This window comes from Sceloporus occidentalis, unplaced genomic scaffold (genome assembly GCF_023333645.1).
Source record: "Sceloporus occidentalis isolate IW3139 unplaced genomic scaffold, rSceOcc1.0.p SCAF_210, whole genome shotgun sequence".
NCBI lineage: Eukaryota > Metazoa > Chordata > Lepidosauria > Squamata > Phrynosomatidae > Sceloporus > Sceloporus occidentalis.
This window is the reverse complement of record NW_028317190.1, coordinates 1,343,630-1,415,718: the sequence shown is the minus strand read 5'-3', so window position 1 is coordinate 1,415,718 and position 72,089 is coordinate 1,343,630. Positions and strand designations below refer to the sequence as shown.

At 38.8% G+C, this 72,089-nt stretch overlaps 1 protein-coding gene across 1 annotated transcript; it reads left to right on the top strand.

Moving 5' to 3' along the window:
* The first annotated feature begins 21,289 nt into the window (after window positions 1–21,289).
* On the top strand, window positions 21,290–54,662 carry LOC149277560 (protein O-mannosyl-transferase TMEM260-like). Its single transcript, XM_089502751.1, has 16 exons — window positions 21,290–21,455; window positions 24,358–24,389; window positions 25,223–25,374; window positions 45,096–45,273; window positions 45,759–45,872; window positions 46,935–47,114; window positions 48,099–48,139; window positions 48,460–48,546; window positions 50,209–50,320; window positions 50,949–51,121; window positions 51,236–51,407; window positions 52,866–53,014; window positions 53,432–53,608; window positions 53,844–53,897; window positions 54,142–54,232; window positions 54,390–54,662. The coding sequence occupies exons 1-16, from the start codon at window positions 21,290–21,292 to the stop codon at window positions 54,660–54,662; spliced, it is 2,151 nt and encodes a 716-aa protein (XP_089358877.1).
* The last annotated feature ends 17,427 nt before the right edge of the window (window positions 54,663–72,089 follow it).

Sequence of the window (72,089 nt, the reverse complement as noted above, 5' to 3'; positions counted from 1 at the left end):
AGTATTGCTAGGACAAGATTGTCTCTATCTGCATTACAAAAGAAATGTACCAATCAAGAATGAAATTTGTTACAGTGTGTTGAATGGTATAGAAATGTTGACTATCGGCATTCTGCAGTATAGGTAGCTTCCCATTTTGTTGCCGGATGGATTGAGGACTACCCAACATAAAAAAGTAACAATTCTCAGGATGAGACTATCTTAGACAACATTTTCTGTTGTCTTCCTTAGTGTAAAACATGGCAAGAGATGTACTTTCTTTATTCTTTCTTTATTAATAAAATAAAGGTTAATGGGTTAACCTCAAGCTACCTCAATTAAGGACTGTGTTGTGTGATGTTATGTTAGTACTTAAAAATGTCTACTGTTCCTGTACATCTTCAATCAAAGGTAGCCGGCACATAGAATAAAGCACCTTAGGTACAAAATAGTTGATAATGCTGGAGAAGGTGCTGGAGATGCCACCAAGTCCTCTTTTTTTAAGTCTCCAATGACCTAACACTGGTCCAATAGGTTTGTTGCTTTTGAAGTTGACATCAAAGTGTTGAGATCTACAAACATGTTGTCTTTTTATACCTTGGATAAGTTGTTGGATTTTATTGCTAACACTGAGCTGATACGCTTTGACAACCTTAATGTAGATATTGAAGCAAGTGGATAGTCTCTAGAGAAAAAGATCGCTTAGTGACTCATGTTATGGTGTCAATGTTTCCCACATCTGAGAACGTGATGTATACCGGCTGAGCGCTTGAGTTCACTTAGTGCAAGATGAGATGGCAGCTGGGTAAGCTTGATAAAAAATTGAAATAATAGGATTAATGCTGACTATGACTGTGTAACAAAAAGGTCATTTTGACAAATGCCATTCTTTGGGGAAAACAGGAAAATATAAGGTGCACCTCGGTTGATTTAAAATGGCTGTTTTCCATAATTATTTAACAACTTAGCTGATATAACAAAATGTTGCATTATGTAAAAATACATTGTCTAAAAGTTTAAGGTTTCGTTTGTTTTTAAACTTCCACCATGGGCAGTTAAATTACGACAAGGTGCTCAAGAACCAAAGATATTACCGTAACTTACATTTTTATAGCTTGTTAATAAAGAAATAAAGAAATTGCATATGAATAAAAAGTCACATTTCATAGGGAAATCAGCTGTTCTGTTTCTGACACCATCTGGCAACCTTTTAAGTAACCTTTTTGCGAATGCAATATAAAAATACAAATATTTATTTGGTTTTCCTCCTACCGTGTTTGAATCAAATCCAAAACCAGTCAGTAGGGGGTCACTCAGTCCTTTGCTAATTCTGGTGTGAAAATTAAAATGAATCCTGCCTAACCTAACTGTCCTCAAGCGGAATAAACAGAAGGTGTGTACCTGGCAAGGATCGAAGGAGAACACAAAATGTACAGACCGTGTTTATTTTCAAATTAAAATATGCATCACTTTGAAATTATTTTTCCCCTTGTTTGGATATTTTCCATCCTATTTGTTACATAAATTAAGCTTAAAAAATTCCCAAGAATAGAAGACAAACACATTGAATGATCTGGGTTTCATTAATCATGCTTGTTCCAAACTCACTTGCATCATACTAATTAACATGTTAATGAGGTTACAAAGACCCTTTTCTCTATGTAGGCATCCATCCAGAATATTTTCAGTCCCTAATTGTGTGACAATGTGACATATTTATTTTTAGACAATTTAAAATATGAGGTTATTTCAGTTTAAATAATTAGTAGTGTTTTAATAATTAAGAAAGAGTTGATATGCAGATATGTGCCCGGCTGTACACTGCATGAGCAAAAAAACCCCATAATGTGGGGCTGCTCATATCCAGCCGTCAACCGCACTTATGCTATTAGGTGGCTGCCGGGCCTTAAAATCCCAGAGCTGCCTCATCATCCTCGGTCTGGCTCTGCCCAAGGATGTTGTGGCATATGGTGGCAGAGTTAGCTAAGCCAACTTCATTTCCTATGTCATCTTCCTTCTCCACTCATCCAAAAACAGCGGAACAATTTAAAAAAAAATCAGCACCTTAATAGGATATCAGCATTTAGTATCTGTAAAATGTTTACCTTAATATTTAATCTGCTAAAAACAATGCATTTTGTTACTTAAACCACTAGTCCGATAAAGAGCTATATTAAGGTATGGCTGCCACCATTGAGCCCAGGGGTGATCTCAGCCAGGTAGCCCAGTAATAAAGCAGCCTAAAGCACATTTGGAAACAATGTTTACAGTGTATTCTATCCAGTCTCATCCATTATAAAGCAACAGCCCCAAATCATTAAATCAGAGCATCCCAGGGGGCAATCGCCATACACAAGAAATGTCTGAGTTTCACCTGAAGTATTTTGGTTATATGCTGTTTCCCAGGTCTCTGGGTCCCTCTCCTCTTTCTCCGGGGCAGGTGAGCACCCCCCACCCAATTGCCCTCCCACGCCCCCTACCTATATAATCCTCTCTGGGGCTAGCCCCTTCCTTGTAGCTTCTAGCTCCGCCCCTTGCAGGCTAACCACACCCCTCACAAAGACAAGGAAAGCTCCAAGTAGCCTACACTGGAAAGGTCCCTGGTATGGTGATTGCCCCCCCAACGCCCCCTCGCCAGACTGTATTTTTTGGATTAAGATAAAGTCCAGAAGGCCAAGAACAGAAGGTGAGTCAGAAGCAGGTGAGTGCTGCTCATGTTTTCATTACCCTTACTCAATGTCTATTTGAGGAACTGTCACTACAGCTTTACATAAATCCATTAATAGATGGAAAAATAAAAATTAATATAATTCAAATAATAAAATAAATTAAAATTGATGTACTTACCTTTCGGTGTACATGGCTCTAAGGTCTATGGTCTGGCATATATATATTCAAGATATCAGTGGAAAGGTTAAATGGGGTGGTGCAAAAGTCAACACCTTTGCACCAGATCTTCTGACATGGTGCCTCACTGGATTTAGCTCTGCTTTTTTTTTCTAGCAGGTGGAATCAACATTTTCTTGCAAAAGTCCAGAACTGGAATAAAAATACATCTTCGCTTGATGATATAAAGTACATTCTAGTGAACTAAAAAATTAGCTGAAATTTGAAGTATACATTAGGTTCGCTTCTAGCTCTAAAGGGCTGTAATTACACAGATGAAAGGTGCTGGAATGAAAACCTTCCCGAAATGAATATTTGCCCTTTTCTGCAATATTTCTGATCACATTTCATGGTATTGAGAATTCTATGTAATGTCCTTATCATATTGTTATGTGCATTTGGAAATGACTTACTGTGAGCTTTTCTGTTTTAATACCGCGCCTTGAGCGGTAGTAAGTTAATTATCTCTCCTTTTGGTGTTATAAATGGCTGTTCAATGACACTGTCAGTAAGTGGAATGATCCAAATTACTTTAATTACGGAGTAATTGCACAAAGTGATGATAATTAAATCTTGATCAGTTTAAGTAAGTGAGAGAATTAATTGCTCTAACTTGGAATGCATACCACACCAAGAGGAGTTGTTTTCTACTTTAATTAACACAACAGTTTAGTTCTTATCATAAGCATAATGCAGGCAGTTAATGAGTTTTCTGTTTTGCTGTCACCTAAGTGAAAGGTAGGACAGAGAGCATGCTGGGAGAAGATTCCTTTTATAACAAGATGACATAAGGCAAATCCCTTGCGAGCATTTTACAGGCTTAATAGTCTCAAACTTATCATAATTGTCTGTATGAATATGCAATTATAGTTAACTTGTGTTTTGCAGTACAAGACAAAATAATAGCATCGCTGTCACAACACCAAGAACAGTTTAACGAAATATAGGGAGAACTGCAAGGGCTCATTGCAGCACGGAATGTGAGATTTTTAATATCTTAACAAATTATGCCAAATTTTACACAACAATGTACACAAAAAAACCCAAACAAACCTCATTTAGACTTAATTCAATGTATTTAACTCAACAAGAATAAAACAATAGAAAGCATAGAATGTTACCTATATGATTTTCATAAATTTACTAACATAACACGAAAATGAAATACAGGCGAAAAGTAAGGGTATGTATCTATGTATGTATGTATGTGTGTGTATGTGTAAATGTATTGTATAAGAGTGAGTGTGTGTGCAAATGTCTGTTATTGTATAGTGTTAGAGAGCATATATGTATGTATAACTGTATAATAGAATGAATGGGATGTGTGAGCCAATATTGTTGGCATGTGTGTGCGTGTTATTGTATGATGTTAGCGTGAGTGCGTGTCAATATATGGTGTGTGGATGTTAATGTATGGTGGTAGCAGGAGTTTGTGTTAATATTTGAGATCAGCATGTGTGTGTGTTGGCATTAGTGTATAGCGTTACCAGGAGTGTGTGGTGTTAGAATGTCAAGGGTAAGTCTAGGGATAGTGATGTGTGGGAGAGGGGAAGAGAGGAGAGTGTGTATATGTGTTAGTGTATGGTGTTAGAGTGTGATTGTGCTGGCATATGGTGTTAGAATGAGTGGGTGTTAGATGGAACCAAACCATATGGTAGGGGAACTAAGGGCACCAATCTCTATGGGGAGCTATTTTACTGCCCCTCTTGCATCTGCACCTGACACTCCAGAGACAAGGATGCCTGGGTACTCATGGTACAAGTGGCACTGCTGCAATATGAGAATAAAGCCTGCTAATTATTTGTGTGTTTACATTAATAATTTATTTATATTTTCCTTACAAAATGTAGACATCCTTTCATGTTTGGCAGTACTCTCTCTACGTGGCATCTGGAGTATTTGTACCGATGGACGCCGATTTGAGTGTGCAGCTCGACAGCACAGTTTACATGCCACTTATGTCACTAGACATTTACCTGATTCACAGAACCAAGTCCCATTTGTAACGTTGTCCTTTGATAGACACTGCACCTAATGTAAGGTTCTATGATTAATTACAACATATATCTGGATTTTTTTTGTCTCTTCCCTGGCTTCTCTCTCTCTTACTCTTCAACCAAACAGTTATGCGTATCTCTGAATATATCATTTATCAGGCTTCAACCCTCTATAAATAAAATACAAAAAACAAACTAATTGTAGCCATGGGCGTAGGAAAAATCTGGGGGGACAGCATTTTCCCCCATCAGATCCCCACTTTCTCCCCATCTCTCACACTATCTACCCCCTCTCCCCCTTCTCACATTATCTTCCCCCCCTCACACTTTCTTACTATCTACCCCTCCCTACCCTCCCTTCTAACACTATCTACCCCCTCCCTTCTCACACTATCTACCCTCTCCCTACCCTCCCTTCTCACTAGCTACCCTCTCCCTACCGCCCCCTTCACACTAGCTACACTCTCCCTACCCCCCTTCTCACCAGCTACCCTCTCCCTACCTACCCTTCTCACCAGCTACCCTCTCCCTAACCCCCCTTCTCACTAGCTACCCTCTCCCTACCCTCCTTCTCACTAGCTACCCTCTCCCTACCCCCCCTTCTCATTGTCTACCCCAGGGGTGTCCAAGTTTTTTCTGCAGTGGGCCACTTCATCAGAATTGTATACGTGCGCGGGCCGCACTCATTTTTCACTGTGAGAAAATATGGTCTTTAATAAAATATGCAGATTAAAATAAAGTAAATGACACAAAACTTTTACTTTTCCTCTCACTGATTTTCTGGGCCTAGAAAGTTTTGTGACTGCAAATTCAAAAATTAATTATGAATTAAAAATGAAATAGTTCTATTTATTCTAGGGATGCACCAAAATGAAAATTCTGGACCAAAACATTCACGGTTCACTTAGCCAAAACCGAAAATGACCCCCCACCTTTAAAAATAATAATAAAAACTCACATTTTTAATAAAAGTAGGTAACACACCACAACTGGACAAAAAAAATAGCAATACGACTTGTCATGATAGGAGTGTGATTGCTAACAGCAATCACACTCCTATCATACCCAGGCAGCCAGTACATGCTGGTACAGGGTGGCTGTAAGTGATGTGCAGACCCCATATAGCTGGCAGCATCAATACACAAGGGGGGCAGCTAGCTAGGTTTCAGAATGTACTGGCTGACTTGGCATGATAGGAGTGTGATTGCCAACAGCAATCACAGTCCCATCATGCCTAGGTTCCAGCACTTACACATCCAACCAGTAAATGCTGGAACCTGTTAGCAATCACACTCCTATCATGCCAAGTCAGCCAGTACATGCTGGTACAGGGTGGCTGTAAGTGATGTGCAGACCCCATACTGCTGGCAGCATCAATACACAAGGGGGGCAGCTAGCTATGTTTCAGCATGTACTGGCTGACTTGGCATGATAGGAGTGTGATTGCTAACAGCAATCACAGTCCCATCATGCCTAGGTTCCAGCACTTACACATCCATGCTATCACACACACATTCATTAATATACTCATTCATTCACAGATTCATTCCCTCAATCACGCATACTGATTCAAACACCCTCCCCACCCCCTTACCTGCACTGCAGCTCCTCGATGCCGCTCACAGACTTCAGCAGAGGGCGCGGCCTCCCTCTGCGTTCTCTGGTACTGCACAGAGGAAGCAGGATGTGATGTCATGTGAACGCTGCTGGGTTCTGCTTCCTCTGTGCAGTACAGAAGACCCTCCCACAGGTAAGTAGCAGGGCTTGAGGTGCGGACCGCGTAAGATCGGTTGCCCTGGCTGCCGATCTTAAGCGGGCCGCACCTCAAGGTCTCGCGGGCCGCATTTGCGGCGTTTCTATTGGGGGTTCCTACGGCTCTGGGGGGGGGAATTCTTCATTATCGGTCCCCCCGCATGAGTTACTGGGGGGGATCTGTCCCCCCGGTTCCTACGCCCATGATTGTAGCACAGCAGCAACTTACTAATTTAAATTGCACTTACCTCCTCCCCTTGATCCTCGTACCTGTATGTCTGTCCACTCCTTACTACTACTTAGGTTGTAAATTATTGTGGCAAAGACTTCCTTTCCTAAAATACTCATACCTACTGCGATCTAATCAGTCAAAATATAGGTAGATATATATACATACAAATGACCAGACAAGTCTGACCGTTAGCTTGAATCTTGCTTGAGCTAGTGAAAAGCCAATTAAGTCATTTAGTTAAACACATGCTTTAAGTAATGAAAAATGACACAATGTTTAAAGAAATATTTACACTTTCTATGGCACATCAGCATTCCCTGAAAAAATATAAATAAGGCTAAGATAAAATAATTATTTCTGAAAAGGGTCTGGGTATTCAGAACTATGAGGAATGGTGATTCCAATGCAGCATTTAGTTGTAACTGTTCAGCAGAGTAGGTGGAACAGCACCTTTAAAGTATGAGTTTAATATTATTTTCAATCTTATATTTATCTTGTTCAACCTTTAGTAAATATGGGCCTTTATCTACGTATGCGGCAGACAGAAATGACCCACTTTTACTTTTAAACAGACTAAAAAGCCCACTTTAATTTGAATGCGTATAACAGTACATGTTATTTGTGTTTAATACCCATTTTTGCATGCATGGCTCATCTCTTAATTTTATTCACTTCCTGCTACTATAGCGTAATAAATATTAGTCCATTTTAAGAGATTAAAGTTTTGCTAAACTAAAACAGATTTAGCAGGTTCATGACCTCTATGGTTTTGCAAAAAAGGGCTCAGTTTAACCTGCAAATGTGTTAATACATAGCCAGAAGGTCTCAAATTTTCATTTGAATGCTAGGAGAAAAATCACGGAATGGATTACATTTTTAATAATCTGACATTAGTATTAAAAGTAGTATTTAATGCATTACTCTCCATTACCGGGACATTATGGTGGAGGGTTTTTCTTTTTTTAGTGATAAAACATATGTTAAGTTTTTTTTTTTATGTCACGCACAAATGTGAAATGGGCCACATATTTATATATATCTATGGGCATAGATGGGGTCCAGGGATTATTAAAGGCACTTTTGCAGCGAAATGCGATAGAAAGCTATTATGGACATTTACAAAAAGGATTAGACAGACAGGAGATTACCAAAGTGATCTGCAACAAGTGACATACATACTTTATGACACTATTTACTTTGATCTGATGTTCTACTGAAAGACATCTGTTGGAAAGGACAATTTACACTCTGTTACAAGAGCTATTTGCTTATTTTAATCCCTAGCCTCATCTTCCTCTCTGTCAAGTATATTTCCATGCTGTATATAAACCACCACTCAGTATATATTTTCATAGCATGTTTCATTATAAATATTAATAACAGGTTAATGTCATTATATTCTATCCATCCATCTAAATATATATTACCTATCTATTATCAGATATTTACAAATATCAATTTCAAACACACCTGGAAATCTCATTAGTTCATCATCATCAGTTGACCATTATTCTCTAGAAGTAGGGGCCGGTGGCATGGCACAAACCAAGTGTTGTGAATAGAAGCCTATGCTGAGCCCAACAGCTCTGAGATGTGGTTTCAAGATAGACCATGTTAGGTCTCTCTACTGCATGTTTAGTAAATATTTCCACACTGTATAGACTTGGTCCAATAGATGGATCACAGGTTTCTCCGATTAACTTTAAATGCTTACATTATTTTTTTAAATTTTTTTATTTAAAGCACCAAAATAAAATGCCACTGCTTAAAACACATCGAGAAAGATAACAAAACATCAAAGTGTCTTGGAGACTTTTCCAAGTGGACTGCTTTGACTGGAAAAAATAAATATAGTAGGTGATGCACAGTATAACAGAACCAAGAAAGTGTATAAAGTGCAGTAAGAACACTAAAGACAAACTCCATAATTGTCTCAAAATACTAAAAATATCCACTTATAGTAAGTGAAAAAAAATAAAATATTGTATGACCTCAAACAGGTACTCCAGTTGGTATTCAGATAACAAATCCAGGTATGTTTGTGTAAAAAGAAGATATAATAAAGCAATATAGTGTAGTATGTAGCACAGCTTTGTAGCAAAGGTTAAGTACCAAGAAGGCCCCTTATAATTGGCATATTGGTGCCCTTAGTATTGTAAGGGGCTTTCTTGGTATTCAACCTTTACTACAAAACTACCACCTCAGCAGAAGAGGTAAGGACAGCACAATGAAGGAATTTCAATATATACAATATGACCAAACGTACACTATATGGACTTTGAGGACATTGCATTCTAAATACATAGACATTAATATGTAGTTGGACCCCCTTTTCAGCTATAACAGCTTCCATTCCTCTAGGAGGACTTTCGATGGGGTTGAGGTCAGGGCTCTATGGGGGCCATCCAAGTTCTTAAGTTCCACCAACTCTTAACTCTTAAAACCAGAGGCCTATCCAGACTCTACAATCTTATTTTACTGCTTGGACCAGGCTGGTGAGGCAAACAACCCCCCAGAAGCACCAATTACTAACAAGATTACACTACCAACAATAAAACAAACACGAGTGGGGGGGGTCTTTCCTTTACTCTAAATAGCCACTGCACCTGTCATCAATCAAGCTTCTGGAACCGTAAAGGATTGACCTTTGAAAAGCCAAATTTATATGAATACAACGCGTGCACAATATGATACAAATATAAAATGTGTATGAATTCTACAATCACAGCCTGTTTTATTTTGGCTTTCTGGGCAAAATGAACCGTCCATATGTAACTCTCTATGTACTCTCCCTTACTGTGTTTGGCCAAATAAAGTTGCACATTTGTTTTGTCAGCAGTGAGAACGGACCAGCCTTTTGCTCATACTTTATATATGAGTGACTGCGCTATAGTAACAGTTATTAAATAATTTTATCATCCCCTTTTTTGCTTTGATACAAAAACGTGCCTTTGCCAATACATTGCTGCTGTTCTATATTGAAGAAGAAAAAAATACAAGGATTGCATTGCCTTTAGCATTTTAGTGAACCCTCCATTCCCTGTCCATGGTACTGATGGTAAATACCATGACTGAATGGAGTCATATTTAGGTGTAGCCGGTTCATTGACATGGCTGAACTTTAGGCACATCCACATTTCTGCTGGGAGCTCCCCCACATTAACTCCTACTAACGTCCCACCCTGCCTATGCTTCTCCCACACTGTCTATAACTGGAACTTTTCAAAGGGTGTGGAACTGTAGAGTTTGTCTTCAGGGCACATGAGATGCAGATCAATTCATCCTTTGCCAACAGTAAACATGCTGAGTAAAAACCCAAATCCAGGTTCCCCATGGAATTGTGTGAGACTTTCTTATACACAAGAACCGTGTAGGCTGTGATCGAAACCGTAAAGTTTCATTTGGATTTAGAGCTCTTTATAGCCTTTCCATCTTCCAAAACATGTTCACACACACAAAATAATACATTTCGCTTTTAAGTGATTTCTGTCCATCTGACTCTTTGTTTTCCCCAATGGCATGACTCTTATTTTTCTCTGCCTCGTTTAATATATTTTTTTAATTAGCAGAAATGATGGTGGGAATCACACATGTTTGTTACGTCACACACATGCCTAACATTGGAATGAGATATTATTGTAGTCATGGTACACAGATCAAGCCATAGAACATGGAACAATATCATCACAACTAAAGTTTTCATCACATACCTATGGTGCCATCATTAAAACTCCTAAATAGACCATTCAGCTTTTCTGATTCCCCTAACCCTGTGCACTTCCATTCATGCCTGCTTCTTGGAGTTACCTGTCACCTTTTGGCTTGATTATCTGTCTATGATTCTGTCTCTTCCATCGGTACCAAACATCTGGATCAGTCATTTTGTTCCCTGGCGCATGCATGGTTTCTGTCGCCCAGTACTTGAGTATAAGTGGATATCTGTATATACGTGTAGGCATCTCCGGCATCCACGTCTAGCCTGCCTGTAGACTCCTTTGTTTTATTATTACTTATTTGCTTTATAAAAAATTAATTTTGTACAAATACTAAGCATTAAGTTCCATTACTTGTACCACTTATGTAAAACTATGAATGGAAAGGAAGAAAAAACTCTTGTATTATCCTTATTGAGAACACAAAAATAAAAGTTTAACTAAAGCTTACAGCTAATTGAAGAATATTCTCTTAGTTAAAATTGGTTCTGGAACGCTGTTTTTATTTATTTACAATAAATGTGCTCATTCAGGTTTGTAATGACACTGCCACGGGTGAGCGGAATTTGCTTTAAACATTACTACTCAAATAATGTCTCATAGGAGTAAATATGTGGAAATAAATATTTAAAAAGCCCTTCACTAATGACTAGGGATTATCAAACATAGTTTCTTTATGTCATCTGCCACATTTTCATGAATTTATAAAAGTTGATTTTTTTAAATAAAATCGTTTATCTCGTAAGTGAAACAAATGTATTCAATGCACAGTGTTTCTCATTGTATAGACCATGGCTACAACAAATGCATGTTGCACAGATAAAGTTAATCCAGAAAAAACACTCAGTGGGGCTTATTTACTAAAGTGGGAGTATCTTTGCAGAAGAGTTTTGGTTTTAAGTCATAGATTTCAGTGGGCATTATGTAGGACCTACCCCACTGAGCTTCTTCTGCAAGACCTTAGTTGGCCCTGTGTAATGCATAGTTAAGTCAGTGAGAACCAGGTTTAGGCACCAACATTTCTCATGGTAGACTGGGTATGTGGTGGACAATTTAATGATATTCTATGGACCTTCATAAACCTTACCACAGACACTGGTGTCCTTGTACGGATACTTTCCCTGTCCCTGGTGACTGTTTGGACTATGCATTAAAAAGGGTCACCCACACTTTTCTTGCGAAAGACAAGATTTATTTTTACATGGGGCAGAAATGAAAATGGTGAAAATGTGTTACTTGTGTTATTTGCAATTCACTAATTGACAGCAGAGTCTCAATCATCTGGAGAAAAAAGGGATGAGCTGGAATTGAAAGCTATAACTTGAAATCAAATGAGTACTTGTGAGAAAACGCTTGGTGCTCTGGCCTTAAGGCTGAGGATCCCCCTTATGAAGCCCCAGGTTAGGTCCGACTGGGTGTCTGCCACTTGTGTTGTTTTTGGGTGAGGGGTACACCTGAGCACGGGGTTAGGCTGGTAAGAGCATCATAGATACATGTACTCTTCATTTTTTTCACACTGGCATGGCCTATAGCTGGTCACTGGGACCATCACCAACTTCACCGAAGTGGTTAAAGCATGACAACCCAGGCTTTTACTCAAATTACATCCTGAAATGGAGGGAGGTTGTGCTAGAATATCCCATGGGGGGTACAGGTAGAGGGTTGCCAAATGCTAAGTTAATGGTAGCTTTCTGAGCCTATGTTTTTTTCTTTATGAAGAAAGAATACTTGACATATTTGTTATTGCACAAGCCAATGTTTATGGTAAATACATAGAATCTGGCTTTTAACCTAGAGCTCTAAAGGGACAAGATGTAACCTCCACCTAAATACCACTAGAGTATGCTGTAGTGTCACCAATCTGTGCCTGTTTCATTGTATAATTAACTTTCTGGGTAAGGTTTCTAATCCTGGGCTCAAAAAAGATCAAAAGAATCCAAATGTTTATTAAAAAAAAAACATAACAGTGAACTATTTCAACACACAAGGCCTTTTGTTCCATGTATAATTGTTTATCTGTTTTAATTAACTTGATGGCAATTGTCCAGAGAAGATACACAAAACACAATATACTGATAGTACAATATAACATGTACATATATTATACATATTAATGGTGCATTATGTTTATACACTATTACAGTGTAATAGCATTTTTAATATTATTAAATTAACATTTGCATTGTCGCTTGATATAGATAATGATTTTGTCACATCTTAAGGTTTGTCCAGTACAGAACTCACAAAAAAGATGCACAGGATAGAATACTTGCCAGAATTCATTAGAATTAATGTGAATTTATACAGAAAGGTGTTCAGGAATAGAGTTTAGAGAACACAAAACAGTCTGTAAAGAGACTACAGTGAATCTAGATCTCTTGGTTCCTGGACACTGGCTATAAAACTAAACAGTACACCATGTGTGAATCTCTGTGATATCTGTCCCAAAATACCTTATAGTGAAATTGTTGATATGTCCAAATAAAGAGACTGCATTAACTAATATATTAATGTCCATACAATATTTGTTGCGCCACTCAACCTGTGATACAAAAAATAATGAAAACAGGATGATCGGGAGGGGGTAGGGGTTCTAGACACAGGATTTGTTCCCTCCCTTGAAAGGCTTATCCTTCTCCACGCTTGCAGAAGTACTGAAGGTCCAGCCTCATAGCTAAAGATATAGCGAGCTCCAGTGATACAAAGCTTACATGTAAAGACACTTATTGAGATTTCCCCAGGAAGCGAGATTACCACCTCAGCAGTGTTCCTATCTCCAACTGTTTCTGATATGAAATCCACAATAATTCTTTTTTTTTCCTGCAGTTTGTGTTTCCACCGGGGAAAATAGAGCAGCCTTGGCTGTTTTCCTTGCAGTATGCTGTGTTGCCCCTCAGAATTCTCAATGCTCAATAGAACTATTAATGGCAAATAAAGAATACAGAAAAAAACATCTCCACATTACACATTTAAAGTGGTAATATTTGAGGAAAAAATTGAGTTCATACTTATGTAATGTTGAAGGAACGTTTGGTTTCTTAATGTGACATCATAACTACTTTATGTGCTTACGGATAGCACATTGTTGTAGGTGGCAATGTACCTTATGGGCCATAGGCCAAGCTATGCTGATTTATTCCTTCCTTATATATCTTTTCCATTAGTTGTTTAAAATCCAAAGCGCAAAGTCATAATTCATCAAGACTTTTAAGTCTTATTTTTAAGTTTACTTAACTCAATTGGAGATACCGATGGAGATCCTGACTCATTCTCTGATACAGCTAGATACAGCATAGTGATATTCATACTCAACAACGTTTCCTTCCTGGATCCTGGGACAAAGGGGTTGGGGCTACCCAGGACAGATAGTGGATAATTTGGAGCTCATTTACAAGTGTGTCTTAGACATATGCAGCATAATGCACTGTGCATAGGCAATATTATTCCCTGACTGATCCAAATTTGATGGGCCAGGACCCCCAAATGAGTGACTGTTCCAGAAAACTGTTGGTAGGTATGGATATTGCATCTACTTAGGTGCAGAGCTTTAAACATAGAAACAAACCTGATGATAAGAACCATTCATATAATTGTGCTATTTTTCTTTCAAGCTACCAGAATGTTGGAAAAATTGCCTGGAACGAAAGAACTCTGGACTCCCACATGGTAATGGTCTGCAAACGAAAGGAATTGTAATAAGAAAGACTAATGAAGAACTGTCACTTTCACGGATTTTTATGCAACTAAATTAATTTATTCAAATTGCCTACAACTTTTATTTTTGTTTGTTAGTGTAATTATTAGAATTTGGTTGGTAAGTACGGAGCCATGTAAACTGAAGTTGGGATCTGTGGCAAAAGGTGGCTGAGATAGTATATCCATTTCCTCAGCTGATAGTATCTCTCTTTTTTCCTTCCCACCATCATATAGGCAGCCAGAACAAATCAGTTACCCCCATGACTGACTGCTCAACAAAAGGACAGGATATTTATGTGAATTCTGAAGCAGGATATTAGGATGATAACATAGCATACACAAAATATGAGACTATCACACATATATATCTATATATATTTTTTAAGATTCATTATTATGGAGCCCCTCCTCCTTTTGCAGCTATAACAGTTTCCACTCTTCTGGGAGAGGTTTCCACAAGATTTCGGAATGTTTGTGGGAGTTTTTGCCCATTCATCCAGTAGAGTGTTTGTGACGTCAGGAACTGATGTTGGGCGAGAAGGCCTGAGTCGTAATCTCCATTCCAGTTCATCCCAAAGGTGTTGGAAGGGCTTGAGGTCAGGGCTCTGTGCGGCCGGTCAAGTTATTCCATGAAAAACTCATCCAACTATGTTTTTATGGACTTTGCTTTGTGCGCTGGGGCACAGTCATGGTGGAATAGAAAAGGACCTTCCCCAAACTGTCCCCACACAGTAATTTTACAAACTGACTTGTGGCAAAGATGGCATATATGACACTGTCAATTTACAGTCACTGCGCTCTTTAGTATGATCCATTCTAATTTCACTGTTTATCTATGGATATGGCTGCCTGTGTCCTTGATTTAATACACCTGTTAGATTGGTGAATAGATTAAAATAGGTGATTAGTTTGGTAGGTTTATCCTAATAGAAATACTAATGTCAATAATAATAATAATAGTATGGATAGCTTTTAAACCAATTATCATTAAAACTATTACACTAAACAGAAACTGAAAAGCTCAAGTTAGATAAACATATTTGCAACTGAAAGCTGAATCTAGTCTAGATTTTCATTAAAAAAATATAAGGAACATTTCTTTGCCAGGTAAGCAAAATATATATAAGCAAAATCTATTCAACATCTCATGTAATTAAAGGCAAGGTTAATTAAGAGCACATATACAGTAGAGAATGCACTGGTTTTAAAAATACTAATTAAAGAACAAATTGATTTTTAAAGGAAGTAGGATCTGTTCCTTGGGGAATTTCTTTCAGTTTTCTGTTGCTAGAATATCCATACTGACCTCATATTTCAGTAACAAGCATAGAGAAAGTACTTTCTAATGACACCTGATGCCAAAAGAAAACTTGAAATGTGGTGCTTATTCTCCGGCATTCAAAGACTTAATGGGTATTCACAAAACCACCAACTAAAATCACCTAATCACTGCTGTGTTTTCAGATTCTGAGACATATTCCATCTCATAGTGCCCTGTGTCATGAAATTATTATTATTATTATTTTGAAAACAAAGCAGCGATTTCTTGATATATATGTAATACAATTACCTTCATTGGGCTCTTTGCACTCCAGCCCTATTTAGAAGAAAATTCCACAGTGGAGACGGCTTTGTATGCACTCCAAAAACATGCAAGCATTTTGTTACTGTAGTTTGACTTATGTTTAATTTTCATTCTGCCTGGATCATTTGAACCATGCAGTTTATTTATGTACAATCAGTAACTCAACTCGCTATGACACGTGAGCTAGTGCGCACTCTTGTGTAGTATGAGTGCCAACCACTCCTTCATGGTTACTTGGCTCCAGTCCTTAAACATTGCAGGTTCTCTATTTCCCATTAGATGGGGACCGGTGGATCAGTATTTTAACCGTATTGATATATGGATTGAGACCATCTTTACGAAATCCAGGTACAATTTAAGTCTTTCATTGTGCTCAATGTATATATAGACAACCAGATAGTGTTTATACATGGATAATAAATTGACTTTAGTGTGTTGGAAAATTTCATAAAGGAGAACAGACTTTAACTATTTGGTTTGCTAAAATGATGACTGCGATGGATTGAGGAGGTACGATGGGAATGCTGTTGGCCAGCAAGGTAACCATTGGGCAGCCACATACAATAAAGGTATAACGGGGCTGTCTGTGCTGATCCTCATAGAATAACATGGAGAGGACAGCCACTTCTTTGATTGATTGCCCTTGCCAATGGGTTAACATGGAGAAGGTAGGTGGTTCTCCTTTTGGTCACCCTCCCTAAAATGCCTCTCCTTATTAGTTCCTTTGTTTATTGGCTAATTTGTTCTAAAGCCTAATTTAATCATGTTTCCATTATTCTGCAGCATATAAATTCCTGGTTTTATCCCTAATAAATCTGTGCTTTTTTCACTACACTTAGTTTTTGTTAGTTGTCTACTTTACCAGGTATGAAAAGCTGATATCAAGTCCCTGCAAAGGTGCTAAATCTTTCTCTATTTGCTGTGGTCTGGGAGCATTGTAGGACCATTTCTGGAGGACCTGAGAAGGACATCAACACAACGGCAAAGGATCCCTAAAGAACTACAAACACCTGGTTTCCATCACAATTACATTATATATTTGTCATATGAACAGTACATTCTCAGCATATGTATTCCTCACTAAAGCAAAAATCATAGACGTTGAAGTTGAAAGATATGTTTTCGCTAAACGGAAATCCGTGAAACTAAACTGAAGTCCGCGAATATGCACTACTGACTGTTTAAAACAAAATAAGATCCTATAATTTTAATGCTGAATTCCCTTTATTACTTTTTAGTTCTTTAGTGCACATGCACACAATTTAATCCACCGTGAGAAGACAGGCTCCTCATTAAGTGGATTATATCCCGATTATAGCGTTGAGTATGTAACTAAGCATGTGACAACTGACCTGGTGTACGTCTTCGCTATAATTTACGTATTGAGTACTCTTGGAGCCTTGCCTATTGCCTCACAGTGACATTATATGATGCTGCTCCTGTATCTGACCTCTGACATCAGCTGATATACAATTGCTGCTCCTTGCTGATATAAAGCTTTATATTAATTTTGGTGTCAAAAAGATCATAAAAAACAATTTTTTTTCCATTAGCCTAAATTAATTTTAGGTGACAGGAACACTTTGAAGCCCTGTATTGCTGCCAGATTTTAGGATAATTATAATCATTGCTGTCCAAATTTCATTTCCATCAATCAATAAGGTTTTATCATGTCATCAAAACCTTGCAGTATCTTAACTGCGCATTAAGATTGTACCAAATCCCTGTTTTTAGTGTTCTTCACAATATCAAATACTCCATTTTATGAGCTTGCCAACCACTAAAATAAGTACAATGCGATCAAAATTAAATATTTGATGTTTATTTATCTGGTTTTTGAAATTTTTCTAATATGAGTAACTAATATATTTTAATGACCTGGTATTGAATTAAGATTATGAAAACATTTATTTTAAATATAACCATATGTATTTCGGTAACCAGTCCTTACATTTTATTGTGGACACCTAAATGTTAAGCTCACCCGCCACATCAAGGCACACTCTCAATAGGGTGAGAACCTACGCTCACCTCCTACATAGTGGGCACACAAAGCACTTAATTATGCTTTGGCCAATTCATATAACCAAAACCTCTCATTTATATTATGTTTATATATTTGTTGCCAACTTTATTAGGGTAAGAAGCGCAGACAGTTTTTGTTTTTTGTATACATTGTACAGTCAATACACTGTTTTTGCAGCATGCATGCAATGGTAGGCCTCGTATTATACATTTGTATTATTTGAGCCTATTAGCGCACCGACATTTTTTCTTTTCCCTGTTTGCACCTAAATGTTATACTGACTCGCAATCTCCGTTTCAGTTCATCCCAAAGGTGTTGGATGGGGTTGAGGTCAGGGCTCTGTGGAGCCGGTCAAGTTCTTCCAAACCAAACTCATCCAACCACGTCTTTATGGACCTTGCTTTGTGCACTGCGGCACAGTCATGCTGGGATAGAAAAAGGCCTTCCCCAAACTGTTCCCACAAAGTTGGATACATAGCATTGTTCAAAATGTCTTGGTGTGCTGAGGCATTAAGATTTTCCTTCACTGGAAGGGGCCCAAACCCTAAAAAACAGCCCAATACCATTATCCCTCCTTCACTAAACTTTTCTGTTGGCACAATGTAGTTAGGCACGCAACGTTCTCCTGGCATCCGCCAAACCCAAACTAACCCATCATACTGCCAAACAGAGAAATCCCATTCCATGAAGCTCCCGCTGTACAGTTTGTGTGCTGATATTAATGCCAGCGGAAGGTTGGAGCTCCAGCTATGGAATGAGCAGAATGTTGGTGACATTTAAGCACCATGCTTCTCAGAGTTGCTGCTGTTCCTAAATGCTTCCACTTTCCAACAATACCACTTCCAGTTGACCAGAATGAAATTTCCCAAACTGACTTATTGCAAAGGTGGCATCCTATCACACTACCACGCTTGAACTCACTGAGCTCTTCAGAACGACTTTTTGTCCACAAATGTTTGTAAATGTAGACTACTTGTCCCTGTTTCTCCAATTGGGGAAGCCCGCCATTTTGCTGAAGTGCTCCGGGAGGCCTGGTTAATGGAGCTGATACCGGGAGGAGTGGAGGAAAGAAGACAAAAGACAGAAGAAGCAAGAGAAGAAGCAGAGCTGCGGATAGGAAACAGGGACATGGAAACGGTTTTCGGACATTTGCATGAATTAACAGAATAAACGAATCCGAATGCAAAAGTCTAATATCTTGTATATATCTTGTATTAAAAGTAAGGTTTCAATAGTCATTATTAAGTCTCATTAGAGATTAAATAAAAAGACCATGTAACGATCCGACAGCTGCTGGTGCCAGTACTGTTGACGACTTGCTCTTGCCACCAAGACAGAGAGAATGAATGCCGTAGTTTAAAAATTTTCAACAGTTTTCACAAAGATGGTCATTAAGAGGTCCTGTAACCCTGTCGTACCTGCTGCAAAGACCATAGGGGTGTTGCACGATTTGAGGCGAAGTTATGTGCTGCCAGATAATGTCGTATCTCCATACTTGGCAACAACCATGAAGGAGGAATTGCCATACCTGGGAACTCTCTGGGTTTGACTCGGAGATTGCCGGTTGAGGGTTGCTCCTCGGGTCCTCCAGGTCAAGACCCGAATCCTCTGGGTCGCGGGGTCTTGACATACCCCGCTCCCTGCCCATTATTTCCTGACATCAGCAGGAATGCCCACCGACGTCAGTGGGACCGCCCACCAACGTCAGCGGGACCACACGCCCCACTCCTCGCCATTTTTTCCTTCAAATGGAGATGTTTCCCGCTGCCGTCACCAGGAACTCCCCCGACGCCAGGGGGACCGCCCACCGACATCAGCTGGAACTCCCCCGATGTCAGCGGGACCACCAGTCAGTGACACCATGTGTTATTGCACCGGGTGACACCAACCCTAGTGACGCCACTGCATACCTTCCAACTGCCCTTATTCACGGTCTCACTTTTTTCGTGGGATGCTCTTGCTTTGGGTTGGTTGGGGAGATCCATTGATTCTGATGAGGTCTGTACTGTCGGGAGGTAATCACCATAGCAACCACTTGCTTCTAAGCAGACCATTCCAAATTTTGTACCATAGGGATCTTTTACATATAAACTTCATTGTTTGTCTAACCTTACTTATTTCAATATATTAGCTTATCTACATCAATATACTATCTAAATCTATATATATATATATAACTATAGACAGATATAGTTATATATATATAACTATATCTGTCTATCCATGTATCTATCTTTCTATCTATTCATATCACTCATTTCAGACATATGCAGCTCTTCTAACAATATCATTATGTTATTATGGGAAATATTCACCTACAATTATCAAACCTATATATATGTAACCTATACACACGTATGTATATATGAATATATGAATTATTATTATTTTTATCAATCTCAGATATGTACTCCTTAGTAGTTATTAAAATAATGAAATATGTTTAAATCTTAGTTAAATTAATACGTGTGTTATCCATATTTAAAAGACATAAGCAGCCTCTCTTGTTGTGTGCAGGCTGCTTGGAAGAGTACATTAACAATTAGTTCCATCATTTCCCACGATCTATGAAAGGTGAGCTGTACAAGTTGCAGGAATATTGGTCCTCTGAGGACACCGTAAAGTCACAAGCAGTAGGAGGAACAGACGCTGCATCCCAGACAACAGATCATGTGACCTACAGGAAGCATGGAGAGTGGAATCATGTGACAGAAAGAGCTCTGTTATTGTACTGCTGCTGTAAGTCTCCTCTGCTTGTGATTGTTGTGTATTTATTGCAGCCATGTCTCCATCTGAAGGCTGCTTTAACCAACGAGCTGGTTAACCGTGTAGCTGCAGGAAGAACAGTAGTTTTTTTTGTAACAAAGGACTGCACACCAGCAAGCATTTCAAATAGGAGATACCTTTGTTTCAAGGGGTGTGGTTGGTAAAGGCTTTATTGAGACTTTGTAAATGGCTTGTATATAATAGATGAACAATGTGCTTTATTTACACAAATTAATTTCTAAATGCATTGTGTTGTTTCTATACACGTTATTGTGACATCTAGATCTGTAGAAAACGGTGCAAGACCAACATTGCTCATGGTGTACATTTACTGGGCGTCTGTAGTTTAATGATATTCTAAGGACCTTTGCTTATCCCTGCGGTGAACTCATACCCACCAAACAATTTCTGCTCTTGAGGGACAAGACTAGAAAGAGGAACAAATGGGTTATGGTCCCAAAGAGGGACTGCCCCTCCTAAACAGGGACACTTGGGAGTTAAGGAAACCTTTGTATTTTACAGTTATCGAAAGCATTTACTTGGTATTCGTATGAGTGATTATGCTTATTTTGTATTGTCTAAAGGTAAATAAGTTTCCCACTGTTTGTTCTTGTCTCAGTGTAGCAGGAAGGTCGACCCTGGTTAGTGTAACTCGCAATGGCCACTGGAAAAACAAAGTCTATGGAACCTGATGTTACCTTCTGCAAAACATCTGGCGAGCGAGCCATCCACTCTCCTGGACTTTTCACTCTCACTGTATTCACGTGTGTTTCTGCAGTATATCTTAAAACATTGCACCCATCCGTACCTGGTGGGGACTCAGGTAAATGAACAAGTGGCATGGCTTTATTGAAAGGTTTTATTGCATAGTTAAAGATGTTGGTGGGAATGGGGTTCTGTCTGGGGGGATGGACGGGCATGCCTTATTTCAGTAAGCTCAACGTGAATCATTTATAACACAAGTTCATACAGCATAAAGAAGAATTGAAATGTCTCTTCAATAAAAATAAGAGTTTTATCCTGGTGCCCAAACCAAGGAAATTCTTCCAAAATTAAATTACAAAACTAAAAAATTAAGCACTTAACTCACGCGGAAGTTGTAGCCATGCTGCAAAAGTGTTTTGGATGCTTTTTCAATAAAGCCTTTTCCATAACAAAAGCTGGCCTCTTCTTCTATGATATGACATTTGTTGCTGCTGATTGGCTACTTAAAACTGCCAATCCGTGGCAGGAAAGTATTCCCATTGTAATGAATAGAAGCACTTTCCTGCCACTGATTGACAGCTTCAAGCAGCTAATCAGTGACAGAATGTTCTCCCATTTCAATCAATGGGAGGACTTTACTTCGGCGCACTGAACAGACTCCAGTATGCAGCCTTCATTTGAGCCTGTGCTGAAGTTGACTAGAGGTGAGTTCATCACATGCAGGGACCGAACACATCTTCTGCAGGACATTTTGCTGGGGTGATTCTCTGTGACCAACAGAGCAACAAACTCTACAGCGTGCGGCCAACGGCTGGTTATGCAGAGCTGCACGTTTTTTATGGTCACCTAGCATACAGTCAGGCCTATCCAGCCACTGGCCACATACCTCAGAGTGGTTTTGTAAGCTGGCGCCCCTTTGGCATTTGGCCGGTGTGCCCGATGGCTACAAGATATTACAAGATTCTGCAACATTTTGTTACTATGAGCATGTGTGTGTGTACAGTGTGTATATATATGTGTGTGTGTGTGTGTGTATATATATATATGTGTGTGTGTATGTATATAAATCATGTATGAGATTTTATTTTTTCTGAATAAATCCACTCTTAAAAGTAAAAAAAGTGAAATTTCCCTTATGCTTTGTGTGTTATAATAATTGGCTATTAAACTGTGACTGTTAAGTACCAGCGGAGACATTTTAAAAGAACAAGTTCCCTGACTAGTGGGACTCATATGATGCAATTCAAAGAACGTTGAGTCTCCTCATAGACTGTAATAAGATTTAAATACCAAATGTTACTTTTATCTTAAAAGCAATATCCAGTGACTTCACATGGAGTTTATGAACTTTACATTCCCGTTCACTTTCCTCTTGTTCGAACGGCGCTTTCCTGTATACAGCGTGACTGATTTGCAGCAAATTACAAATATAACAGCTTTAATATTGTAAAAAAAATATTACTGTATGTCAATATTCACCGAGTATAAAAGGCTGAGACACCTTTGTGTTTTCAGTGGTAATGATTAACATTACATTTATTTCAATAATTCATAATTACCATTGCCTGGAAATACGTTACCTGGAAAGAGCCCTCAGAGAAAATTGTTGCCGGTGCATTGTTTGCTTACATTAAGAGTCTGGTGTTGCTGCAGTTACCTCCCAGGCTTACGGGTAATTAGTGCCTGCGCTACTGTTCTGTCTGTACAACAGGTTCAAATCACGATGTTCTCGGCAATCACTCCATGAGCTGTAGTTTGCTTTGTAATGCTCCAATATCACAACTAAATGTAAGCTCATAAGGTTTGGACCGCCTTAAAAAAAAAAAAAAGTATTTTACGCAGAGCACCTTGTTTTCTTGTTCCTCTTGCACACAATGTTTTGTCACATTGTAATTAGTTGATTGCCCTTTATCCCTTCCATTATTAAAGCTTTATATAATATATATAAATATACACAAGTATGTATGTGTTTAAGCTGGCGAGGACCCTCTCTACCTAATGTATCGGCTTGTCTTAGTCTGTCGATTTTAGTTTCGTCATACCCTTTAAATATATGTAGTGTAAGAAGTGCTTTGTAAATTGTTGGTGCTGTATTAATAAAATATAAGTGTGTGTATATTTGGAGAAGTAGCTGCGTAAATTTTGGGGCATTTGTATCTGATTAGAAATTAGGGGGAAAAAACAGGCATATTAAATATTTGCCAAAAATAGCTGAAATAACAATAGCCATGTGAGATATTCCTGTACTCGGGGCAAGTAAACAAGTAGCAGCTACAATTATTGTATACAAAAAAACATTGGCATTCAATTTTTATTATTATTATTTTTTACATACAGAATTATGGGTTGTATACATGAATATTACAATTAAAAGAAAGCTGCATAGAATACAAAAAGATGTATAATTTGGGTGAGCACAATTGAAGGATTACATAGTGATAAATTACCTTAATTTGTAAACTGTTTTATTTTTTTGTGTCGGAGTTAAAAATAGTTAAATATCCAAGTGAAATAAAATAAGTTTAATATTTAAATTATGTATTTATTAAAATTAACAGCATTAGGAATCATGCACAAGATTATTCTACATTTAAATAAATGTACAGTATTTTTATATAAAATGTGATGAATATACTTTATTTTTTTCTGGAAAGAAGGATATATCAATATATATAAATATAAGTATAAATAACCAATCTATACTTTATGTCGCAGCTATTATTTGTGTGTTTATTAGTGTATATGTATAAACCGAGAATCTTGGCTTTTTCTTGCCGTTTTACATTTTCTTCGGTGGAAATGTAAATAAAATACACCTTATTTTTAATAATTACTTTGCTAAATGAAATCTGAAGTGGGCGGACTTTCTTTGAGAATTTCATGCTGCTAAATCTCAGTAGATTTATTTTTATCGAGTCAAATTAATGCAAAATCCCAGTGCAAGCCTTTTGAATTTGGAAAACTTTGGAGGAGGGTCATTCCCTAATGGTAATTATTGGTTTTACATTATTTTTTCACAGGGGAGCTGATCACAGCCGCCTATGAGCTTGGAGTAAGTATTCATTTTATTGTTTAATCAATGCTCTCATTAACAGTTTTAGGAATTAGGCAAGTTTAATTAAGCATGGAGCAAAGTAGATTAATTTATTTTCAAACCTCAGTTTTACTAACTTATAAGTACAGTATGTGACAATTTACTTTAAATTTTAAATCCAATTAAACCAAATTATAAAGCAGAGCATTTACTGTACATAAAGTGGAATGTCTTATTATGAACCATTTTTTTTTTTTAGTCTAAGCTTGGGAGAATGAAATAAGTTTTATTTAATAAACTTTATTATGGTGGCATGATCCGTTTAGCTAAACCGACAAGGCTGCTTGCGCAGCGCTTATCTGAAGGCAGTGTGGTCTTCACATTACTCAATATTGGTTTGTAGACAATGGGCCTTTTCACTAAACTAGATTTTTACAAACTTTTAAAAAAATGTAAGCAAATTACATGTTATTTATACGAATTACTTTTCTGTATGATATACCACAATGCTTTGAATATATATCTTGATGTTTGATCATTAATCACCTGTTCTAACTGAAGTCCATCTAAAGCCCACGTTCTAGTAGGAGGCTGATACCGTAGCCTCCTCTTCTTCCTATGATGCCGTCAACACAGACAATATATATCAGGAGATTATTTTTATCTAATAGAGCTGTAAAGGTGTTGACAATTAATGCCAGTGTTTACTAGCTAATACAGGAGGCTCCTAGACAAGATGAAACATTGACCAGTCCACCGAATGTTGAATGTATGAACTATCCAACTATCCAAAATATTGCATCATCACCCTTGTTGTAACTTGATGGTTCTTTTTATGCTTTTTTTGCTAGGTTGCCCACCCTCCTGGTTACCCTCTGTTTACCTTGTTGGCCAAATTGTTCATGATATTTTTACCATGGGGTAGTATCGCCTATCGTGTGAATCTTCTGTGTGGTCTTTTTGGAGCAATTGCATCATCTCTCTTGTTTTACACAACATCCAGGTAGCTTTCTTTTACTTCATCTTGTATTACTTGGGGTTGATTTCCATGTATGGTTTTATGATGCGTTTAGTTCATGATAAGGAAATCTCTCACACACTACAGCGGTAACGGGCTGCCCAAGCATCCATGCATACTGGTCGATGCAGTTACAGCCAAGTACTACAAAAGTTACACGCCAGGAGCAAAATATTGAGAGCCATAGCTCTCTGGCAATAGGATTTGTCCAGCACTCCAGATGCAAGCATATAATGCAAGTATGTGTGTTTGCATCTGTGAGGGCCGGAAAGATCCTAGTTGCCAGAACTAAATAAAAAATGTAAGTTTCTCATAGTGGCTGCTAAAAACCAACTCAATGTAAGCCCTAAAATGACTAAATGACAAAAACATTGTATAATATAAGTTATAGGAGCAGTCATATATATTTGTTTCTAGCTCTGACTGTTCCTTTGGATTCATTCTATCCATCCTCTTCCTCTGTATATTGTTTCTGGGTGAAACTCTATAAAGCCACTCTGCTCCTGGCTTGGTGGCACGTTAGCACTATTTGCCTCACTGACGATGCCTGCAAAAAAATGTAATTACTTTCCTTAAAACCTATATTTTCTTCACATGGTTTTGTGGCCCAAACATACGTTCTTTTTCGAGTAAATACCTTCATAAAGTATAATTATGTTTAATTGTTGATGTTTTTGCCCCTGCAAACCGAGCACATAATGAAGTTTTAAATTAGTCTCATTTCAAAGACTAATATTCCGCTATATGACTCAGTTGTATTTATATTGTTGTACGAAGACAGATTAGACTTCTGCATGCTGCTGTGTATGCATAATTTGACTCCCACACATTTCCATTTACTGCAGAACCGAACCAAAAAATACAATTGCCACATCTAGTTAAAAAAATTATGAAATGAAGATGAAGATGCTCTTTCGGCTACATCAGCCAAGCTTTCTAATTGAGATTTTGGCTTTGATGGTATCAACTTATTGCAGAGCAGACCTGTGAGCTAAGGTGACTGCTTTTTCATGGTCTTTTTGATGTGTACCGTTTCTGACCCATGAAAGTAGATCTCTGTGAACTTTTGTTTTAAACTTCATCTGAACCTGACCACCCAGTAAAATAAGAATGCCTTCTACTGATGGATAACTAAAAAGTGCACCAAAAATTGGCATCAACCGAAATGCATACTTCTCCAAATAATATATTTTGTAAGTTCTGCTCTGATTCTGTTGGGACATAGTGATCAGTCTGGCTGCTATTGAACTATAACAGTCATTTTATTAGATGTTATTTAGAGAGTTAATCTCTGTTAACCATGTAAATATAAATAAAATGTAAAAAGGGTGTCTAGCCTAACACTAGATGGCCGGTAGAGGTTTAGAGTGTTGCAGATTAGAATTTGTGCAGACATTTGTGTTCTTCATGTACACAGTTTTGGGGTTTGTCCTTTGGCATTAAACATTACTAGAATGTATAACACTATATTGGCCCAATAGAATTTTAGTACATTCAGTGTAGACGACATCCTATCACTGGTCCTTAAATTGAAAATACATCGGCCCCAGTTTTTACTGAGCCATCTTCTGTTGGTCGTATCAAACTGTCTCAGAAGACTGATGATGCTCCTTGCTACCATCACAAGCTTCACATGCGTAATAGAAACCCATTTGTCTTTAGCATCTATATTCCATCAGTGCTATATGTATGTTGGGCATTGTAAAAGCAATAGCTGTTGGGTGGGCTTGGGGAGCCATCAAAGACGTGCAGATTCCTTTAAAAAAAGAAGACATGAAAGTGACAAAATATAGGGAGATTGAAAAAGAGGAAAGAAAATGTGGGCTGTGGGATTGGAAAAGGAGTATAGAAAATGAGGAGAGGAAAGAGGTGAAAAAATAGTAACTGAATACTGGGAATGGGTAACTTAATATGGAAAGAGTGGGATGACTTTTGTTTATTGAATGAAAAAAAAACACCAAATGTATATGTGCTTCCTGTATTTTCTGTGATCTGTGATTCCTTAGCTATATAAAATGTAAGGTACTCCAGCTTTAATTTACTGTTTTTAGCTAGGCGGGGGGAGGATTTTTTGGTCTGAACCTGTTCACCTGGGCTCTTCCTGAGCAGAGGGGCCACAGCTGGTAGTAATGAGTGCAAGAAATTGATCCACCATCATAGTGATAAGATTTAGGAATTATCAATATGTGTCTATACACATCATTGCATTACTTGTAAAGCTTTGTAGGTAAACAATTATAATATCCTAGAGAGGAACATGTTAATAGGGTGGATTTAATAGAATCCAACGTTCAGTGTCGGAGAGCTGTAGGGTTTTCATTATGTTCAGGGAGTGATGGATTTATGAAGGCAATGATAAAATATTTTTCTGTTTTTCTGTTTGTATTTTGTTTGTGTACCGGTATATCTCAAGCTATGTTTGTGCATTGTCCTTCGAGAAAGTTGTGTGTCACAGGAATGGCAGTCGAGGTGTAGGCCATCATCGACTTCCATCAAACAGGGCTGGTGCACTTTCTACAAGAAAAAGTACATATTTTATCCTTTTTTCCCCCTTTTTTTTCTTGATCGTTAACCATCACAAAAAGAAAACAACTTGAATCACATGTTCCTGGAATTTTGTTAACCTTGCTTTGCTTTGATGTGAACATTTTTTCAGACTCCTAACCTTCGTCTGACCCGTATTTGAGAGGATTATTGTGCAAGATACAAACAATTTCTAATTCCTTCACGCTGCACAAAGTAGGGCATAGCTTATATCAAAATGTGTACCACATAAGTGCTATATCAGATGTGTTTATTTCAGAATAATATATTGGGGTGATCCTCCTGATATACATACTGGTGTTATGCGTTTATAAGTAAACGCTGATTACAATATAAATACTTTTTTTTGTGTATAATAAACGCTATTGAAATTATACAGAAAAATACATTTCTGAATATACCATCATGTCTCGGTAAAGAAAAAAAAAATCACAAGCTTTATATTTTCTTGCAACCTTAGAAATATTTGTGTGAAACTGAAATTGCTTTTAAGCGTTCTGTTCAAATCTGCGGTAATTTGCCAAATCTGAAAGCCCTTCTTTTGTCTAATCTACCAACAATTGAGCACGCTATGTAGCCTGTAGATTTAAATATGAAAATGTTTTAATATGCAGAATACAAATAATTGATGAAGTACATGTCCTTAGGGAACATCACAGTTCAAGTGGCAAATCAGTCTTGTCAAACAAAACACAGCCCTCGGTAAAGAACAAGCCATCTCTATGGTAATAGTGCTAACGGTGCCCTATTGATTGAGTGGAAGAAGACATTATACAATGTCAGCTGGGTTGTTACAATTTAATTTGTCTTGTGACCTGAACTTAACCCCTGGAACCTTTTTTACTGTGAACATAAATGCACCAGTGGGCACGTTTGCTTTAGACGTTACAGTGAAGGATTATAAAAAAAATTGTTTTATCATATTGTACGGCAACCGGCTTCTAACAGATGTTTGCTTCACCGTAGCAAAATAGGTATCTATCCTACAGTTTGTAGCCTTTAAAGGGCTGTTTGCATCAAGCAGATAATCCTTCTGTATATATATTATAAGCAACAGTTTTTTATTGTTAATTTTATATATTTGATACTGTCTATATTAGGTTAATCCTTAATATAACAATCAGTGGCAAAGGTTTAATATTTCAAAGTGTTACATTTAAATGCATTAATATACAAGGCAATATATTTCACCTAGAAACATATTATCAAGTATCATTATTATTTAATCTAGTTGATTGGCATTTCTTGATTTGATCTTTATTTGTTACTGATTACATATAGCATAATATTTTTTCTTGATTGGAAAACAAAAAAAAATATTTGTTCTATGGAGCAGTCCTAAAAAATATTGTATAATAATGTTGATCTTTTTTTAAAAATTAAACACATTTTTACTATTTTCTACGTGTTTCTCTCGTAATCCTATATAATAGTATTTGTGGGGGATAAACAGAAAAACTTACATTAATTTAATTTTATCAACAATAAACTCAAACTAATGAGCTCCAGTAAAAGCAATGTGAAAAAGAGTATTTTTTATTTTTTTTATTTTTTTTTGAGAATATGTAGTTGCTAACATCAACCTGTGTTTCTCTTAAATAACAATGTTATTGGTGGTTGTATTGGTGCGTATGAATATTAATTGAATTTATAATATAGGCCTTAATTAAGGGTGCTGTTCCATTTACACTAAACATTAATTGCACTCTGTAGTATGTATGTAGGCAAATAAACTTTAGCATATCTGTCATTCTGTTCTTTCTATGAGCCTTCAATTACAAAAATAGCATATAAATCAAGGTTTTTCACATGGCAATAACATTTCACTGCCTGCTTTTGTGTCACATGACAAGCATCAAGAAAAATTATAAATCAATAAAAAAAATTTACTTAATTAAGGAATAATTTCTAGTGAAGGATTTGGGCATTGAACAATATTAGGAATGATGTTTCAAATGCTACATTTTAGTTATAAAATTATAAAATTCAGCAGATTAGGGACAATTGCACCTTTAGTTTGGCATACGAAATAAATTAAGTTAGTTTTCTTTTTTTAATAAAACACCTCTTAATAATAAAAGCCAGGTTAATAGCAGTAACATATTTACAGAAATTATGCTTATAAATAACTTAAGAAGAATATCTTCGTTTTCAATGTGACTAATCATTTTTATCCTGTCTGTATTAAATTTGCAATTATTCTTTTGAATGCATTAAAAGCTTGGTTCATTTGCATAATATTTTAAATTCAACTCTGCATGCTGATAGCAAGACTTCACTTTGACAAATGAAAAAAAAAATAGTATACAAACTCTTTAGAAATAGGAAGTCTTTTTGACAGCTAGCTGGAGTTAAAATTAGTTCAAGAAAATGTTAATAAAGCAGTGCCTAGCCTAATCCCTTTGATATCACCAGGTATCCTCCTGCTCATGGGTTAATTGCTTTAAAAGGAAAGGCAATATTCCGAGCGGTGGGCCGCTTCACCTTTTCACAGCTGTTACCATTGAGTGACAACTAAATCCCATGTGTAAGATGAGGAAGAGCTCAGTCTCCAATTGGGAGAAAATTTATGTAAACCGCAATCCCTTCAGAATGTGCGGAAGTCATAGACTTTCTTGATTTACTCTGCTTTTCCCGAAAAGCTCCATTGTTCGGTTTCCTAAGTCCCATCAACCCTTTGTAGCAGAATATCACAGTGGATGCAGATAGCTGAAATGTATAAATGCTATCATGGCCGTGATTAATAGCAGTGCTTATGAGTCAAGTCTGATAACGGCACAGCTCTCCACTCAATTTGAGATACTGCTAATGGAATCTGTCTTCTCCAATTGTAATATGAGAGGGCCTAATTTGCTATGGAGCTTGGAGCTGTCATCAGTAGGGGATTGTAGGGTCAGATGGGAGCTGCCAGGTTTTTGCCCTGAAGCTTGTATCTTTCAGTCTGAATAGCACAGCCCCCTGCCTGCCAGTTAGCTGATAGTCCGCCATGGGGTTTATGCCAGTTCATACAATAGAACAGGGCTACACAGCCTGACTTTATAATTGTGAAGTGAGCTCATATTTCCACAGCCACTGTGCTGCATAATTTCTAATAAGTGGTTTTAAGAAATGTCAGATTATCAAAAGTTTCCTCAATTACAAAAACTTATAAAACATTTAAATTGCTAAATCCGTTCCCTGCAGAGTTTTTTGCTGCTGGAACTGCACGTTATTTATCGTGGTAATGGATGTAAATGCACACATTTCTGAAAAGATTTTTTTTAATTACTAATATATAAATAACATTATTTCTCTAGGCTAATTCAGAATTTGCTATGCTGTTTGTGGTTGTAAATCTGACCCAAAGGGTAAAAATTACAGTTTTCTATATATTTTTTTCAGCCATGGTTTTCAACCTATTTTGTTACTGTTTTAAAAGGAATGTTGTAATTGAAATAATATTATTGCTTAAGGGTAGTAGGCAATATTCCGATATTATAAAGCATTGAGGCTGATTTTATTTTCTAGAAAAGATAATATTGTGTGAGCATGGATGTAGCATATACTGTATGTACTGAGTAACCAATTGTTCAGATGACGTTGAATAGTGTAGACGGTTGCTCCTTGTTTATTTGGATAGAAACCAGTATTAACACTTAAAAACAAAAACACATTTTGGGCTATATTTCCTTGCCCCGTGCCATACTCATTTTTGTGGTGTGAGCTTATATTGGATGTCTTTATCAGTTTGTGTTTGCATTCCTTTTAGGAACTCGGTATGGCTTTTATCCAAGTACCCATGGGCCATAAGGAAACCTATGATGTCCTGAATGTACAATGTAAAAAATTCTGCCATCTACCTTGGCCTATTTTTATTTTATAACATGCGAAAAGAACCATTTTAAATGTCATAGAAACATAGAATTTGATGGCAGACAATAACCATCTATTCTGCCAATTTCCCCTGCTGTAAAGATCTCAGTCCTTGGTATGGCCTTAGATTCAGGAGCCAAATGCCATGCATCTCATGCATGTTTAAATGGCCCGACCGTATTATATTTCTGTGTATTATTGTCCATAAGTAATCTTCATGAATAAATACAAGTCAACCCTCCCCGCTCAGTTGTCCCGTTTTTAAGACACTGTTGTATGCATATGTTATTTCTCCAAGTTGGATCTATAACATAATGGTAGTTTATGTACGGTAACTAGCTAAAAGGGCTAGATAAGATGTGTTTAACATAGTTTATTAAATATCTGACAAGTTTCTTCTGTAGCTCCTAGTATCAGCTAAGATAATAAATGTACATAGGAGTTTGGATAAAGAATTTTAGGAGTAATGGCTAGCTTTGATTTGTTCGTTGAATGATTATCATTGACTTCTTTCTTGGGTAGAGCTAAAAAAGGTAAAGGAATCATAACACAATAATTAGGTGTTAGCCGGCCATGCAACTATATGATTTCCCTATAAACTGATGGTGGGTAGCAGTTCTCAAGGCTTTAAGAACCTTGTGCATCTTAACTGTTGATTGTGGCAATCTGTAATGGGTGTGCTGTCCCTTACTATGAAGGAACCTTCAATAGTAGTGAGTGTTAGGTGGTTCATTTCTGAGTCAGAGACACCTTATTGTTGTTGTTCACACTTTAACCTTCTTCTTAGTTGATATTAAGTGAAAAATAACAGACAGTTGATCGTTGGCTGCATTATCAGTGTCAACAGAGATTACTTGCAGATTACTGGTACTGGAAGAGCACAGACATAACCCCTCCATAATAGACAACTGGGTGCACTTAATAGCATGATCCAAAAATTCTATTACAGTTTCTCCTAAACGCAACAGTTGGCTGTGCCAAAACCACGATTATATTTACTTGGTTTCGCAAACATTTTGTTGTAGGGTGAGAAAAGTGGTTGAAGAGTTTATAGTTTCACCCGGAGAGTTTCTGTCTGCTAAGGATTACCTGCTTGAACCTGAGCATTATAATGCCATTCTTATTGGTGCTGATACCTATAATTTAGAGTATATATATATTTTTAGTAATTTTTCAGAAATATATTTGTACTTTTGGGAGACTAGTACAGTCTGTAACTGTAGTGTAATTTGTTTGAACTTGTTAGAAAATGTTTACAATGAATGCATTTCAATAAACTTTTGTCAACATACAACATATACAAATCTTTAGCGTGGACTATGACCTACTTGACAATGAGTTTCACTGTGACAGGTAGGATCCAATTATTCATACTGGCAGATAGCAGTCCAGCCTGTATGTTCACATTCTTTTCTAATCATGTTATCACTGATATCACCTGTTATTTTTAGTAGTCCTCCATTTAATAAAAAAGTTGGGTCTGTTTAGCGCAGATGAGGAATGGGTTTACAAACCTGAAAGTAGCACAGATGCATTTGTGGTAATTTTTTAGGTGCTTCTTATTGCTTGATTAAATTTGTAATTTATTTACTTTATTATTATTTTTAATTATATTGTTATTAGTTACAGTTATTACCATTAACAACATGTCTCTCCTACTAACTAGGCCTTGGGGTCATCCTTGACTCAAACCTCTCCTTCATCCCTCATATTCAGTCCCTCGCCAGATCCTGCCGCTTGCACCTAAAAAAAAATCTCTTGCATCCGCCCATTCCTCACCCAAGAATCCACAAAAACTAGTTAATTCCCTTATTTCCCGTCTTGACTACTGCAACACTCTTCTGGTTGGCATTCACTGTCTCAACTCTCTCCACTGCAGTGTGTCTTAAATGCTGCTGCTAGGCTTATCTTCGTTACATTTTAAATTATTTGTAACATTGCTCCTCCATACATATAAAAAATTACTTCCCTACTCGATCTTTGTTTTTCCCATGGGCTAAGGATCTCCTCCTCACTTATCGCAGCTTCCTTTTCCCATCTACAAGACTTCACTCTGGCTGCCCCATATCTCTGGAACAGAATTCCACTGAACCTTCAGCTTTCACGTTCCCAACAGTCAAGAAAAATCTCAAAAGCCACTTCCTCAGAGAAGCCGTACCAGCTTAGTTGCTAGAACTTCCCTATCACCAGTACAACCCCCCACACTACCTCTCACCTTTCTCTATTGCTTATGTTTGTCCTCACCTCATTCCCTCAAGATTGTAACCTTTTGAGCCGAGTCCCCTCTACCTAGTATCGGTTTGTCTTAGTTTGTCAATTCTCGTCTTGTCATACCCCTTGAATATATGTAAGAAGTAATAATACTTTGACATACATTAGCACTTTACTTTTACTGTACACGTATGTCTAATTCGTAATGGGTGTGTTTACTAGCTGTTTTACAAAGTTCATAAACTGTATTGTTTAACAGCCACTCAGGAGAATTATTATTCCATTTCGAAAGGGGGTTGGTGTTTGCTAGCTAAATCAAACATTTTCATGTATTTATCAGGTATTTATTAAATATTTTTTTTTTTTAAATTCAGCAATAGCGTGTATATGCATTATGTATTGTTATGTTTTCATTAGCAGATATGACACTTCTGTAAGAAATTTTTACCCTCTTACAAGGTTATTCTTTTAGGGAATGTGTGACGAATAAAGCACAAATACAAACGTATAGAAAAATGTATATTGATATTGAATTAGGCTACTGTTACCGGTTATAAAACATATAACATACAGAAAACGTTTGATAATAATACAAAACAAAAGGGATACTTAAGCACATTCTTGGGAAACCTCTCTCAGCTCACAGGCTTCTCCCGAACGCCATCTTGCGCAGCTTTGTTCTGAGTCTCCTGACCCAGGACACTTCTGTTCACTGCGCTCTCCTTTCTCAGACTCCTCTTTCTCAGACTGCTCTTTCTCCCAGAATCTTCTTTCTCTTGCAGCCCCTAACTAGTCATCCCAGAATTCCTTGTACCTCCCAGAAAGTGGTTCACCCAACCCCTCTTTTCAGACATTTCCTGTATGACCCAATTATGGAGGAGACAGGTAGTCTATGCAAACATGCACACAGTTATGTTAATATACATCGGCTTCAGTTGTCTGACCCCCTGTGGGGTATCCCACCTCTGTTGGAGCCTTTGTTCCAAACCCTTTGTAATGCATTACTATGCAAATTACCTTACATTGTAAAACCAGATATCTCACTTTATAGAAACCCAAATCGTCCCCAAAACATTATGCAATAAATGTAATGTCCCATTTTAAAGGCACCCTTCATTTCTTACACTTCCCAATCTGAACTCCTATTAAGGTTAATGCCATCCATGATTTTAGTGATTTGGATGAGAACTAGACTTGGGCACCAGGGGGCTCTTCGTGTTCGTCTTCGTACTCGTCTTCGGAGAAAAAAAAAACCTTCGTATTCCGCGAATATTCGCCCCTTCCCGTCTTCTTTTCGGGCGAATATTTGTGGACATTCTTCGTGCTCGTTTCATCTTCGTTTTCTCCCGGCTGCGTAGCAGGGGTTAATACGGGGTTAAGAACACATCGGAGCAGCAGCAGCAGCAGATGCGTTCGCGCCGTGAAGGTACGTGTGTGCGACTCTATTGGTCGCCAGAAGGTCTGGCATCAACAAATGAATTGCAGAACTGCAGAATGCACCTCATTCGTTGATGGCAGGCGAGCCCCCTGCCGAAACGACCAATAGAGTTGCACACACGTACCGAGGTGTACTGTACACAAAATGACCTAGACAAATGCTCCAAGGAACTTGGCCTCCTTTTTATCATACACAGTCACACATCCATAGATGTTTAATTGAATAGGGATTATTTTACATTTTTAAATTGATTTTGGACCACTTGTAATACATGCCTAACATTTGCTACCTATTTATAATGGCATACTTTGCAACAACCCAACTTTTGCTGGACAGGACTGGAAAAAAGCAGGACTGTCCACAAATGTTGGGTGTGTTGGCAGGTATACGAATGGAAAAATGTTGGACAAGAACTAAAAAATAGCTTAGGGTTAATGTACGGTAGTTTTTAAGATTATTAGCAGTGCACTGTTTTGGTTAAAGATGTATTATGTCTAAATAATAAGTTATATTTATTATTATTTACTTTATTATATTTATTTAATGTTGTAGTGCTACCCTACCCAGCTATACCTATGTGCACTAGCATACCAAGTTTAGCTAAATTTGGTGGGACAGGGAAAAAGCAGGACTGTCCCTGAAAAAGTTGGGTCTGTTGGCAGCTATGTGGATGGAAAAATGTTATAGGGTGAAGTGTGAGTTATAGCGTTAATGCTAGTGAGTGTAGAAGTGAAGGCCAGGGCAAATAACAGGAGGAAAGGTCCTTGTGATTTGTGAATTGTACATGTGTGTGTTATGTGTTATGTCACTGTGTTATATGTGTTATTGTGTGTGTTATGTTTGGTAGGTTGTGTATCAGACGGAAAAAAATGAAATGGAAAAGGAAAAGGCGAATGAGTGGGCAATTGGCGACCCACTCACCTGTTTCACCCCAGGGCAAAGCATCTAAACAACTGTCAGTCCTAGACGTTTGGCAGCGAACTTCCAGAGCTCAGACGCAAGGCCCTAGTGTAAGCTGGCTACTCCGGCGGAGGTAGCAGGCGTTGCCACACCGCAAACAGACGCAGCCAGGGGGGAGAAACTTCCCTTACCATTAGGGACATTTTGGGCATGACTAGCCAAGAAGGGAACTGGCATTAAAGAGACGCTGGCACCACCACCAGCAGCAGCAGCAGCATTGGGAAAGGCAAATGAGTGTGCAATTGACGACCCGCTCACCTGTTCCACCCCAGAGCAAAGCATCCAAACACTGTCAGTCCTAGACGTTTGGCAGCGGACTTCCAGAGCTCAGACACAAGGCCCTAGCGTAAATTGGCTACACCGGCGGAGGTAGCAGGCGTTGCCACACCGCAAACAGACGCAGCCAGGGGGAGAAACTTCCTTGAACATTTTGGACATTTGAGGCATGACACTAGCCAGGAAGCAAACTGGCAGAGAAGAGACGCTGGCACCACCACCACCAGCAGCAGCAGCATTGGGAAAGGCGAATGAGTGGGCAATTGATGACCCGCTCACCTGTTCCACCCCAGAGCAAAGCATCCAAAGACTGTCAGTCCATGGCGTTCGGGAGCGGACTTCCAGAACTCAGACACTAGGCCCTAGCGTAAATTGGCTACACCGGCGGAGGTAGCAGACGTTGCCACACCACAAACACGTGCAACCAGGGGGAGAAACTACCTTAAACATTAGAGAAAAAAAAATTCACTTTCCATTCTAAGAGCTGGGTAACCCAACTTGGGCAGATTGAATTTAAGAAAGGCAATCTGCTCCATCAGATGAGGTGCCATGCGTGAGCGCTGTGGACTCGGTATGTTTCCAGTCATGATAGAAGCTGCTGCGCAACCCATGAGAGTGCAGGCCACACACTCTTCTTTTCATCCCAGTAGCTAAGAGGATCAACATTAGGTGCAGAAGGAACTTCACAGAGGTAAAGTTTGACCATTTCAGCAGCACTACTCTCCTTTCTGCTGCTGCTCTGTCAAATGGTCCAACTATACTCCCAAGTGCCTCTTCCCAAAACTCAGCTGCTCCACTCAGCTGTGTTGTTGTGATGCTTGTGGCACTGCTGCTGATGCTGCTGCTAGGAGTAGCAGACCACATAATCTCTTCCTCCTCCTGCACCTCTCCCTCCTTGGACAGCATTCCCATTTTACGCTGCCAGTCACGCACCTTGTTGACCAACTGCTCCCGGTAGCTACTGAGAACATTGAATTTCAAAGCTAGCTTTCCCTTAATTCTTGGATCGCAAAGGCACGCTAGCATCATTTCGGGACTCTCTTCCATGCCTTTGCGAAGGTGTACTTTTAGCAGATCCTTCAGCTTCCTGACTATGGCTGCTACGTCAGGATGTAGAGTGCCACCTTGAACAGCCTCACGGTTTTCAAGGAACACATCCATCTTGCTGCCTAGATGGGAGAACACTGGGATTACCTGGGCCAGACTGGCAGTGTTTGAGCTTAAATTTTCAGTGGCATCCCTGAATGGTTTAAGGACTGCCACTAGCTGGGCGATCACTGTCCAATCCTCCCTATTCAATGGAGATGTAATCCCAATATTATGCTCTGAGGCAAGATTATGGATTGCCCTCTGCTGCTCCAAAATCCTCTCCAGCATGTCTAACGTGGAGTTCCACCGTGTACTGACATCCTGACGAAGGCAGTGTACGGGAAGACCTGACCTCTCTTGCTCTTCCCTCAAAAGTTGGCTAGCCTTAACACTATGGTGAAAGTGCCCAGCGATCTTTCTGCAGCGGGACAGAACTACTGCTGCCACATCAGTTCCTTCTGACATTGCTGCCTTCACTACTAGATGGATGATGTGGGCTGCACAGCGCACACCAACAATATGACCATCTCACAGCGCTTTCACCATATTGGCACCTCCGTCATATACTACAAAACCAACTTCAACATTGGTGCCTGCCTCTGCTCCCACCCAAAGGCTAAACATTTTCCTCATCGCATGCAGAATATTTTGGGAAGTGTGCTTTTCATCCATCACTTCTGCATGGAGAAGGAATGATCGGTAGCCTGCTGCAGCAGCTTCCTTGGGCACACCGGGCTGCCACCAGTGTGCTGTCAAAGAAAGGCATGCTGCCCACTAGGTGCACTCCACAAATCTGTTGTGAAATGAACAGACTAACCAGCAGCCTTGGAAAGCTCCTCTTTCACTGCTGCAACACAGGACTGATACAATGAGGGGACAATGTTCCTGCTGAAAGTGGAACGTGACGGAACTGTATATTGTGGGGCCACAGCCGCCATCAATTGTTTGAAAGGCTCCCCTTCGATCATAGAGAAGGATGCCCCTCCAACAGCAATGAACTGACCAATAAGTCGCGTTACTTTATTGGCCTGCTGTTTGGGCATTGACCTTTTGGATTGGAATGCCACAAATTGTTCCAGGGTGGGCTGGATATGCAGTGCTCCAACCTGCCTTGGTCTCTGGCTGCCAGCACTAGCTGCTGCTGCTGCTATTGGCTCAGAAGCAGCTCTTGGGGTTTTTCCACGGCCACCAGCTATGCTGCCTTCACTAAGTTTTACTTCTGCATCTTTCCCCAATAGCACAGCGTTGTGTTGAGTGCTGAGGTGATGCTTCATGCTAGCACTGGTAAAATGGCCAGACACTTTCCCTCTGCTTATTAGCTTCCCACAATGTTTGCACTTTCCATAGCGCCCTTCTTCAACATTTTCAAAGTGCTCCCAAATTGGGGCGCGCATAGCCTTGGAGTGTGCCTTGGGTGCTGCTCCTACTGCTCGGGGTGGATGAACAGAGGCAGAACTAGTAGTGGTGGGACTGGTGGTAACAGTACTGGCCATAGTGGGACTGCTAATTGCTTTAACTTTAGATTTGCTAGGTTTTGCTGCTGGTGGTGATGGTGATGATTGTAGCGGAGAAGGTGGAGGCTCAGATTCCCTACGAAGGAATGAGATCGCTTTGGTTTGGGACCCCTCTGAGTCTTGCTGCTAATTTGGCTCTGCTTGGTACCTTGCATGCTGCTTGTGGATGGGGAAGATGCTGCTTGGGGCAAAAGGCACTTCTTTTTACTCACTGGGCTAGTAGAAGTACTAGTTGTGCTACCCTTTAACTTTGAACGTGCTTCTGGTGCTTTAGGCTTTGGTAAAAAACCATAGAGCTTGTGGGCCTAGCCGCACTACTACTGCCTGCTTTTGGTGCCTTTCCTTTACTTGATGATCCTTCAAGCAATGCTTCCCCAAATGATAAGCGAGAGCTTGGCCTACTTGGCCGACTAGACTGACGCAAAGGCTGCATCTTAGATCTGCTGGTGGTGCTGGTGGTGGTGGTAGATGGAGCTTGTCCCTCCTTAGTCCCAAAAGGAGGCTCCATTTCAAATTTTGTGTTGTGTGTGTAGTGTAGTGTTTAAAAAAACGTGAAAAAAAAAAAGGGGGATAAAAAAATTGTCAACGATTTTCATTATCGATTAATCGAATCGATTTTTATCGATTATAAAAAGAGGTTTTTTTCAGAGCAAATGCTCTGAAAAACTCCTCTCCTTATATAATCCGACCTCAAACAGAGATCGGATTATAACACTAGAATCCAGATCCCCCGCAACGCTGCAGGGGACCTGGATTCCCCTCACTGTCGGCCGGTCTCACACTTCCGTCAGAGTGGAGTATGGGAAGGGGGAGGAGGCAGAGTGGAGTATAGGAAGGGGGGAGGAGGCAGAGGGGAGGAGGCAGAGTGGAGTATGGGAGGGGGGAGGAGGCAGAGTGGAGTATGGGAGGGGGGAGGAGGCAAAGTGATGTATGGGAGGGGGGAGGAGGCAGAGTGGAGTATGGGAGGGGGGAGGAGGCAAAGTGATGTATGGGAGGGGGGAGGAGGCAAAGTGGTGTATGGGAGGGGGAGGAGCCAGAGTGGAGTATGGGAGGGGGGAGGAGCCAGAGTGGTGTATGGGAGGGGGAGGAGCCAGAGTGGTGTATGGGAGGGGAGGAGCCAGAGTGGTGTATGGGAGGGGGAGGAGCCAGAGTGGTGTATGGGAGGGGGAGGAGCCAGCGTGGTGTCTGGGAGGGGGAGGAGCCAGCGTGGTGTATGGGTGAGTTATAGTGGTGTATGGGGGGTATTATGAATTTCAGGGCATATAGGGGGTATAAGGCATATCAATATTAGGCATATCAGGGGGGCATAAAACATATCTGGGGGTAAAAGGTATATCAGGGGGCTCAGTTGCATATCACTGGCATATAAGGAGTATAAGGCATATCAGGGGCACAGTGGCATATCGGGGCACAGTGGAATCTGGCATATAAGAGGTATAAGGCATATATGGGGGCAGAGTGGCAAGCTGGGGGTCAGATGTGCATAACCGGGGGCAGTTTGGTAAATAAAAAAAAAATTAAACAAGGCTTTTTTCTCATAGTTTTTATTAAATATGAAAAATAGTTAACATATGAATTAATATTTACTAATAACTTTGTATTAAAACCTAGTTTGAGAAACACAGTGTTTGGGTTCTTGTAGCTTTTATTATTATGTCAGTAAAATAAGAAGGTGAATAGAGAGAGGCCATTGCAATAAAGAGATGAAAGTGTAAATTGTACGTTTTTTATTACATTATTTTAAATTGAAAAAAAATTGAATTTTTTTATCCGATTAATCGAAAAAATAATCGGCCAACTAATCGATTATTAAAATAATCGTTAGTTGCAGCTCTACTATTATGCTAAACCTACAGCTATATTAGTATTCTAGTCTAACTCTAGGCAGACGCTCTCAAACCCACTAAGATAAAGTGAGGTTAAGTTATATATAATATTATATTATTAATAGATTAGAATTACTTATATTATGGATTATAGATTATGAATTAGAAAGAATTACTTATATATATTATAGATTATGAATTATAATTTATATTATAATATATTATAGATTAAGATATAAAGTTTAGAATTATTTTAGTACTACAGCTAGTAGCTTGAAGCTTTGCTTAGTACAGTTGTTGTCGTCACACAGTCAATTTTTCTTGAAAAGAAATTAGAAATAAAATAAAATGTCACAGCAAAACAGTTAGCTTCACTGCTTGCTGAAACACACAGCACTTATGCGGCTGCACTCACTAGCCCAACAAGTTCACTTCACTGATGGACTGAGGTGAGCAAAACAAATGAAATTAAATGAAATATTATTAATTAAGAAAAATTGACTTGGTCTCTTGCTGTTGCTAAAACAAAGCACAAACTATAGAGCTGCAGCACCAGTACTAATAAGATTAGCTGAACTATAAGCTAGTAGTAATTAATTATTAATTGTATTTATAGCTAATTTAATTAACTATTAAGATAAGAATTATAGAATTATTGATATGAATGATTTTAGATTAGACACTAGTAGATGTCTTGAATGTCTACAGTACACTCTACACTAGTATACTATTACTAATACTATACTAACTATAGTACATATAACTGACAAATATATATATAATTTTATATGTATTCAATTATTAATATATTCTATTAAATTATTTATAAATTCTATTATTTAATTTATTTAAGCAGGACAGGCAATAGGCACTAGTGCCAGCCCAGGGAAATGGCACCCCAGTGCCAGTGAGGCACTGAGTGCACTGTCAACTCAACAGCACTACACAGTTGATGACAGACAAATTAAATAAAAAAATGATTAAATTAATAAAATTATTATTATTAAATATTAATTCAGTAGAACTGAAGTGAGGAAGAGTACACTGTGAGAAATGGCAGGCTGAGGCTTACACAGAACAATCTCTCTGTAACGCTCGGATGCAGCACAGCAGTGTTGCCAAAGCAGTCACAGTGAAAAATCAATGGATCTCTCAGGCCACCTCTGGTCTTATAAAGGCGGTTTCAGAAATTAAAAAAACTTTGATTCTTCGTGGTTGTGAGTCTTCGTCTTCTCCTACGTTTTGCCGGCACTGTATTCTCTTCGGCGTGTCTTCGGAACGAATAAAAAAACGGCCTCTTCGTGCTCGTTTACATGTTCACCCGAAGACGAATGCGCAAGTCTAATGAGAACTCAAGTTGGAGCGACTCGTGTCATTAACTTCAGAATACCATTATGCATTATAAACATCCCAAGACTGGTCCATTGGAGGTCTCCCCTCCTGGTCGTTATGGGAGGGCTGATGTATGGATTGAGTTTGGCACTGCTAGTTGTGCGCAGAATGGGTCCAACCTCCAGTTTACCGTTAATGGGAATGGGAGTAGGTGGACACAAATGCTAAATTACATTTACTGATTTGAGTAATTAATTACAGAAATTAAGTAGAATACTTTAAGAATATACGGTGCATTTCCAGGTTATCGCAAAGCTTTTCGGAAAGAGGGAGTTGGATTTTTTCTAAGCAGTATACACAAACACGTTGCCTGAATTGTAACAGCATGAGCTTTCAGATGTAATAAACAATAGCGGTGTGATTTATGACCTCTTATCTTAATTTTCCTTTTTGAGAAACGGCATACATTTAATACCCCACTGGATGCCTATATTCTGTTAGATACATGCAGTAGAAGGAAATTAAATCCCCGGTCTTGTTTATTGTTTAATTATTCTTAGACCCATTCCTTCTTTAATGTAAAAATAAGCAACAACATTGTAGTTACAAAAGCAAGTAGCATACATGTTTTGTAGCATGGAGAGTGTCGGTTTGGACAGAGTCAAATTTGTACCTACAAACATTTTAGTGGAATCCCAAATTTATCTGGCTTAAAATTTGTTCTACATGGGTGTAAATTATTGTCCATTTATTGTACTGAACAATAGTGGAGTCAGAAGTCTATCTCTCAATCATGCAGAGCCGGGTGCTGTGTGGCTGGAGCAATTTGTATGAATGAATACTTTAATTAGGGTATTTAAAGGGACATTAAAAGGTATAGAAAATTGGCCACTAAACAATTATTTGAGTGTAATAAGTAAAGTAAATATATATATATATATATATATATATATATATATATATATATATCATATCTGTCTATATTGTTCTGCTCTGTACTGGTACCATATATGGATGACACTATTAAGCCAAAACAGGCTACTTTCCCAAATATTGTGATTTTCCCAAATATTGTATATTTCCAAGAAATTCATATAAATAATGTTGTGCAAAATGTATTATGTTTACAGTGTGTGTGTGTGTGTATATATATATATATATATATATATATATATATATATATATATATATATATATATATATATAAAATGAACTATCAGTGTTTCTATGCCTTGATGCAGGTATAAATAAATAAAACAACTCTTCATTGACAGTAATTCTATCCTTGTCTTGGTTTAGATATATTTTTATTTACAAAGCAAAGGCCAGACCCTTAACATTGAAGGGGTTAAATGTACAAATCACCATTTACTTTTTTAAGTATAGATTCTCTCTAATGATTTATTTTTTTTCCGGGATATTTATGAACAGTTTCTTTGTCTCCCTGTATATTTTTTTTTTCACTCCAAAGAAAGCCTGCTTGAATGCTTCCTTTGACTGGTAATCATATTGTATGCAGTAGCTAATAGACATTGCTTTGTTTTGTTCCCCTTTTGTATGTTGAATCAGCCTTGTACATAGGTAACCACCGAAAATGAACGCTGGTAGGGAACCAGTCCTGAGATGTACCAGTATTAATAGCTGCACCCTCGAGAGGAGTCGTAGTGCCACATTAAGCATCAAGTGGAGTACTATGGAAGAAATTAAGCACACTCACCACATGGCTTTTAGGCACACATAATAGGTCTACAAATAATAGTAATGTGTGTAGAGCTCTGGACATTTTATTTTAAGTAAATCTTAGCTAAATGTAATATCAAAATATATGCTTTATCACGTTTATTCTTAATGTTACATGATATCCATTTTCTCATGGTTAAATGAGCAGAGGCAATTGCGTTTTTTATTTGATTATTTTTAAAATAAATACAACCAAGCTTTATTTTGTAGGGCAGCAGCTTTAGTAGGGTTTTTCGTGTCTAGGTAGTTGGGTGTACCAGATACCATATCTAGAGATGCAGTTAGCGGGGGGAACAAGCTCTGTGTCCTCGTTGTGACGTCAAAGGCGGCTCTAGGCTCTGAATTATTGTATTTCCCTATTATCATCGGAAAGCACTAGAGTTCCCCGCTCTCCCATTTCTTTTTTGTTCTTTGTATACTATGAGAATTTATCAACTTTATGTGTCTTATAATTCCTATTAGGCCCCACACTACAACTCTTCATGATTGGGATGGGTATGTTATGTGGAATGAAGCCAACGTTATGTGATGCCGTCTTATTCTAAAGCAGTCTCCGGGTCCAGTTAATTTTATTCTTTTTTTTTTTTTTATCCCTTCCTAGGATTTGCTGTTTCCTTGTCCTCCCGTTTCTGAACAACACCTGAATTTCATTGTGATTTCACTTTTTTTAAGCAAAAATTTTAAATTTGTACCTTTTTAATGGCATGCCATAGGTAAAGGGGTATTCCATTTTCGTTTTTTGTACTTTACTATTATTTTACACATTCCTTATTATTATTGTCACGGTAAGCTTTGTGGAGCTACTACATTCCAAGCTGCTATATGGATCTCAGTAGCTTGTGATATTCGCTGCTATCATATAAAATGCATAACAAATACACCATTTTGTTGCTAAAGGAGATTTTATGTTATCTGTGTTTGCAGGCTTTCTGGCTCATATGCGGCAGGAATCCTTGCTTCAGGGTTGTTTTCATTTTCCCGTCTAACATGGCAGTGGTCCATTGCAGCTGAGGTTTTTAGCCTCAACAATATGTTTGTGGCGCTTCTCATGGCTCTCACCGTGGAGTTTGGAAAAGGGAAAAATGCTAGGGAAAGATCAAAGGTAACAATAAATTTTTTAATTTATATGCTAACAATATTAAGTGGACAAAAGTAATAGTGGACCATAAGAACTAAATTAGCAAGATAATGTTACCAGTTTCTAGTAGGCCAGCAACCCTTGAAGCTGGCTCATGTGTTACTGGAAAATTGTAGCGTTTGTTTATGATGTCATAACACTTTCTTTTAAATTACCGGGAAACGTAGAGCGTATCTCCCAGCTCACGCCTACAACTACCTGGAATAGCAATCCCTGACCCATTACATGTATGCACATAGGGTAGCGTAGGGGGGAATGATTGGTGGCCGGGCAAACCAAGATACTATCTATATGTTGAGACAGCATAGAATAATATACTAAAAAATGTTAAAAGGTAGTTATCTACGTGTTGCTGAACTGAAGTATATGTTTTTTGCTGGACTGTATTAAGAGAAAAAAATGAATATGCATTGTGTACCCAGGTAATGGTCGAATCCACTCTTTTTCAGATTTCGCAGATTGGAGCCTTTGTGTCGGGACTCAGTCTGTGCAATCAGCACACCATTGTCCTATATGTTATCTGCATTGTTTTCTGGGTCCTTTTTCATCAGTTCAAACGAAAGGTTTGTATTTTATATAAATCCCTAAACCTTTTCAGCATGTGCAGGGCGGATGGAATTATTTGGTTGCTTTCTATACAATAATGCTGCTTCTGGGAATAATCTTTGCTGTTTCCTTTGGACAACCAGATAGGGTCATAACTAGATAATGCAAGGCATCAAAAAAAAAATGTCCCTCCTGGCTTTCCATATATTTCCTCTTGCTTGTTCGGGATAGGTGACCTTAAGAAAGACAGTTTGGCTCACTCATACTTTGATCTTTGTTATGTTCACCAGGGATGATTTTGGGGACAAATGTCCTCACCTTTAGAGAAAAAAAAACATTGGGTTTAGGCTGTCCAATATCTTTCTAATTATTCCAAACCAGCTACTGGGTAGACCAATAAGTCATACGTACCAACACCATTTCTAAATCACAGTTATATTGCCTATGATTTTACAGAGAAACACGCATTGCATGATCTCATACGTAATATCACAGCATTGCTTTTCTAAATATACTTCCCTTTAAATTCAAAAAGCTATTGCTGCTAATCTGTATCTTAGTCATGTATTATCCACGAAAACAACTGTTTAAATGACATTGACGTTATACCGAGGATTATTATATTGAAAATTATAAAGTGCTTCCTGCCTTAGGTTTGTATTCTATTTGTCGGACTAAAGACACACACAAACACTGAATCTTATCCTAATTTTGTTGATAAGAGACTACCGGATATTTTAGAAAGTGCGACATCAGCCAAGTTTTTAATAATTTATGTGGGGGTTTATCTCAGCCTTGCAGGCCTTCTACCTAGCCGTATCATTAAGTAATTTCAACGGAAGAGATGCATGGAATATGATACTCTGGAGTACATACTAATATTATTTGCTTCACTCATATTTCTACTCTGCCATGCAAAAGAGATCAATTTGAAGCAATTTCTTACTAATCCCCAAAGATTTGAGTGTATTTGTAGGAACTTCTTATAAACTGTAAATGTGTGTCAAACTCAAAAGTGATATTTTTTGCCTGTTGAAGCTTGCTGGGTCATTGGTAACACGGTCTATGTTCTTGTGCAGGAGTTGTCTTTGAGCTATGTTTTGAAGTCGGGAACATTCTTTCTCATGGGCTTAGTACCGTATTTTTACCTAATTGTCTCGTCAAGCATCAATCAGGCTCGATGGACTTGGGGAGACCAGACGACAATTCAAGGATTCCTTACTCATTTACTTCGAGAGGAATATGGAACGTTCAGTCTGGTAAACAGCTTTTCTAGTTTTTGTTACTTTTGAAGTTCAGTGGAACTTTGAAAGAAATACGGTCAGAAATTCCATCTGTTGTTTTCTCTTCAAGCGGGTAATCTGTTAATTACCTACATATAGTGAGTGGACAGAAACCCCTACGTATGCCAAATATTCCGCTCTGATGGACAGGTCTAGCACTAGGAGTAATTTTGAATTAAATATAATTTTTTTGCTTGTGTTTTTTGTTTACTAGTCAATATTTTGTTTTTTAATTAGATAATCAATCTCCTGCCCTGAACCCCCTGCCCACCTTTAGAAAAACTGAACCAATCAACAACGGTCAGCAAATTAAGAACAAAGGAGGGATAACTTACTGGGTGGAAGGGGATAGTCATGCAGATCCTGAGAACAAGATTTGAAGATGGCTGTTTTTACACATAAGAGGATTTGCGCTGGATATATAATTATTTTTTTAATATGTGGGGTTCCTTTAGTTATTTAGTGTATAGAACTTCAAAATGTAGGATTTGGCAGAAGTGACAGATCTGATTTAATAGAGCTTAAGTTCTACCTATATGTTGCATTAACAGCTTCTAATAGTAATAATTATGAGTTACAAAGGATTTCAACCTAAACTTACCATACCCACGCCAAATAACTTTGTTGAGCAGGTTTACCTTTACACCTCTCTTGTTTTCTGCCAAGATTTTCCTGTACTAGCTGGACTCAAGTCTTTTTTTGTTGTTAAACGCACTGGTACTGGACCAGCACAGTTCAGAATTAAGTTTGTAAGTTGAAATGTCAACTCTCCTGCAGAGCCCCACCATGTGAATTCACCCATATTTGCCAGAATTACAGGTCTGCAGTTCTTCTGGTTTCTTATTTCTGGGTCATCAGTTGCAAATATCAGAATTTGTTGGTATTGTATACAAACTTAGTTGTTTTGCCTTAGGGATATGTTTTTCACTGTGACATATTTTTCTGTTCTTTTTCCACTAGGCAAAATCCGAAACAGGCCCCAATATGGCTGAAATGTTAATGTAAGTGTACTGTTGTTTAATACATAAATGCAATGTAATATCCTGGGTCGGTGCCTGTATACTGGGAATTAGGGCTGCGTCACCTGTAATAATAATAAAGATGTAAGATACTATAGAGAAGCAATGGATGCCACTCTAATTGGGTTTTCCAAAGCCGATTTTCAAGTTACAGGAGTGGGCAGTATGCAAACTTTCACTTAATTTGTTAAACATACAGTATGTATGTAAATTGTTAATGATATTAGTGATGTGGTAAATTATATAATACATTTTAAAGCATTAATATGTTGTTGCATTATGTTGTATTTCCCCCACCACAGTTTTCAAATAAATCATATGGCTACAGAAATTTCTCTGCTGGCGCAGGGTCTTGCCATCCTTGCCCTGTTGCTTTGCTTTGTATCAAGGTATGTATCTCAAGTCATATGACTGCACATATAAACATTTTAGTCAGGTGTGAAATAATAAAAAGTCATTTAACAAAATGCAAAGTGAGCGAACAGAAAAAAATCCAGATCAATATTTGGCGTGTCCACCCTTTCCCTTCAAAACAGCGTCAATTCTTCTAGGTATACTTGCACACAGTTTTTTTTGTTTAATGAGCTTGGCAAACATCATGGAGAACTAACCACAGTTCATGTGTGGATTTAGGCAGCCTCAGTTGTTTCTCTCTCCTTAGACAGACAGACTCAATGATGTTGACATCTGGGCTCTATAGGGGCCATACCATCACTTCCAGGACTCCTTGTTCTTCTATACACGGAAGATAGTTCTTGATGACTTTGGCTGTATGTTTGGGGTCGTTGTCATGCTGCAAAATAATTTGGGGCCGATCAGATGCTTCCCTGATGGTATTGCATGAGGGATAAGTAGCTGCATGTACTGCACAGCATTGGAGAGACCATTTATTCTCAACTCCGTTTGCAGAAATACAGCCCCAAAAGTGGAAGGAACCTCCACCATGCTTCACCGTCGTCTGCAAATGCTCATTCTTGCCAAATATTTCAAATTTTGATTAGTCCAGAGCACCTGCTGCCATTTTTTCCTCTCTTCACCCCGGTTCCAAGCTTGGCCTTGTTTCCACATCAGAATTATGGCCTTTTGGCCGCAAGTCTTCCATGAAGACCACTTCTGATAAAACTTCTCCGGACAGTACGAATGTCCCACTGTTTTCTGCCAATGCTGAGCAGATGGCACTGTTGGACGTCTTCCGATTGCAAAGGGAAGTAAGCGTGATGTGTGAGGTTTACTTGGCTGACCACTGCATCTGTGGTCCTCAACATTACCCGTTTCTTTGTGCTTCTTCAAAACAACTCGGAAAGCCCTGTCTGGCTTGAAATTTTTGCCCAGAAGAGACCTAGCCAATGCAGTATAACTACCTTGTGTCTTGTTGCTGTGCTCAGTCTTGCCATGGTGTATCACTTTTGACAATAAACTGTTTTCAATAATCTCACTTTGTTGGGCTGTTCCTCACCCAATTTTATCCCTCATACACTGCTGTTTCAGTTTGTTTTTCAACCTACATGTTAAATTGAGGATCATTAGCATCTGTGTGGTATCATTGTTTTTTCTTCTGTTCACTCACTTTGCATTTTGTTGAATGATAAAAGTAAACTATTAAATACATGTCTGTTTCTCTTCGCTATCTACCAGCCTAAAGTTTTTAAAAAATTGGAGCTGGACGAAAGGTTCTGAAGTACATTAAACTTTACAGTTTATCTTATTGTATACAAAAGGGTACAGCAATTGTGACTATAAAGAGAATGAAAAAGGGTAATCAAGCACATTTCAAGCAGAAATTTTTAGTTGGCAAAAATTGAGGTATTTCTTTCATCGGGTAGACAGAAAGCACAGGCTACGATATACCATCAGCCAGCTCTTTAGAGCGTGAGTTAGAAAGTACACCTTGAGTTCTGTCTAAACAGACAATATGGCTTTTATTAATACTTCAAATCCATTGTCTAGATTAGTACAAGTTCCAGAATTCCGAATTATGAGCTTTAGTGCAAACATCTGTGTATGAAATATGCATTATGTTATATTTGTTTCTCCTTTTTCCTTTCCTTCAGTGACTCCAGTGTTTCTGTGGTTTGCTTATTCACCAAAATGTTACTTTGTTATTCATTATTCTTTGCCTGGAGGGCAAATTTGGATATCACCAAACCACTTTTCCTGGGTGTGGTAAGGACATTACAATAATTTAAGAATTAGAATATAATTGTTTAAAACTTACAATATTTTACATGTTTTTGTAGAATATTCATCAGCGTTCAGCACCTAGCTCTTAGGACATGTTGCTTGTATGGGTACACAAATATTTCAGTGGTCAGTTCCACCGTAAACATGCGTTCATGTATCTACCCTTTTACATCATAACATTGACCCCTACATGCCTACTATAGAATTATGAAAGAGCTTTGCAGCAATTCTACAAAAAACTATTTCCTCTATGCGCTGAAATGTCTTTCCACTGATTGGCTGCTTAAGCAGTTGCTGTACGGTACTTCCAATGCAGAATCCCCCTATGTATTAGCAAAACAGACCACACAAAATGTAAATGCATTCAACTGCTTATAATGGCTTGAATGCCCCTTTAATGGAACTATTTTTATCGTGTATTGATTTTCCACACGCATTTTTCTGATACATAATTTGTACATCGGCACGTTTCACTATCTCCATTCTGCTGGGACCTGAGAGAACCAGAGAGGACCAGCAGAATGGAGACAGTGAAACGTGCTGATGTACAAATTATGTATCAGAAAAATGTGTGTCGTAATGCTTTATATCATCAATGTTTATACCGTAGGTGGAGAGATTTTGGATGCAGAGCAACATTGTCGTTTGTGTTTTGGCTGGCCTTGGGCTTTCCTTGTTGACTGGCTCTTTGAAAACCAAAACCAACTACAGTCAACTGGTCCATTACTTAGAATGGATTTTTACTATTGCGGTCACTGTTTTGCACATTAGTGCTAATTACAGGTAACGTCCAACTCTATGTATACTGTCCTTGGTATTATTCTGTGATGCATATCCTCACACAAGCTCTCGTTAAAAGAAGGTCTTCTTTTTTGTGATGGCTCTCTTTGTCTCTAGATATTGTGACCAAAGCAACAATTATGTGGTTGATAACTTTGCAAGGAATATTGTGTCTTCATTGCCAAATAACACACTACTTTTGCTGAGAGGCGATCTGCCGGGCAATTCATTGCGATATCTTCACTATTGCGAAGGACTCCGTCCTGACATAGCCCTAGTGGACCAAGAGGTAAGATGTGTTAATATAATACAAATAACATGTGGAACTGTATATCTGTATTAGTGTCTATGCATACTGTTTGAATACATAACATATGTTCCAGCATAACTTGGAAAATATCTATAGGAATTGACCCTGAGTCCCTTCAAAACATTGCTTATAGCCTGTCAGGTGTACTCTTTAACTACTTGTCAACTGTATTATTTCTAATGAAGGATAGTGGTAATTGGGTCACATTCATTTAAGCAGGTATTCCAGCTACAGTATGACATACTATTAAAAATAACAACTTATTGGTCCTGAGTGTACGTACATCAGTGAAAAATAAAGGGAATTGGACCATGAACGCTAGTTGATTGGAGAAACCTAAGCATCACCAAGTATGCCCATTAGATGACTTATCTGTGTCACACAAGCGAGCCTGTAACTGGAAATGCACAGATAACGATTTTATTGAAATAATGCTCCATTCCATGTTGTGTTTTTTTAGGCTAGGTTTAGTCTGCCAAATAAACTAAAAAGGTACAGGGAGTAAATGTAAAGTACTGGTCACAAAGTAATGTTTTTTTTTGTTCAAGAATCTCCATTTAACAAAAATGACCTAGGTCTGGCCACATATGGTGTCCCATCATGATTGATTACGTGACCTTGTTACATGGGTTACTAAAAAAGGTTACCAATAATTCCCCAAGTGTTTTTTATTTATTTCTTTTTTTACAGATTTTTCAAATTATCTATTTTAAGCAAGGTGTAATTTGCAACACACATGTATCAGTCCTTCTTAAGTCACTGTGTCCTGGCGGTGACCCAGGGGCATGTTCTTGTTCTCCCTGCTGTGATGCATGGCGGGGTTGTCTCTTACCTTGTCTGCCATGCTGTTGGCCCACATTGGGAATCATCCTCTCCACCGACAGTATAACTACACAGTGTGCAGTTCTGTGTAGCATGTGCTACATATCGGCATTTAAAGGGCAGAACATGCCCAATCCTAACTGATGGGTGTGCGCTTCCATCCCCTTAAATGCCCTCACTGTCCTTGTAGCCCTTGCCCATGCAAGAACTGTTTTTAGTTTCTGTGTGTTATTCCTTGGTATTGCCTTGTCCAGAGCCCTGCAGCGGTTTCCAGTTTATCGACTTGACCCCAAGTTTGTCTTATCCTATTGTACTGCTGCCTTTGGTTCCTGAACCATGTACCTGATCTCTGCTTGAACCTGACCTTTGTTCCTGCTTTATTCTTGTATCTTGGCATTGGCTTGCCTTGTGTACGATTACTCCTGATTCTCCTGCACTTCCGTTTTTCCTGTGCCATATTAGGTGGGACCAACTCTGCACTGTGGATCCCTATCCTGACATCTATACCTGGCACTAACTATGGTGCTCATTTAGATTCAGTGTCACTAAGAAATTATCTTGCATGTTAACAACATTTACTATACAGTTACTATGTATAATTTTTCTGTTGTGCAGATGATGACATATGATTGGTATTTACCAAAGATTGCAAAGCATATACCAAATGTTTATTTCCCTGGGAACCGATGGAATCCAGTAGAAACAAAACTTCCAGGTGGAACAGTCACATTTAACCTTCAGCACTTTCTCAAAGTAAATGAACAGTAAGCATTCTTACTTCTATGGATGCAGAATTTATTGAGATATGATACATGGTCACAATTGCTGCATTTGTGAACAGTGGTTTTAAAAAGATGCTGCTTTGGTCTTTATGAGAGTACCTGTCTAGTCTCTTTTGTATAGCGGAAGCACAATAGAGTTGATTTCAAGTTCATCTTGAAACGGGTACAGCAAATACACAGCTGTCCAACTGTTTTTAATAACAAGTTTTGTGGTTCTGATGATGTCTAAGGTTGGCGGAAAATCAAGCTAGGTGTAATTCAGAAAGCAATTGAGGTACCTGTTAGCTAACCTTGATCGTTTATGTTTGATGGACATTAATATCCAGCAATTTAGTTTGTTCTCTTTACCATCCGCCATGTACCAGCTCTCTACATTTGTAATGTGTTTTATTCCTCCAGTAGGGAGACGTTTGTTTGCATAGGATTACATGAAGGAGATCAAACCTGGAAAAAAACCCATATGCTGTGGCCTTGGGGATCTTGTGAGAAACTAGTCCCCAAAAACATTGTTTTCGATGCTGAAGAATGGATCCGCCTTACTGGAAATTTGTATAACTGGACAGAGAAACATGGCAGGTATATGAGATGTCAAATGTGCACAAAGATTTGGTCCTGAAAGTTTAAGGACAAAAGGCCTATGGCCCCCAAGCTGAGTAGTGTGAGTAAAATCATTCTCAATTGGTAGGATGTACAGTTTCTTTTCCTACTGGCCATCCTTTTCCTCTATCGCTGCAATATCCCTCCGCTTTTGTTTCGTTTTTAATTACTGTTTCGTATCTTTTGACTAAATACAGTATGTTTTTTTTCATAGTTTTGACCCTTCAACCTGGGAAGCTGTGGCAAATGATGAGATGTGGGAAGCAAGGTACAATTCTTTCTAGAATAATATACCTCTTTTACCTACTTTTATTTCCATGTATTCATTATGCTACAAATGTACTCAATTCTCAATTCCCATTCTTAATTGAATTGGCATAGTACTCTGTGAAACTGAATCCTGGTCTCATGCCTCTGTTCACTTTCCTCAATGTTTCTACTGTTTTTATTGTTTTAAGATAAATTCTCCCACTGTTGTCATGTCTCTCTTGACAATTGTTTTTCCATTTTAGAACAAAAACAGCGTTCTTTATCTTTGAACTTGCCGAAACGGCCCAAGTGTCTCCACCTGTCAGAGATCAGCTGTATTTCTATGCTTATAAGGTATATTGGTTTAATTTTATGTATTTTCTAAGTGATAAATTAATATATAATATTTAGAATATAGAATGTTTAATCAACTAATCCCTTCTATAGCTCATGTTTATGAATGTAATGTTATTTACTTTTTTATGACGAATATATATTTTTTTCTCTTCAGTTATACAAAGATGTTATAAATACATATGATAATCATCCAGTAAACTGGCACAAAAACTATGCCATTGCTTGTGAACGAATGTTACGCCAACAAAGAACAGACATTGATATTGAAGTTCTTCTAAGTGAGACAATCAAACACTTTGGCAAATACAGTAGAAAAGCGAAGGAAGACAATCAGAGGGAGGCGATAATTCAGGCAGTGAAATACCTGAAAGATGAATTACTCCGACTAAGGAAAATTAAAAGAAGTGAGAAAGACAACAATGCTTAATGTTATATATTTTTTTCTTCTTTTGAAGCACAAGATCCATATCTGTGAAGCTATGAATTGTCCAAAATCCTTAAAGCCAATTATTGGCTCAGGTTTTTTGCCAAAATATTGCATGAAATGCATTCTTGTCTTTAAAAGACATCCCTGTTCTCAGAAATGTTTACATGAAAAGATAGGTGTCAGCAGTACAGTCTTAGAAGCCACTGGTACCAAGCTTCGGGAATTTAACCAGCTCTGTCCAGAGCCCACAATGAAAAAGCACAACCCACCTTGCCCAGATTTCTGCACAAATTATAAAACCAGCTACAGAATACTTAATGTTTATGCAAAGGAGGTCAGGTGTATGCTAAAATAAATAACATAAAATGTAACCATTGCTACAAAGCTGTTCTTGAACCACTGGACCATGTTAAAAAGTGTTTACAGACCGTGTCATAGGCTTTTTTTTTTTTTTTTTTTGCGGCCGTTGTAATGTGAAAGGAATTTATAGCTCACCCTTTAACAATAAAAAAAGTGAAACATCAATTTTTATGCTTAAGGAATTTGTGTATTATGAGATTCATGCAAGGGGTCTGGAGGGAAATGTCAAAATTATGAAAAACATTATTACTACAAAATGCAGTAAACATTTTTGAGAAATGCATCAGGTATCACATGATATCATAACTCATTATCCCGAAGTTAGTTCTTTTAAAGCTACTTATAGCAGCTTATCTTGGCCATGTCTTTTTGATTGTGGCTTGGCATCAAAATATCCTAATTGAGTTAAATTTTCTTGTATTCCAACTAAAGTATAGTTCTTGTGCTCTTCTTGAAAAGTTGGTTTGTATGAAGCTGAAAACACACAAGTTATTCCTGGCAGATCCTTAAGAAAGCTTTTGGGGGACCTTTGCAAACAATCCTGCCTGAACCACCATATACACTGTTATATAAACCCCCACTGGCTCCCAATTACCTTCAGAATTAACTTTAAAGTCCTGGTACTGCCCCCCATAACACTGCTCCTCCATACATTTCTGACCTCATTAGCAAATACTCTCCTACTCAATCCCTACGTTCTTCCCATAGGCTAAGGCTCTCCTCCTCACTTATCACCTCTTCCTTTTCCTGTCTACAAGATTTCACTTGAGCTGCCCCATATCTCTGGAATCTACTCCCAAGCAACCTTCAGCATTCACCCTCCCTCCCGACATTCAAGAAACATCTAAAAACCCACTTCTTCAGAGAAGCCGCACCATCTTAGCTGCTAGAACCTCATTGTCATTGATACAACCACCAAACTACCTCTCACCCTTTCTCTGTGCCTTATGTTTGTCACCCCATTCCCTCAAGATTGTAAGCTTGCGAACAGCGCTCTCTCCACGTAATAAATAAAAGATAATAATAATAATTTACCTTTGGCTCTGTATAGGACTGCGCCATGGCTCACTCAGCAGCCACCATCTTCACTACAGGGCACCGGGATATGATGTCATATCTTAGCACTCGGTGTCTTAAAGGCGCACGGTGTCTTATAGTGCAGTCTAGGAAGGTTGAGCTGAGCCAGCACAGCCTCCATGGTGTAAATGTGCGGGTTGGGGAGATCAGAGACCCATTGGGGAGCAGGATATGGGGGGGTTTTCAGCAGGGGTGCTGTTGCTCCCCAGGACCTGTCACTTTAGGCCTAATTGGCTTAGGCCAGGATACATTACTGCCAGTATGTAGTGATATTTTGGTGGGAGAGATGCACAAAGATCACTGTATACAGTAATACACATCCGGCATTCTCTCCAAGACAGGCTTTGAAAGTTCTTTTTCACAATGAATGTAAACCTTGACTTGTTTGTGAAAGTCAAGGCATTTTGATCACATGTACGCTACAATATCTGTGAATATATATATGACACAATGACACTTCTAGCTGTAAAGCATAATTACAAAAGAGTTTTGTAATGATCAATTAGCTTTTTAAACCTAAACTTGGATTAGCAAGCACAACGTGCCATTGGAACATAGCAGTGATGGATTGATAAATGGACTCTGTACACCTATGAAGATATTCCATTAAAAGTCAGCCGTTTCCAGCTACAATAGTCATTTACACTAAACTAAATGTATTTCCATTTGATGGACAAAAGTTTATTTTCTATTTCTAGGGGATCCCAAACTTTTGAACGGAAAATAAATAAATAAATAATAAATAATATATAATATATATATATATATATATACATACATTCATACATGTTTTTTGTTTTTACTGTCTGTGTAAGTATATTTTTCTTTAAGAATTAAAGTGTGATTAGTGGCACACCTTATCTACTCTGGCTGGACGTTTCGGATAATCTAAGAGTAATTATCATTGTTACCGCTTTGGTGCCATTTTACATTGAATACAAAGGACATTTAGCATTCGTTCATCCTGCTTCTATTAATTTGTTGCCAAGCATACAGGTTTTTTTTTCCCAATTTGTTAATTACTTTCATATTTTTGCCTTACCCCATTTGTTCTCTTGTTGATCTAGACCTAATAATTAGTCCACTTCTGCTGCCTCTGTGTAAAAGGAGACTTCCGAGGTTCCTTTAAATTAATTTCTGTTCCAGGCATCTTTTATACGTCTTACTAAAGGAACCGTACAACACAAATGCAAATAATAGTTCTTTATTTTATTATGACAGTTAATTAATAGCAACCTGTTTTAATGAATAAAGTCACCCTGAGTCCTTCAGCATTTCCTAAGTAGATGGCAGAATCTGTAGGGATTCTTTTTCTCCCAATTGTATAGCTCCTAGACTCCGAGCACTGTATAGGCCCTGTATAGAAATGCTCACTAATGAAGAGGGAGGGCTAGAAGCTTGTCTGCATTCAAAGATCACTGGTGAGTCATTCAACAAGAAAGGGCCCCCTTGCCAGGAATAGTCACAGTTCCGTGGCATTGTTCTAGCAAAAAGGCCTGATCAAAGGTCTCCTGTGGAGCTTGCATGGTTCCCTTTCATACTACGACCATAATTAAAACCACTAATTCTCTTTTAAAATGCTGCAGGATGCCATGTAGGCATCTGTCTGGAGTGTCCTTTGTGATGTCATAAGCTGTTAAGGACCAGTGCCGAGAGCTTTTGAGTGAAATGCCAGTCATGAAGGTGCTTCAAGACAAGGGTGCCTCTAAAGGGTTGACAAGGCTTTGACTGCACAATTCGATCTGAATTTGCCCCTTGTCAGCTGCCAGTAAATAAATCTCAAAGTGGAAAAAGCTGAAGTTTCATTACCTGATCCACAGCCCTTTGTCGAATCTGGCATCACACAGGGGAAACTCTTGCCCTGCCTTTCTCTAAATTTGAAGATGTCCATTGGAGCCTGCAGTGCCTGGACAAGGTTCAGAGCCGAACCTTTTGATGAGTGTCAATAGTTGTAACAGTTCAGCTGTTGGGAAGACAAATAAATGGAGGACCTCATTAATCCCTTTTTGGCTCTTGGTGCCTTTTGCCCTTTTATCAACGCCTTATTAGGCTCTAGCTCATCTTAAGGCAAGAAAAAAAAATGCATAGAAATTGTTGAGTACTAATTGGGAGACTTTTATTGAAGGCGAGGGACTTTCGCTGACTTAAAAGTAACTTCACCACAGGAGAGAGAGAAAAATACGGTTTCTGCTAAAACAAAAGAACATATATAGTCAGCCTGGGTGCATGTTTTTTTTTTCCTTTTAAGAATAGCCTCAACCCTCCAGGCGTGCTTTAAGTCTGAATCCCCTCTGGCACATAAAATGTTAAATATAACAAGGGAAATGGATGTAAAGAAAACTCTTAGTTGGGAAACGGAGCTTCATGCTGACAGGTTGTTGTGTTTTAGATCAGGGCAACTGAGAAGCAGCTGCTAGTTACCAGAGAGAACATTGTAAATGTAATTATTTCTTGCCCTCTTCTTGGGGTGGGGGGGTGTTTAAAGGGAGCGCATGACCAATAGATCATATAAATAAAAGTACTCTATAAAAACACCTCTATCAGTGGTTATTTTGAACTGGATAGGAGACATTAAAAATTTATGACAAAATTTTTTTTATTTAAAACAAATTTCAACTTTAACTTTTGTTGATCGCCAAGCAGAAAGTGTTAATGAATGGGTTTTCTCACCGGAATATAGATGTATAAATCCTGACAATATTATGTTAATTAACACAGCAGTTAAAAATTAAGTTATTTTATCTAGGGCGGACCTGGAGCGCGTTACAGAAATAGACATTAAAGATAGCCCTGACAGTTAAAATTTCATTTTTTTCAGGCTTTACTGCACATATTCACTTAAAATTCTGCATAATTCTGCAACTAGAGATTTAGAAGTGGTAACGGTTAGCAAGACCGGTTTGGGGTATAAACAATGCCCTGGTATTAACAGTATTAATAGTGAATACACATGGATATATCTTAATTACATCCACGTGATGGACACTAGTATCACTGTATTTGGTGAATGGATGGCTTCCTTCTCATAATGCATTAGGGGAAAAGGAAGCAATTCAACATCTTTTTCCAGCTATAGAGCTGTGATTTCTAGATAAAAATGAATTAGGTTGATGGTAGAGATAGCACAGGAGCATTTGGAAAAGAATTAATAGCCATTAGTAAAAAATCTTCTACGAAGCATGAAATGACTGTAATTCATGCATGGTGAAATGCAAATATACATGGTTTTTGAGCATAGCATCCCTTTAAATATACATTGTTATTGAAGCGTTAAAAATAAAAATTGCTGAAATAATATATGTGGATAAATTAGGGATTTTATGAAGGACACGGAGGCTCCTATTATATTGCATTCTCTTTAATACTACTCCCTCAGCAGCAAGATACAGGAAGCGGTTAACTGAAGAAAAAACATTCATAAACATATATAACCAGCCAGCCAATCAGCAACCGATCCATGTACATCAAAGGGCGCGATATACTGCAACACTTCCTCTTTTCTTGCTGCTCCCTCAGCGGAAAGTTAAGTATTTCTTGGCTCTCCACTTTATTCTTGTATTTTATTCAGTATATTGCTACCGTTATTATTATTTTTCTCCCGTGTATTTGTGCCTTCCCGCCGTATTCTTTCTGTAGTGTTTCGGGTTTGTGTGCGCCGCGGCTTTTTGCCGTTTTTCGGCACCCACCCCTTCCTCCCTCTCTCCCCTACCATTTACCTTACCTTCGTGTTTTATTTTCTCCGCCCGCGACGCGGTGCTTCTCTTCAAAGCCTATGTGTCGCCGGCTTCGTTCTTTGCCGGCGAGTCCGGCGCGCGCTCACGCCCTGACTCCTAGCTGGAGAGTCCGGTACGCGCATGCGTACTGACTCGCGCGGCGGCCATCTTAGTTCGCACGCTTCTCCTGTTTCCCGCGATTCCAGCGGCACGTTCTACAGCGGCTGAAGCCTCTACTCCTTCGTTTTTCCACAGGTGTTTTTCTCTCGGGTTAATCAACCCCTAGTTTATTTCCTCGGCCAGTTTTCTAGTGTTTTTCGTTCTGCCTCAGTTTTTGTTTCATTTATGGATCATTTTGGGGATCAGTCTGCTCCTACTGGAGTTGCTGGCTCATCCATTAGGGATCATGTTGATGATGCTCAGCCTCTGTCTTCAGAGGATTTCCAATCCCTGCTTGATGCCACTATGTCAGACTCCATTACTAAGGCCCTTTCCTCTGCTATGGGTGCTATGTCTCACTCTATCACCCAGTCCATTCAGCAGGCTTTACTCCAGGCGCCTGTGATGTCTGTTCCTGCCTCTGTGCCCACTTCTGCCCCATTAGGCAAAAAGGCCCTGTTTAAGGCTAAACATACTTCTCCACCCCAGACTGACAGTCATACTGATGTCGTGATGGACAAGGCTAATATTCCTGTCCCAGAGAGCGCTGGTGTACCGCGCAAAAGAGTCCCTGACCGGACAAAAACGGCCAGACATTGGAAGAGGGCTAAAGCTCACATTGATTCATCAGAATCTGATGAGAGTGGGGATGACCTTGCCTCCTATAAGGACCCTTCTGATATTTCTGATGAGGATGATCCCCCTGAGATTACTATGTTCCCTTCTGGGGAGGATACGGTCCAGGTTCTGGCCCCTTCTGGTGAGGCTGATGCCAATGTTAGAGACCCTCAGGGCATCCCTCTATTTGACCCGGATAATCTGCGCCATCCGCGGTCCGCCGAATGGGACCCCCCGGCGCATATTGCCCAATATCTTGCTCTCAGGGTGCGTAAACCCCTCACCAAAGAGAGCAGGCGTAAACTTAGGGCTGAATGCCCCAGACCCATTGTTCCTGATGAGGTGTGTAAGACCCTTGAGGTTGATCCTCAAATTATACAATTCTTGTCTAAAACGGGCTGGAAGCCTAGGAGAGGCTTCGAGTTTTCTCTTCGCCACTGTCAGGATAAACTCCTTGATAGCTTGGGTCCCATCACAAAACTGTTCGAATTGCTTGAAGCGGGTAAAGCTTCTCCTGACACCTTTGATTTTGATGAAGCTCTAGGTTGGCTTCAATGGCTTGTGTGTCTTACGGGCAATGCTAATTCAGCCCTGTGCGCTGAGAGGCGCAAGTCCATCCTGATTAAAATAGAGCCCAAATTGGTCAATATGGCTACACAGGAACCGGGTCCTTCGGCCAAGGGTCTGTTATTTGGCGACTCGTTTGTTAAAAATGTTGGCTCTTTAGTTAAGACCTTTACTGCCCTCGATAAGGCTCAGTCGTCTATGAAACGGGTTTTCGCCCCAAGAGTTTTTGCAGGGGCCGGACGAAGCAGGGGCCGTTCGTCTGGCCGGAGTTCCCGATTCCACGGAACCTACAGAGGCTCCTTCTCTCAACGCCCAGCTCTCCCTGATGAAAGATCGACTCCCTTCTTCCCTTCCAGAGGTCGCCCTACATCCTCCAGAGGTTCCAGAGGGTATTTTTCATCTAGACGTCCTTACGGTAAGTCCCTTCTCCACGTCTCTCGATCCCTCGACAGTGGGCGGTCGCCTAGCGGCTTTTGCTCACGTATGGGCGTTGATTACCTCAGATGCTTGGGTGTTGAATACGGTCAAGGACTATCGGTTGGAACTAACCGTTTCTCCTCGACAGGCTTGTCTTCCTCCTTCCCCAAGGTTTGCCATCCGGAGCCTAGCGCCTCTCAAAGCCTCCTGTTCCGTTCTTCTCAAGCTGGACAACGTAGCGGCAGTTCGGTATATCAACCATCTTGGGGGCACCAAATCCAGACTGTTGGCATGTCTCGCAAGAGACTTCTGGAAGTATTGTCTTCTTCATGGCATCTCGGTGACCGCTGTCCACATGGGCCCCGGGTACTAGAAGAGCCTATTCTTCAGCATGGCGATCCTGGTCCAGCTGGTGCCTGGGACGGTCATTGGATCCCGTTTCGGCCCCTTTAAATAAGGTTCTTTCTTTCCTTACGGATCTTTTCCAAGACAACAAGGCGTATCGCATGGTTAATTTGTACCGTTCGGCCATTTCAGCTGGACACTCTCCTGTAGATGGGGTTCCTATTGGCCAACACCCTTTAGTTTGTAGGTTACTCAAGGGTATTCGTTTTTCCAGACCCCCTGTACCTTGTTACTCCTCTACGTGGGACGTCAATGTTGTCCTTCGGTTTCTGGAGGCTTGGTCTCCTAATCATGAACTGTCGCTTAAGGAGTTATCTGCTAAACTCTTACTTTTACTCTGTGTTCTTTCCTGTAAAAGAGTTTCGGATGTCAGAGCTTTGGATTTTTCTGCTAAGGTTTACCGTCCAGATGGTGTTTTGTTCGATATTTCTAGGAGAACTAAGACCAATATTAAATCGTTTTTTTATCAGTCTTTTCCTCTTCGTCCCCTCCATTTGTCCCGTGCTTTGCCTGCGGGAGTATGAGAGTCGCACTCGGGATCTTCGGAGTTCCTCGTCTCTTCCATTGTTCATTTCTTTTAGGCGGCCTTATGCTTCTGTTTCTTCTTCCACTCTTTCCAGATGGTTGAAGTGGATTTTACATCGGGCAGGCATTGATACTTCAATTTTTTCTCCTCACTCTGTTCGGCTTCTAAGGCTGCGGTCCTTGGTTGTCGTATGGAGGATATTTTGAAAGCTGCGGACTGGTCTTCTGATTCTACGTTTCGGGAATTCTATCTTTGTCCTATCCATCATTTTTCTGAACGTTTGGTTGATCAGCTTTAAAATTGCAATATAATAGGAGCCTCCGTGTCCTTCATAAAATTCTAAGATTTTACTAGTCTCATGACGTAAAGTCATGATTTTATTAAGGACACGGAGGCGAGTATTATTCCCCCCCTTCTTCTTCCCTCCCTTAGCTGGTTGGGTGAGTATATTGCCTCTGTCTGTGGATAGTCATCTATTTTGTTGTCCATTTATTTTACGTGGTTCCTTCATCATGCTATTTTACCATTGTGTCTATGCCATGTCATGCATTTTGTTCCGATTGTATTGTCTTACCTCATGTGCTCCTGATTTGTAGATTTTTTTTCCATGGTTTCTACCGGTGTCTTGTTTCTCTCTGTTTCAGCTTAATGTCTTCTGGATGCTTCCGGCGAGTTGTCCGTTGTTTGAGCTGCCTGTTCCTGCTCCGGTTTTGGTTGGTTCCGGTCTGATTTGATCCGCAAGAAAAGAGGAAGTGTTGCAGTATATCGCGCCCTTTGATGTACATGGATCGGTTGCTGATTGGCTGGCTGGTTATATATGTTTATGAATGTTTTTTCTTCAGTTAACTGCTTCCTGTATCTTGCTGCTGAGGGAGTAGTATTAAAGAGATTGCAATATAATACTCGCCTCCGTATCCTTAATAAAATCATGACTTTACGTCATGAGACTAGTAAAATCTTAGAATTTATAGGTAACAATGCCTGGGAACTTGCGTTTACTTTACCGGGTAGATTTCTCACTATCGCCGCTATGAACGCTTGTTGGTCTTTAGATGTTCAACAAATTATTTTTTTTTGCAACAATGCAATTGTAATAGCAGCTCCATTTTGTAGGGTTGGCATCTCATCTGATTTAATGACCGATTGATAATCCCTCTTGGTATTAAATAATGGCACTTTTATTCAGTCTTTACATTATACTACAGTCTTTACACATGTTTTCATATTTATCAGTTGGAACCCAGTGCCCGTTTTCTCGCAGGTTTTACTTTCAGTAGTGCTTACTTGGGGTCCAGATTGTCATCATATTTAAAATAAACCTGCCAAAGATTTCTTATATTACTATATGGTTAATTATAAAAAAGTTTCATTTCAAAGTATATGGCTAAAATTAAAATTAAAATAAAACAACCATTAACGCAATGAGGGATTTTCTGCATGTATGGGATAGACAACGGTGTCTTGGACATAATGGAAGGAAATGTTCATTACGTTTAGATTAAAAGGGACAGAACAATTCAGGGAAAAATATCTGCTGTTCCGTTCGATAAAATTGCGGCGAGAGCTCAAGTTTGTTGTTTTAACATTGCTTATTTGGCCAGTTACATGATTTTTTACTTTGATTTGGCTTTGATCTGCTTTAGAGATAGTATTTTAAGATGATGAATAAGTGCATATAAGGAAACCCACAGATCTATCGATTTTATCGATAAGTTTACCCTTGCATAAATTATGGTTTACTAATGAGACGTCAGCAGAAAAAAACATCAATCCCTTCTTCCTTAACTAACCTCAGAAGTAACAATATATGTGACCTGATGTGTACACTGACAATCTTAATACAGTAAAACATCTCTCCTGGTATTGACTCGTGCGGTGAGCAATAATCATGCTAAGTAGATCTTAATGAAATCCCCAGACAGTTTGTACCTTGTAGAAAGTACATGTTGCTTTTACCAGCACCTGGGACCCAAAAATGAACAGGTCTTGTTTCAGTTATATTTCACTGCGTATTTCCGTACCCATTAGAAATACACATAATCGGGAAGGATACAATGGATGATGTATTGTCAAGACAACAATTTGCTCTATAAACTGAGTAGCTACTAGTTCTTCTTTAGAACCCAGTCTGTACCCAAAGTCCATGCATAACCATGTATTATTCAAGTAGGCTCGGCTTGGTCTAAGAAAGGCTCTGGGGTGATCATTTTAATGGTCTGCAGGGCTATGTGGCCCATCCAGTAGACACTTGGCAGATTTATTTGCATCTTAGATGGCAAAAATATCCATTTCGAACCGCTTCTGTCAGTTGCTTTGCTCAATGGAAACTTGTAGCAACTTGGGCTGTTGGAGTTTCCCAAATGTTGTACCACAAGTAAAATTAATAGGGCTGAGAAGATGCTCTATTTAGAGAAGCTCTGAGTTTTCATGAATGCCTTTAAGTTATCAGTAACTGTAGTATCTAATATCCCAGACGTTAGTGAATGGACCTCCTGGTGTTCCTATCATTTATTGAACTCGTTTTTCGCCTTGAATAGGTAGTTTACTGATGTGGAAGCAAGCTTACAAACGTATTCCCCAAAGGGTATGGTCCTATTTTTAACGTGGTCCTCGCATGTTGTGAAGATGTAAGCAATGTATATCTGTGGGGATTGCAATGCCAGATAGGAGGACTACAACAGGAAGGTAATATCAGTGCAGGATACAAGAGAGAAAAGGGTAAGCGCTCTCCTAGAGTTAAAATTATGTTTAGTTACTGACTCTGTATAATTAAAGGGCCGTGTCAGACAAACTAAAGGTTAGAGGTGGCCAAAAGAGTAAAGCCAAAAGAACACAACAAGCTTGATTTCTATATACGAGTAATGATGTGCCCAACATGTCTGCCTCATAATAAGAGGACCTATGTATGTATAAGTTAAAGAGGAAAATATAGAATATAACATATTTTGCAATGCTCTTTTCACTTTTCAGGAATTTGCAGGTAAATTATGGGTACACAGATATCCAGTCCAAAAAAGTATCTTTCTGTTCCACCCATTCTTCACATAATATATGTATATATATAATATATGTAATTAGCTGCAATAACGTACCAGTGTCATAAAAACTACACTTTATATAATTATTAAAATTTGCCCTGATTTTCTACAATCATTTTATTTATTTTTATTTCTGTGTGTTGGCAAAAAGTGTGTTTGTCCAGCGACAGAGGAATTAAAACTTAATTCGAATCTCTACTCTGAAATACATTTAAAATTATGTTATGCTAAGTAATTATTAACTCCTACAGGATGATAAATTAAACATTCTTGCACAGCATGGAATTTTTCTTGGCACGTTTGAGGTTTGGTAGCAGATTTTCAGTCTGACCATTTAACAAGTATGCATGACAAGGAAGCCATTACCAAAAGCAAATCCTTCAAGCAATATATATTTTTGGCTGAATGAAATATTAAACCTGCTACAACAATTTTCACGCTCTGCATTTCTAAAGCAGATGTAGAGTGAAGATGCCAACATTTAATTGTAAATAATCTACCCAGCAGAGGGCATAACAAATATCAACTGTGATTATTGATGCCTTACCGAGGACAGATAACGTTTGTTTGTAAAGAACAGTGGCGTTTTCATGTTACAATCATGTCGTATCACAGGGTAATTTTAAAGAACCCCTTGGAACGAAAAGGTTCAACAACAATCAGCACACACTCAGCAAATATTATTTAAAAAATTAGGAATGCCATCACACTATATGGCCATATGTTGCTTAGCCCGCCACTGTACCAAAATAGCCCAATTTCAGGGAGTCCTACTTAATCCTAACGTGGCTGTTTTGCTCACCATGGAGTTGAATCAGAGGGACTGCTTTTCAACTCGCTAAGACTCTCCTTCAATTTAAAGCCCTTTTTGGACGCCATTAATGATTGTGGCAGTTTATGCTGCTTAACTCTAAAGAGTCTGGTAAGGACCTTCCAAAATCCAAAAAGGAAAGCGCACCCTAAAAACTGTATCAATTCAGATTTAGGGATGCTACTGAAATGCCCAATATGTATATAAATCAAAGCAAGAAATCCACACACACCAAACAAATGCCAATCAAAATCAACTATACTGAGCTACAAGGTCTAAGTATTGTGGAATAGTTTTTCTAATTGTCATCATTCTTCCAAAATTAAAATGATGTCCTGCAATGCGACCAGATTTCCAACAGCGGGCAAGCATCAAACAGAGTTCCAAAGGTTAGAAGAGAACAATGCCAATGGCGATCGAAGATGTAATTGAAAATGATATGAAATGCCATACCATTTGGCCACCGCTTTAAAAGTGCAGTGCTTTAAATTTTCAGATTTTCATTATTTTGCATATTATTTTACTATAAAGGGGCTTTTAAATACGAGTTTTCAGATTTTTTATTTTGTAGTACTGTAGTACTTGCTGTGTTCTATGGATCGATAGAAAGACCTCATGGAAAAGGGCTGGTAATTTTGCATTCCATCTTCGTACATCTCAATAAAGCTTACCGATAGCCAGTGGGTTATCGCTTTTTTACTCACAGCCATAATTATGATTTTAATAAATATACTTTTATATAATTAATTGGCATTGCACAATACAGAGGCTGCCGCATTTGCTATATTAGCTTTGAAGTTCACTGCCATTTGTCTGGATGAATTTGGAATTTTGGAAACCCTGGCCATCTTCCAGTAATCAGAGTCCCAGTATGTTTCTCACTGTTTTAAATATCTAACATGTGAAATTGACTGACTCTGTAGTTGTATTATTGCACACATTGGCGAATGCTATGGAATATTTGGGGTTTATTCATTAAAGCAAGAGTTGGCATCTAGAATTAAGTACCAGCTGAAGGGATGTGTGTCCCAACTGACTCTGATCTTGTTCAATCCCCTCTTCCCGGAGGGCATGGATGCTCGTCGATTTGGGTGGTGGATCGAGGCAGGACTGAGAAGACTAGGAACGATGGTGCGGAGAGGACGGATACTTTCATTTGAAGAGCTACTACATCACCAGCGCATTCCCCAAATCGAGAGATTTCGTTACCTTTAGATTAGGCACTTTGTTCAATCCCAGATACGAGATGCAGATGTCTCAGAGTTGACCCTTTACGAACAGAGGTTTCTTACCTGCCGCAGACTGAAAAACTCTATTTCTTTACATTATACGCATCTTCTGGCCACGACGTATGATTCTCCCACATCGTATAGGGCCCGCTGGCATGAAGCCTTACAACAAACCTTTGCAGACAATGTTTGGAGCAAGGCAGCGACTAACACACATCAACTCACTACCAACATGATTATAAGAGAGTGTTCCTATAAGGTCATTTCACACTGGTATCTCTCGCCGTTGAGGCTTTCCAAATTAAGCCAAAATTCTGATGCCAACTGTTTTCGTAACTGCGGCGACGTGGGCACCTACCTCCACGCCTGGTGGTCCTGTCCACATGTCCTCCCTATTTGTACGAAGTTCTTCCGGGACTTATCGACAGCCCTGGGAGTTCAACTGATGGCTTCTCCTCAAATAGCACTGCTAAACATGGACATATTGATGCCGCAGGTGACTGTGCCAGGCCAAGAATTGGTGTTTAGGGTCTGTGCCGCTATCAAACAAGCGCTAGCCAGACGATGGAAGGGTGTCCCACCTTCTGATGATGAAATTCAATCCAACATCTGGCATATTATCTTAATGGAAAGGATGATGGCTAAACTCCATGATGAGATGCATAGATTTTTCAGATATTTGGAGCCCCTGGATTGCCACCTTCTCCCGGGTGAGCGTAGTGATGCCGTTAGTCTCTCTCTGAACATTGCCGACTTCACGAAGGTCTATCCTATTGGGAATTTTTTTTTTCTCTCTTTTCTTCTCTTCTCTCTCTCCCATATATTTCAGTCAACTGTTACCCCTCCTATTCCCTCCCCAGCTTCCATTGGTTATCGCCATTTTGCAATAACCCAGCTACCACACCACTGAATAAAAAAAAAATAAAAAAATACCTGTCGACTGATATTTGGCCAGCTTTTCCATATAATGTTACACTGTATGCTGTGCCATGCATTTATGTATGTAATTTCTCTTATTTCTGTACAACAGTCAGCGTTACCGTCCGCGGCCGTCTTTACATGCTTTGTTTGTACTTCGCGCTATGTTCCTTGACTAGTTGTACATTTGTCTCGTTATCTATTCATGTACCAATGTTGACATTAATAAACAGATTTAAAAAAAAAAAGCAAGAGTTGGCAATATAGTTAACTCTCCACCTTTATCATACATTGTGAAAGGCAAACTGCACCGAGCTTCTGCTGCAGGAAGAGCTTGACTGACCCTGCATAATGCAAAAATCAGTGACTCTTCCGTCACCTCACTGGTTGAACTGTGCACCATCTCAGCCCTTCTTGCAGAAGAAACTTGACAAGGATTGCTTTTTGTAATGCATTATTTGGGCAGTTGTTTCAACTATCCTGTGAACTGAATAAGCCTGTGTCTGGTATTGCCCAGCATGTATCTCAGATGGAACATCTTCTTCTTTTTGCTCTAACACAAGTAAGGTGGAGGAATCCATTTCTGAATTTAGTGTTCCAGATGAAAACGCCATTTGATAAGAATCATAGTGGACCAGCTAAATGTTCAATTGTGTTAAACCAATGTAGAGAGCATAGACATCCAACCAGCCTCTTTCCTGAAAATTTCCTACGCTGTACTGTATTACTATATGAATTACATGATATCTGGCCACCTGTCTACGCTGTTGAGTGGTGTAGAGCCTTCCACGTTAAAAGCTGGACAACACTAGCATAAAGATCAAACAAAAGAAAAGTATTTTTATAGTAAATGTAAGGAGCCAAACAGATGCATAGCCGGGAGCGAAAATGAAAGCAAAATATAATCTGCATGATGTTGGGAATGGAAATGAATGAAAATTGAGTTGCTGGTGTTGTATAGCCGCATGGTACAAAATGCGGACATGAAAGAGGTTTTACCTTGCTAAAAAATAATCTGCAATTTCAGGAACAGAATGATGCACCAGTTTACATGCGAAGTTATTTTCATATTAGGAAAAAAATGAGTAGGGTTGCCATGTAAAATGTTGGAACTAAAATACAAAGTACAACAATGGACTGAAATAAATAGTAAATACACTACTAACCCTGCTAGTAAAGTGGATGTGTCACTATTTCCAAATCTTAGGTTTTACAGTTCTATACATTAAATAAACCCATGTGATGATGTTTACAAATAAGTAATAATATAATTATTATAATATTATTATATTAGAAGTCCAACTTATGTGTATACCATGGGAACAGCAACTCCCTGTTCTTAGGCTCTTCATGATTATTACTCCCAGGTTAGTTAATTTGACCCATGTGATATGTTTTGCCCCTCTTTGGTGCAAGACAACCTTTGATAACAGGGTGGGAAATGAAACGCTATGCTAGGTCTGCTACCTTCTGCCGCAACTCTCAGCTTCCTTAAGATAAATGTCCCTTATCTTGAAGATAAATATATCCAAAGCAATTAAAATAACTGATAAAAAAGTAGTTTTAATAAATTAAGTAATGCTGCAAGGCACAATGCACAATAATTTGTTAAAAGTCAATGCTTTTAACAAATTAAAATGTATATTCTGCATATTTCATCGAATCTACATAAATTTAACAATCCCGCGCAGTGACTAAAAATGGGACTTAACTATTGTATGATCGTAGTCACTTCAGTGCATATGGTAGCTGAGACGTCCCTTTAGATTTAGTGGGTGCAAACGCATTGGGGGATTCTGCAGAATGCCCCATATGCGTTTGTCACTTTCCCACCCCCAGTTATTTCCCATGCAGAAGATGAGTTTGGTGTAACGCAGATCCTGACCTGATATATGTAACCGCCAATCAGCTTCAGTGCCAGCTCGGCTAACAACATGGGGTGGTCTAAAAAGACCTTCTGTGCGTCTTTGCAAAATTACTTAAAGCAGATAATCAGTATCAAGAATTGTCGGGTCAAGGAGCAGGAGGAGAACTTCGATTTATTTGCTTTCATTTATTTATTTTGAAACCAAAAAAAGTATGCAAACTAAAGCACTCATAAAGTACTTTATTATGCAGTTTGGTATGGTTGTCAAGGACATTAACCTGTCCCTTTTAACAGGGTCCTTTACATTATAACAAGACATCATCAGATTCTTAGTTCACTTAAGAATAATCATGGAACTATCCATGATTATATAAACATAGCACTCCATGATGAATTAAATAATATAAACCCACCAGGCACCACAGCTAAAGAACACAAATAGAAAACCAAAATCCCACGTGTGTATATGAAATAAATATAAATACTTCCCACAACGAAAGCAGCCACCAAACAACACTCTTCCTCAAAGTGTACACAGAAGCAAACCAGGAATAACGGAGCGCATATACATAGGGGAAGAAAAAACAAAAACAATAGTGTAATATTGTCAAAAAATATATATATTCATAAGGTGTATGTTCCACTCCCAAAAGGACTGGATAAAGCAGGCTCATCAAATGTCAAGCTTCTAAAACTGTATTCTGTAAAAGCAAACATAAACCAGGATGGTGCAGTATCCTCAATGAACTGATCTTAAAAGATCAAAATGCACTTACAATTGAGATGTAGCACAACTCAAAGAGTATTGTGCAAAAGCATGTAGAAATAAAGCATCCGGTGTATGGTAGTAAAATTTCTCCAATTTATTTTCTCTCTCTCACACAGCTAAAGATAATTCTCAAGAAGCAGTAGGATTTTCCTCAATAAAAAGGACCAGGTAACTTTGTTCTTGGCCATCAAATAATACCATAGAAGCCACTTGTGGTCTTCACCAAGATGTGTTACACTTTTAATTTACCTGGCATTCAGATATGTGATACCCAACTGTAACTTGGGTAGGCTGTTGACAGAAAAAGACAATAGTTGAAAACAATCATGTTGTTGCAATACATTCAAGAAAATCTCCAGCATCTAGAACAAACAATCTAAGAATAATTCACTTATCCTACATGCAATAATTCTAGTGATTTGGCAGCAAACTTAGCACTGCTACCAAAAAAAGACTGAGAAAGACCACTTAGAAGAAGGGAGGCTCAGCTGATTATTGAGCTACAATAATCTCATCAAGTGGTTCTTAATTCCAGACACTTCTGTTCATGTATGTGCTGAACACTGGGGGCATTTATAGCGATACAGCCTAACCTCTGGGGTGTGTGTGTGTGTGGGGGTAATATCTAGTAGGGAATGGATATTTGTTAAGGTGTGTGTTGACAGCTCTGTAAAATAGCCTCCTGATGCAAATTTATAGATAGTAATAGTTCTAATAATACATTTTGGCTTGATATCCTTATGTTTTGATCACAGGAAAATAGGGGCAGACTAGATATGGCCAAATGGTTCCTTAGTGCCATCAAAATTATTTTTTTATGCACCACCCCTGGTAGGTTATATCACCTCTGGATTTTGACTGATACTAATACATACACTCACAACCTAAATGCCCCCATAGACACTATCTTGGCTAGAGGGTGAAAGTTGATAGATCTAAATGAACACGGCTGA

Coding starts and splice junctions, on each gene's coding strand:
- LOC149277560 (XM_089502751.1), top strand. CDS start 21,290: ATGGCCACTGGAAAAACAAAGTCTATGGAACCTGATGTTACCTTCTGC. Junction 51,122..51,235: donor CACATTAGTGCTAATTACAG/GTAACGTCCAAC, acceptor CTTTGTCTCTAG/ATATTGTGACCAAAGCAACA. Junction 54,233..54,389: donor TGTATTTCTATGCTTATAAG/GTATATTGGTTT, acceptor TTTTCTCTTCAG/TTATACAAAGATGTTATAAA.